The sequence below is a fragment of the Eptesicus fuscus genome, chromosome 15 (genome assembly GCF_027574615.1).
Source record: "Eptesicus fuscus isolate TK198812 chromosome 15, DD_ASM_mEF_20220401, whole genome shotgun sequence".
NCBI classification, from domain to species: Eukaryota; Metazoa; Chordata; class Mammalia; order Chiroptera; family Vespertilionidae; genus Eptesicus; species Eptesicus fuscus.
The window spans coordinates 7,878,054-7,950,142 of NC_072487.1; the positions used below are offsets into that span (position 1 = coordinate 7,878,054).

Below are 72,089 nucleotides of genomic sequence, written 5' to 3' on the forward strand. Positions count from 1 at the left end.
CAAGTACAGTGTCATCTCCGTGTGGGTGCCCTGCACATGTAATTGGTGATGACCAGGGTAATGATGGTGACGAATGGCCGCATGAAACTGGTGAATCATTTAGTGGAAGAGGCGGTACAGCAGTTATGTAATGTTACTCCACCAAACAGGTAATGTTTCATACCTCAGAGCAATACAGAACACGTTGCCTGTCGGTGCCTAGTCATTATTTCCAGTCACAGCCCAAAAGGCTTCTTTGTAGAGAGTAGAACTTTGGGATGGCCTTGACCCTGTAGGCAGACTCTTACTGCAAGAGATACAACTCTTTCCTTTGATTCAGGCTGTTACCAAAACCTGGCTCCCACATGAGTTGGTAATCAAATAAACAAAAAGAATGTAGCAAGAAGTTTGAGTCAGATAACAAAAGCAAATAAACGAATTCATATGAGTATCAACACTACAATGGCATTGTTCTCACTGTCCTGTGGTAAGGCCTGGACCTTTTAAAGTAAAATAGCTGTGGCATAGGTAGATTTATAGAAGATATTTTGATTTATTTAATGAGCTTGCTGGTATTCAACTATTTTGACCTTCAAAATGGCAATTTCAAGTGTTTCGACTTAAAAGAATTAAGAATTCTTGATTTATTTAAACCTCCAAGCATTTACAAATGTTCTTCTCTATATGACATCTCGTTCTTTCCCTTTTCTCTAGTTAGTACACGTATATTCATTTTTTAATATCCAGCTGAAATGCCAGGCACCAAAGTACAGGACAGTTCTTTGTTTTTTGGCTTTTTCATAGTGCAGAATGCAAAATTACATTGCAAACAGTTATCAAAACATGTTATAGATATTTTCTTTGTGTCTATTACCCTTAATTGCATTATGAGGTAATCAAGTAAATGGACTAATTTTTCTAATTGTTTGAATAACATATGAGATGTAGGTAAAAACAATTCACAAAATTATAAAGAATAATGAAATTGTAAAAAAAATTTTTTTAATCAGAATGTGTCTATATAAACACAGATAAATATTAAAGCAAAGAAACAAATTCTTAATACTTGCTTCCTGGGGAATTCATAATTACTCTCCCTTGACCTTTCATTTAGATCTAAGTGAGGCAAAAAAGTACTTTACATGTTTTCTAAACATTAAGTTTCACGTTGACTTTTTTTTTTCATTATGGCCAAGAGACTTGGCTTAACCATCTTTGTATTTTTTTTAAATAAATCTTTATTGTTGAAAGTATTACATATGTCCCCCTTTCCCCCCATTGATCCCCTTCAGCCTGCTCCTGCCCCCGCCCCAGGTCTTCAGCACCCTATTGTCTGTGTCCATGGGTTATGCATATTTGCATACAAGGTCTTTGGTTGATTCCCACCCACCCACCCACCCACCTCCGCCTTCCCTCTGAGATTCCGCACTCTGTTCCATGCTTCCGTGTCTCTAGATCCACTCTATTCATCAGTTTATTTTGTTACTGAGATTCCACATATGAGTGAGAACATGTGATACTTGTCTTTCTCTGACTGACTTATTTCACTTAGCATGATACTGTCCAGGTCCCTCTATGCTGTCTCAAAGGTAAGAGATCCTTCTTTTTCCTGCTGCATAGTATTCCATGGTGTAAATGTGCCACAGCTTTTTATCCACTGTCTACTGATGGTCACTTAGGCTGTTTCCAGATCTTAGCTATTGTAAATTATGCTGCTATGAACATAGGGGTGCATAACTTCTTTCTGAATGCAGTGTTTCGGGTTTCTTAGGATATATTCCTAGAAGTGGGATCACTGGGTCAAGTGACAGTTCCATATTTAATTTTTTGAGGAAACTCCATACTGTTTTCATAATGGCTACACCAGTCTGCATTCCCATCAGCAGTGTACTAGGGTTCCCTTTTCTCCACATCCTTGTCAGCACCTGTAATTTGTTGATTGGATGGTAGCCATTCTGACAGGTGTGAGGCGACAATTCATTGTCGTTTTAAGTTGCATCTCTCTGATGATCAGTGACTTTGAGCATTTTTTCATATGTCTCTTGGCCATCTGTATGTCCACTTTGGAGAAGTGTCTATTTGGGTTCTTTGCCCAATTTTTAATTGGATTGTTTGTCTTCCTTTTGTTAAGTTGTTTGAGTTCCTTATGTATTTTGGATATTAACCCTTTATCAAATGTGTCATTGTCAAGTATGTTCTCCCACACAGTGGGCTCCCTTTTCATTTTGTTGATAGTTTTTTTTTGTTGTGCAGAAGCTTGTTATTTTGATGTAGTGTCATGTGTTTATTTTCTCCTTAGTTTTCTTTGCCCTAGGACAGTGGTTGGCAAATTTATTAGTCAACAGAGCCAAATATCAACAGTACAACGATTGAAATTTCTTTTGAGAGCCCAATTTTTTAAACTTAAACTTCTTCTAATGCCACTTCTTCAAAATAGACTCGCCCAGGCTGTGGTATTTTGTGGAAGAGCCACACTCAAGGGGCCAAAGAGCCGCATGTGGCTCGCAAGCTGCAGTTTGCCAACCACTGTCCTAGGACAAGCATATCAAACATGATTGCCCTAGGAGATGTATCTGTAAACATATTGCTACAAGAGATGTCTGAGATTTTGCTGCCTATGGTTTCTACTATGAGTTTTATGGTTTCACAATGTACATTTAAGTCTTTTATCCATTTTGAGTTTATTCTTGTATATGGTATAAGTTGGTGATCTAGTTTCATTTTTTGCATGAATCTGTCCAATTTTCTGAACACCATTTATTGAAGAGACTGTCTTGACTCCACTGCATCTTCTTTCCTCCTTTGTCAAATATTAATTGAGCATAATGGCTTGGGTTGATTTCTGGGATCTCTGTTCTGTTCCATGGATCTATAACTCACCTCTTGTACCAGTAACAGACTGTTTTGATTTCGGTGGGTTTGTAGTATAACTTGGTATCTGGTATTGTGATCCCTCCAACTTCATTCTTACTTCTCAAGATTGCTGTGGCAATTTGTTTGTTTGTTTGTTTTGGTTCAGTATAAATTTTGGGAGCATTTGTTCTAGCTCTGTGAAATATGCTGCTAGTATTTTAATAAAGATTGCATTGAATTTGTATATTGCTTTGGGTAGTATGGACATTTTAATGATGTTAATTCTACTAATCCATGAACAGGCTAAATTCTTCCATTTGTTTACCTCTTCTTCTATCTCTTTTTTTCAACGTCCTATAGTTTTCTGAATACAATTCTTTTACCTCCTTGGTTAAATTTATTCCTAAGTATCTGAATTTTTTTGTTGCAATGGTAAATGGGATTGTTTTAGTTTCTCTTTCTGAGAATTCATTATTGGTGTATAAAAAAGCCATAGATTTTTGGGTGTTGATTTTGTATCCTGCTACATTGCCAAATTCATTAATTAAATCCAGTAATTTTTTGGTGGAGTCTTTAGGGTTTTCTATGTACAATATCATGTCATCTGTGAATAATAACAGTTTTACTTCCTCCTTTCCAATTTGGATGCCTTTTATGTTTTCTTCTTGTCTGATCACTGTGGCTATGACTTCCAGTACTATGTTGAATAAGAGTGGTGAAAGCAGACATCCCTGACTTGTTCCTGTTTTTAGGGGAAATGGTTTTAGTTTTTGCCCATTGACTATGATGTTCGCTGTAGGTTTGTCATCAATGGCCTTTATTATGTTGAGATATGATCCTTCTATTCCCACTTTGCTGAGAGTGTTTATCAAAATGGGTGTTGGATTTTGTCAAATGCTTTTTCTGTATCTATTGATATGGTCATGTGATTTTTGTCTTTTAGTTTGTTTATGTGATGTATCACGTTTATTGATTTGCGAATATTGTACCAGCCTTGCATCCTTGGAATAAGTCCCACTTGGTCATGGTGTATGATCTTTTTAATATATTGCTGGATTCGATTTCCTAATAGTTTGTTGAGGATTTTAGCATATATGGTTATCAGGGATATTGGCCTGTAATTCTCTTTCTTTATAGTGTCTTTATCTGGTTTTGGAATTATGTAATACTGGCCTCATAAAAAGAGCTTATAAGTGTTCCTTCCTCTTGGAATTTTTGGAATAGTTTGAGGAGGATGGGTATTAGTTCTTTGAATATTTGGTGAAACTCCCTGTGAAGCCATCTGGACCAGGGTTTTTGGTTGGTGGGAAGGTTTTGAATACTGCTTCAATTTCATCCATTGTTATTGGCCTATTCAGGTTTTCTGATTCTTTCTAATTCAGTTTTAGGAGATTGTATTTTTCTAGGAATTTGTCCATTTCATCCACATTGTCCAGCTTGTTGGCATATAGTTGTCGATAGTATTTTCTTATAATCCGTTGTATTTCTATGGTGTTAGTTGTTACTTCACTGCTTTCATTTATGATTTTGTTTATTTGGGTCCTCTCTCTTTGCTTCTTGATGAGTGTGGCTAGGGGTTCATCAATCTTGTTTACCTTTTCAAAGAACCAGCTCTTGGTTTTATTGATTTTTTTTAGTCTCTATGTCATTTATTTCTGCTCTAATCTTTATTACTTCATTCCTTCTACTTACTCTTGGTGTTCCCTTTCTAATTCTTTAAGTTGTTGGGTTAAAAATTTTATTATTATTATTTTTTTGTTTTTTTGAGGTAGGCTGGTAGTGCTATGAACTTCCCTCTCAGGGCTGCTTCTGCTGTGTCCAGGGATTTTGCATTGTTGTGTGTTCATTTTCATTTGTTTCCAGGAAGTTTTTTTATTTCTTTCTTGATCTCATTGGTAACTCATTCATTGTTTAATAACAGGCTATTTAGCCTCCATGTGTTTGAATGTTTTTACTGTAGTTGATTTCTAATTTCATTCTATTGTGGTTCGATATGATACTTGATATGATTTCAATCTTTTTGAACTTGTTGAGACTTAGTTTGTGTCCTGACATGTGGTCTATCTTTGAGATTGTCCCACGTGTGAGAAGAATGGATATTCTACAGCTTTGGGGTGAAATGATTTATAAGTATCAATTAAATCCATCTGATCCAGTGTGTCATTTACAGTCACTGTTTCCTTGTTAATTTTTTTCTCTGGAAGATCTATCCAGTGAAGCTAGCAGGGTGTTAAAGTCCCCTACTGTGACTGTATTGTTGCTGATCTCTTCCTTAAAGTCCTCTAAAATATTTTTGTATATTTAGGTGCTTCTATATTGGGTGCATATATGTTTACCAGCATTATATCCTCTGGATGGATCAATCCCTTTAGTATTATGTAGTAACCTTTTTTGTCTCTAGTGATGACCTTCATTTTGAAGTCTATTTTGTCAGATATGAGTATTACCATCCCAGCTTTTTTTTTTTCTTTCATTTTCATTTGCATGGAAAATTTTTTTTTTATTCCTCCACTCTCATCCTGTGTGAATCTTTTCTTCTGAGGTGGATCTTTTGTAGACAGCCTATAGTTGGGTCATGTATTTGTATCCATTCAGCTAACCTGTCTTTTGATTGGAGAATTTAGTTCTTTTACATTTAACATTATTATTGATAGGTACTTATTTATTACTATTTAATTTTGTATGATTATGTTTCTCTCTCTCTCTATTTCTTCTTCTCATTACAGCAGTCCCTTTAGCATTTCTTCTAGTGCTGGTTTGGTGGTGATAAATTCCTCTAGCCTTTTTATTTTGGTCTAAGAAGCTCTTTATCTAACCATCTAATTTGAATGATAGCCTTGCTGAATATAGTAATCTTGGTTTCAGATCCTTGCTTTTCATTACCTTGATTACTTCATGCTATTCCTTTCTGGCCTGTAGAGTTTCTGATTAGAAATCATCTGACAGCCTTATTGGAGCTCCTTTGTAGCTAACAAATTGCCTTTCTCTTACTGCCTTTAATATTCTGTCTTTGTCTTTAATTTTTGGCATTTCAATTATGATGTGTCTGGGCATGGGCCTGTTTGGGTTCTTCTTGCTTGGGACTCTGTGCCTCCTGGACTTGTGTGACTTTTTCCTTCACCAGGTTAGGGAAGTTTTCTGTCATTATTTCTTCAAACATGTTCTCTATCCCTTCCTAACTTTCTTTTCCTTTTGGCATACCTTATTATGCAGATATTGTTATGTTTCATGATGTCCCACAGCTCTCTTAAGCTGTCCTCCTGTTTTTTAATTGTATTTTCTTTTTGGTTCTCTGATTGCATGATTTTTTTCTACCCTACCTTCTAATTCACTGATCTGATCCTCAGCTTCCCCTAATCTCTTGTGTATTCCTTCCACTCTGTTCTTTATTAGTTCTATGTCATTCTTCATAATTACTATATCTTTTCTCATGCTGTTGAGCATCTTGCCATCATTATTCTGAACTCTGTGTCTGATAAATTTCTTATCTCTACTTCATTTAGCTCTTCTTCTGGACAATTCTCTTGTTCTTCATTTTGGGTTTGTTTTTTTGTCTCCCCATTTTGGCTGCCTGTTTGGGTTTGTGACTATGTATTAGGTAGATCTGCTATGCCTCCTAATGTCTAGTGCAGGACAATGTCAAACACTGTTTCTGACTAATTATAGCAGGCAATGACTCAAAGCCTCCAGAGGCCACCTCTGCCTGCAGACTGATTGGATGCAGTCTTGAGTAGCCTCAGGCAATCATCCACAGGTGGGATGAGCAGTTTTCCAACAGGTTGGAGCAATTGCTTCTGCCTGTAGGCTAATTGTTATTCTCAGTCTCTTAATGGGCCTCAGAAACTCCAAGGGGTTTTCCAATAGTGTGGGTCAACTGTCTTCTCCAAGGCAAAAACTGCCTGTATAGCAAAGGTCTGCCTGAGAAAGATGTCCTCCGCAGCATGAGGGAATGACTCAACATAGGAAACCTGGGTGTCTGCCTTCTGAGCTCTAACCCCAGAGCCCCCAAACCTTGTTTCTGCTCACACAGCACCAGTCTACTTTACCCTCCCTCTGCTGGAGCCCAAGGTGAGTAGCTGCATGTGAAATTTTGTGCATTGGCCCTTTAAGAGGGTGCCTGCCTTTCTAGCCACCTCTCCCATCAGACATCAACCCTGCTACTTTTCACAGCCAAATGTTATATGGGCACTTTTCTCAGTTCTGGTGCTCTCTGATGGAGGGGGGCCCATCTTGGGGTTTTAACCCCAGAAGTCTCAGTGGCAACCCCCACAGCTGAGATATCTCTCTGGAACTTCAGCTGCTGTGTCTGGGAGTCCAGCCAGCCCATTTGCACCTCTGTCCTTCCTACCAGTCTCTATGCTGTCTCCACGTTCTGTTCTTAGTTATCAGGGTTCTCTCCAGCAAGTCTTCAGTTGATTATTCAGGTTTTTAATTTTTTTTTTGTATTTTAGTTGTAATTCCAGTTTGGTCCTGGGAGAATATCTGTGTAGCATCCATTTACTCTGCTGCCATTTTTAATCCCTCATGTTGACTTTTAAACAAAAGTCAAGACAAAACCTTCAACTTAAAATATAATAAAATTTTGTAAAATTTCAGAATTTTTAACGTAAGTGATTTCTTTCAACAGAAGCCATAATCTAGTACTCAGGTGTATTTCTTCCATTCTTTTTTTTATAAAATATTTTTATTTATTTCAGAGAGGAAGGGAGAGGGAGAGAGAGATAGAAACATCAGTGATGAGAGAGAATGATTGATTGGCTGCCTCCTCTATGACCACTACTGGGGATCGAGCCTGCAACCCTGGAATGTGCCCAGACTGTGTCTCAAATCCTGACCTCCTGGTTCATAGATCGACACTCAACCACTGAGACACACTGGCTGGGCTCAGATGTATTTTTTTAGTGATCAGCTCTTTATCATTTTAGGTCAAAGTTGGAATAGCTAAGACTAGTGACATTCAGTCTGCACAATCATTAACACCTTTACAAAGGATAGTCTCTGTAGCGAGGTCAGCACTCTCCAGTTACCAAAGTCCTCACCACTCTCTACTGCCTTCCCTTCAGCTTTCGCTGGCAATTTCCTGCTTGTTCCTCCAAAGCATTTCCATTGCAACTTCTGTCTTAGATGACATTGATGTCTCATCTCTTTTGCTCCTCTGATGTGATGAAAGCATTGAATCAAGAAACCAACAGGGAAGTCCTGCCATAGATTTCACCTGCCTTGTTTTCAGAGTCTTGTTTTGAGCAAAAGGAGACAAAATACTGGAAGAGGCTCACCTCTCATTACCCCAGGGATGCAAATTAAAATAAGATATCTTTATGCTTCAAACCTCTCAAGTTTGAGTAAGTATAAAAATTGATGATATTTGGGGTTGGTGAAAGTGTGAAGAAATAGGTTCTCTTGTTTGCTTTCATAAATTGATATTATTTTTTTGGTCCAGCTATTGGGGCATGCTCACCATTTTGATTATATAGGTTGTCCCAAAAATGTATACACACACTTTGAATGATTATAAAGGCAGTGTTTATTAAAATACATTTCATTTTCAAAATTGGGCTATCAGCTGTTAAAGTGTGTATACATTTTTGGGGACACTCTGTATATATGTCACATATTCAAATATTTTTATTGTTACTGTTTGTGATAGGAAATTTAAAAATAACCTAAATGTTGATCAATTGGGGAATGTTTAATCACAGTGATATGTATACAAACAAGTAAAGTTGCCTAGCATTTATGGCTGAGTCAAAAAGCAAAATCTAGAATAATGTGCCTAGTATGATCTCATTAAAAGTCAGAATACTGGTAAAATAAAAGTACTGCATCTATATATTTTGATGAGTGGAAATCAGTGTGTATATATATAGAAAATCTAGAAGCATATGTCATAAACTATAACAGTTATCTGTAACTATGAGAAAGAATGGGTTATGTTGGAGACACTAACTTTATACTTTGTTCTTTTCCATTAATCAGCATTTTTTATTTAAATAAAAACTTTAATAAGCATTTTATATAAATCCACATACCAGTAGTTCCTAGCCCCAAAATATATGAAGGTATACAATAAAAAATTTTCTTTCATCTATGTCTACACCCAACCCATGTAACAGCTATTGTAAGTTTCTTAGGCATTCTTCTATCTTTTTTTTTTTTTTTTTTTTGCTAAGCAACTGAAATTTATTTTGTTACAGTTCTGGAAGCTGGAAGTCCAAGATTAGATGTTGGTAGGGTTGGTGTCCTTTGAGGCCTCTCTTTTTGGCTTGCAGATGGCCACCTTCTTGCTGCCTCTTTCACAGGTTCATCCTCCTATGCACAAATCTTCTATACTTTCTTTATGTTTCTATGAACAAATATAAATATAGATTCTTATTCTCTCATTTTCTTTCCACAAAAGATAGTTATATCCTGCTTAACACAGTTTTTTTTCCTACTCAACAATATTCACTTTTGTACTGATTGATAAAAACATTTTACAATAAATACTATTCCTTTGAAATTAAAATATATGACAGATGTTGGCCCTTGGGGAATGGGTGAGGATTGCAGTTGTGGCGAGGGATTGCTCATCTCTCACAAAGAAGGAAAGGTCACTTTAGCAGTTGGAAATCTAGACAATATTTCTAAAATTGAGGCAAAAATAGTTATTTCAAGTAAAGAAGCATTTATCAGTCAATCATGAGTTCGCCTGCTGAGCACTGAGTTTACTCTGCTTAGAAATGTAGTTCCACATCTCTAGACAGTCACTGTCTCCTTGTCTTGAAATACTTCTGTGAAAGCACCAGTGTTCTTTCTTCACATGTCTGTGCTAAGCACTTCTCTGCTGTGAGAAAGCACTTTACATTGCTCAGAGTCAGAGCTGGGGCAGAGTGGCCATGATGCAGCTTTCCAGCTGTGAGAACTTCGGCAGGTAATGTAATTCCCTAAGATTGTTTCATGATTGAGGAAATGGGGTAATACTAATAATGTCTTCATAGGATTGTTGTGAAGATTAAATGAGATGATATATGGAAAGCATTAGCACACAGTAGGGATGCTTTATTGTGAAATCAAAGGCAAAATCCTTTCAGAGGTCTTGCTTAATTCAGAAAGTATTTATTTGAGGATTTGAGGCTCAGGTTATCCCCACTTCTGTCTTCCTATGAGACAGGTTACCAAATGGGTGATGTGAGCCATAAAACATATATGTTTAAAGCCAATAAATAAGTAATTAACATTACCAACTTATGCTCCCAAACTGGTAAAATTAGGCAGACATGTCCTAACACTACACCCACAGGCCCTAAAATACAACCCATTGTCTCATCTGTTTGACCTCTCATGATACAGATAAGACCATATTTTAAATCACAGATTACTTGCCTTATTAGACTTTAGGACAGGCGTCCTCAAACTATGGCCCGCGGGCCACATGCGGCCTGCCGAGGACATTTATCCGGCCCGCCGGGTGTTTTTGCCGTTTTGTTTTTTTTACTTCAAAATAAGATATGTGCAGTGTGCATAGGAATTTTTCCATAGTTTTTTTTAAACTATAGTCTGGCCCTCCAACGGTCTGAGGGACAGGGAACTGGCCCCCTGTTTAAAAAGTTTGAGGGCCCCTGCTTTAGGAGATTATTTGAGGTGTGCTAAGATGGCTCAAGTTTTCTTTTTTCAAATACAAGCAAAAGTTTATTTGTAAAGTCACAGAGGTAAAAGAAGGGAGCCATGAAGAAGTGAGCCAGCTAGGCTATGTGGACTCAGGAGGCAAGTTACAGAGGCAAAAGAAGGGCTCTTGGAGCTTAGGAGAAAGATAGCAAAGGTATGTACCTTGAGGGAAGAAAAGGGGAAGGAAGGGCACAGGCATGCTCTAGAGAGAGAGATACCACACCCAAGTATTCTTAAAAACTGTATGACCTGGCCGGCTGGGCTCAGTGGTTGAGCGTTGACCTATGCACCAAGAGGTTACAGTTTGATTCCTGGTCAGGGCACATGCCTGGGTTTCGGATTCGATCCCCAGTGTGGGGCATGCAGAATGCAGCCAATCAATGATTCTCTCTCATTATTGATGTTTCTATCTTTCTCTCCCTCTCCCTTCCTCTCTGAAATCAATAAAAAAATATTTTTTAAAAAACTGTATGAGATTACAATGAGATGACATTTCACAACCATGAGAATGGATAAAATTAAAAAGGGGCCCAATACTAAGTGTTGGTGAAGATGTGGAACAACTGGAACTCTCACATTACGAGTGGAGTGTAAAATGGTAAAAGCGCTCTGGAGAGGTGCTCAACAGTTTCTTGAAACATTCATCACACACCTACCCACTGATGCAGCAACCCCAGTTTAGGTGTATACCCAAGTGGGATTGTTCATAGGTAGCAGTTTTATTCATAATGGCTCCCAACTGGAGACCGATGGGCCTATCCATCCACAGGAGAATGGATAGACATACTGTAATATTTTTATACACGAAATTTGTGTAAGGGGCTCAGCCCTTGCAACCATGACGGCTTGCCTTTGGCCCCCGCAGCCTCGGCGGCTGCCTCGGCCCTCACAGTCCCAGCTTTGTCTGGAAGGTCATCAGGAAGGACATCTGGAAGGCCATTCGGCTGTCCAGTCTGATTAGCATATTACGCTTTTATTATTATAGATTCAATAATCAAAAAACGAACTAACTAACTCTGTGTGCAACAACATGGAAGAATCTCAAAAACACTATGTGGCAAAAGAAGTCACTTATGGAAAAGAACATATTCTATATATAATTTTTATATGAAGTTTAAGAAGAGGCAAGACTCTTCTCTGGTGAGAGATCTCAGAACAGTGGTTGCCTCAGGGGAAGTATTAGCAGGAACAGGCATGAGGGATCTTCCTAGGATGAAGAGAATTTCTATATGTTGATTTGGGGGATAGATAGGCCCATGGGTGTATACATATGTCAAAATATACACAAGATATGCTAATTTCATTCCATGTAAATCATAGCTACCTCAATAGGAACTTTGTTAGCATAAACATGTCAGATATCAAGGCAAAAAAAAAATACTATTGAGAAGATTTATTCCTTTTCTCTGGGGTAAAGAAATCATCTGTAGACAGTTGACAAGAATCTATTGACCCTTGTCCAAAGTAAGACTCATAAATAACTGTGCTTATTGACGCTGGTAGAGATAAGGGGGTGAGAGTCATCCTCCCTCTGAAAAGCTGCTGGAAAAGGAAAGGTTGACCTTTGACCTGTCCTTGCAGCCTGGGCTCATGCACAGGCAGATGGGCAGCTGCTCCAGCGGAACGAAGCCTTCTGAACCCAGGATGAGCTTCCAAGAAGCCTCTTCACCAGTCTGGGCCTCACTTTCTTCTTCTCTAAACTATTCTGAACTACTCAGCTGACATAGGATTTCAACCGCATTCTTTCATCTTTCTGGCTGCAGGAGAACTATTTGCTGTTGAGTGCACACTTCCTTTGTAAGGCGATACAATTTTCCCCAGGGCATCTCCCAGGAAGGCTGAGATGCACACAGCTGCCGGAACAAGAACCGGACTTTCCCTCAGGGACTGAAAAGCCTTTTTTTCCTTCTGTAACCTATGCCTTTCGCGTTCAGAAAGTTTTTCAGCCTGCCCTGCTGTGAGGACCTTGTCTCTACTAAACTATAAGCCCAAGTCATTCCATACAAATTAAAAACTCCAGAACAATGGAGCATTTACAACATGTTTATGTCTCTGGGGAAATATTTCTTTAAAAAATTATTACTTCAGTCACACTTATTTAGGGGAGTTATCTGGTCCAGTACATCAAATTTTTAAGATTATGAGTCCTTTAAATATATATATTTCCCCCTCAGATTAGATTTTAAAAAATGCTTAGTGGCCAGAAATCTGATATTGGAAGTTCTTTCTGTCATTTAAACCACTAATGTACAATTGAATGAAACATTATTTGTTAGTGTTGGTAATAGATATATTAGGAAGTGAAAACTTTAGAGATGCCTAGTTTAGTTCCTTTCTCATCTTTGCCTAGTAAATCATTAATCCTATCTCTATTTATTTATTTATTATTGATTTTAGAGAGAGAGAGAGAGAGAGAGAGAGAGAGAGAGAAAGAGATTGATTTGTTGTACTTATTTATGCATTTATTGGTTGATTCTTGTATGTGTGCTACTGGGAATAGAACCTGAAACCTTGGCATATGGGGAGGATGCTCTAACCAACTGAGATACCTGGCCAGGGCCAATACTACTTTATTTATTTATTTATTTATTTATTATTTATTTTCTGTAGAGGAACTCGTTTATTTCATGCCAAGGTCCTTGTGGGTGACAGGTTCGCGATGCGTACCAATGACGCTGCGTGGCAGATGGCACGCAGCAGTAACTGTGTTGGAGAGGCCGCGGGTTGCTGGTGAAATGGTCCAGTCAGGGCGACCCTAAGAAGGTCAGCAGGTGGCCATGCCAGAGCCTGGGGCGTGACGCTGGGGTACGGCCCTGGGTCCCACACGCAAGACACTCCACCATGGGCGCTGCAGAAGCCAGTGGGGTCACCGCGTCCCGTGCATGCTGTCCAGAGCACCTGCTGTTACTCCGCAGGTGGGGCTGGTGCAGCCCCAGGGACAGGCAGGGCAGGGTGAGGCCCGCCCGGTGAGCAGCGCTGTGCAGCGTGGCCCGCAGTGTGGGGGCCAGCTCCTCCACGATGGCGCTTCAGGAGGAGCCTGTTAAAGATGGGCTGTGAAACCGGGAGAAGGGGCATTTGCTGTCCTGCCCATAAGGTTAATTTTCCAGCTCACACACTCCCTTGGCAGTTGAAGACAGCTTTCCCATTTCCACCTGTGTTTTGGTCAAACCATCTAAGGTAGCCCGCAGCTCCTGGCACAGCACCTCCAGTTCCCTACTGCATTCCGGAGGCCTCGCTCTGCATTTTCATCGCTAGCTGGGCTGCCCGTCTCTGACTCTATCTTGTCTTTACTCAGTGAATGGATTTTCGTGCTGGCAATGTGATTTGCAGGAGCAAAGCCTGCATCATGGATGTGGAGAATGGCATTGGTGGTTGCCACAGGCAGGGAGTGGGGAGTGGGATAAATGGATCATGGGGGTCACAAGGTAAACAATTAATTTTTAAAAAAAACTCTAAGGAGAAAACTGCTGATTCCTCTTTTTATTTTATCCCGTGTTCCACTTATAGCTTAAATTCCAACTTTAGGCTGGGGTAGAGAATTTAGTGTCCAACCCTGCAAGTAAAAAGATAAACAGAATCTAAAATATCTCCAATTGTACACAGAAAGGGTCTTTCTTAATAAGATTAAAAAAATTTTTTTCTGTCTCCAGACAGACTAGAACACATAAACATTTCTTTGTAAAAGAATCTAGGAAGGCTGAGAGGATGGGTAGAAAATGACATCTGGATAATCAGTTATCCCAAGATTCTGCACATGACCTGCTAAAATTTGGACTTTAAAATTCTTTATGAAAACCTTTCTCATTGTATTTTGATGGTAATACCTATAGTTACTATTGTAGTAGTTAGTTAAAACAGCTGTCCATTTATGAATGAGATAGAAGACAAAATAGGAATAGATGATATAACTGACTTACATTCTTATACCTTTCTCCCTGCTGTGTCTATATGGAAACTGTATATGCTTTACTAGGCCCTGTCAACACAAGGACATTCAAATCTGTAGAAATGTTATGAATTTGTTAAAGTTTATTTGAGCTAAACAGAGGACATGCCTGGAAGCCAGATCAAGGGACTGAGAAAATGCTCTCTTGAGGGTGATCTAGAAAAGAGGATTATAAGAACAGTGAACAGAGCTTGCTTAAGGCAAAGATCAATCTTTTACTAAGAAGTTATAGGCCTGAGCTCCGACTGCCCACTATGACTTGTCCAGTTAGGAATTTATGTCAGATCTCTCTGTGAGGTTCTTTAGGTCACCAGACTTGTCATATTTCATACATAGCCCCTTTGCATTCACAATTCTCCCTTTTGGTCCTAAATCAGTTCAATGAATGCAGTGATGACCAACCTTTTGGTCAGATAGTGTGGTCCCACAGCACTAGGAAGTCCCAGTGTTGACGTTGTTTTGTAGAAATGGTGGACCACTGGGGATGAGGAAATACTCTAACCTTAGCATATGATTTGAGTCCAAATTTTGTTTCCAAAAGGAAGAGGCAGTCAGGTCCTATGATCCTTTATTATGAAAAACATTGGATTATTTCTATCCTGTGAACTATGATGATTCAAGTTATTGCCATTTGTCTCACTTTTCTGTATTTTACATCTATTATAACATTTATATAAGTGACAAAAAGAGTACTAAAAATTATACATCATCAGCAATCATTAACAGTTGGGCTATATAGAAAAAGCTCAAAGAACTAGTATAACTATTATTATGACAGATAAAGACAAACAATTGGTTTCTGTGTTTAACATCCTTCTGCTGGTATACAGGCCTTGTCAATGCCTTGGGATAACTGTCTAACTTTGATGTCAACAGCTTCCCATACACCAGGAGTCTTTGGTGTTTGTTGTAGGTGGAGGCAAGTATCAGAGACAGGGGTAGATGTCCATTTATGGTTAGGTGCTTAATAACATCCCTTCCAATGAGATTGCATAATGTCTTTTATTTTATTTATTTTCCAATTTAGAAAAAAATCTCCTTGTTGTAAGTCATGGTCTTTGAAGCCTTCATTTCCCAAGAGTGTACTGTGAAATAAATCAGTTACTACCAGTAGTTTATCAATTTCTTTAAGCTGGTTAATAATTTTTTTGGTAATAAGGCAGAATTTGGTAACTAAGTCTTCTGTTAGTAAGGTTGGTTCATATGCCCCTTTATCTAGATGCAGAGATGTGCTCAGAGTCACGCACAGTGCCAGGGTGAAAAAGTCGCAAATTCACATGCTTTCTCTGGCTCTTTTTTCTCTTTAAATCCTTGCTTTTCATTACTAAGCCAAGTACATAGGATCATCCAATTAAAAACACTCTTAGAGCCCTAACCGGTTTGGCTCAGTGGATAGAACTTCGGACTGAAGGGTCCCAGGTTCGATTCTGGTCAAGGACATATACCTTGGTTGCGGGCACATCCCCAGTAGGGGGTGTGCAGGAGGCAGCTGATCGATGTTTCTCTCTCATTGATGTTTCTAACTCTCTATCCCTCTCCCTTCCTCTCTGTAAAAATCAATAAAATATATTAAATATAAAATAAAAACACTCTCAGAGACTGCAGGGGAAAATTGTTTTTGTGGAACCTGGGGATCAGAGTGGGGAGAAACGATCAGAAAACCAGCTCTGGGGCAGTCCATTCACCCAAACCAGTATTAAGTGCGACAGGGAAAACAAAATCTAAATACTGGGTAGAGAGGACTTATAGCTCCGGATGTCAATACAGAAACACTGCCACCCAGGGATTGAATCACAAATTGACTCTTGTGTAAATACAACTAAAGGCAGGCTGAGAAACAAAGAAATACTGCCTGCTTGAAAATAGGATTGTGGTTTATGACACAGAGGAGTGGTGGAATGCAGGGAACTTCAATACTGTCCTGATTACCTGACAGGAAGCAGGTGTGCCAAACAGAACAGTAGAGGAAGTGAATGACCTTCATTATTGCACATTTTTATTTTTTAACTTTTACATAAGAAACTAAATTTTTTTCTTTTTTTCTCACTTGATTTTACCTTTTTAATTATTATATTTTTATTTTTAATCAGTATTATTACTACTATTATTTTACCTTTTTTTAAAGTTTCATTTTATTTGCTCTTTATTTTATTTTATTTTGGGATTAATGTTCTACATTTTATTTTAATTTTTCCTTTAGCATCATTTTACTCTATCTCAACTTTACCTTTATGCCAACACTCTCTTCCTCACTTTTCCCCTTTTGTTCTGTTTCTCTTACCCTATTCCTGCTTTAGATTTTCCCTATTCCTTTTTACCCTGTTAAAAATGCATCCTACTTATATATCTAATTTCTGATCCCCTGCTCCAAGTCCATACACACTTCTCTCTTCTTTTTCTTCACTATCCATTTGTTTTCTCTCTTCCGCTTTTTTTTTCTTTTTAATTTTTTTTTGTTTTATTTTGTTTGGTTTCGCCCTTCTTTCTCTCTGTCCTATTGTTGTTGTTTGTTTGATTATTGATTAGATTTTTTTGTTTGTTTGTGTGATTGATTCTCTCTTTTTTAAAAATATATTTCTTTATTGATTTCAGAGAGGAAGAGAGAAGGAGAGAGAGATAGAAACATCAATGATGAGAGAGAATTATTGATCGGCTTTCTCCTGCACACCCCCCCCCACTGGGGACTGAGCCACAATCCAGGCATGTGCCCTTGGCCAGAATCGAACCTGGGACCCTTCAGACCACAGGCTGACGCTCTATCCACTGAGCCAAGCCAGCTAGGGCATCTCTTTTTTTTTTTTTTTTTTTGCTTCTTTTTTTCCTCTCCTCGCTTGTTATTAGTTGTTGTTTGTAGTTTGCATTCATCTCTGGGTGTTAATTGTTTGCATTTTTTTGGATTAGTTGTTGTTCTATTGAGTTTTCTCCCCATATAGTTTTTCCCCCTTCTTTTTTATTCTCTTTCTTTTCTCTCTTACTTTTTTCCCTTTCCTCAATATCATTTTTGCACTCTCTCTCTCTCTCTTTTTTTTTTATCCCCTAATTCTCTTTTCTCTGGTGGTCACCTTTATTTGGGGTTATTAGTATCGTGAATACATTTGTGTTCAGTGCCTTGTGCGTTGTGCCTTGTTGTGTTGTATTTTGTGCCTTTAAGTCAACGCAGGAGAGAGAGAGCTACATAACCAGACACCCAGGGAGGAGAGGTCATGGGGTGACAAAGAGCCTGCATACAAAAGAAAAGGAGGCATCGCCAGAAAAAGGAAATAAACAAAATGGAAGCAAGCAATATGTCAGAGAAAGAATTCAGAGAAATGGTCATAAGGTCGCTGAAAAGATTGGAAGACAAATTCAATAATATGTGTAAGAACCAAGAGGAAATGAAGAAGAACCAAGAAGAAATGAAAAATAGAAAGCATCAACAATAGACTAGAAAAAGCGGAGGACCACATCAGTGAGCTAGAAGACAAGATAGGAAAAAATACCCAAGCAGAGCAGCAGCTAGAAAAAAAACTTAAAAAAATTAAGGAGAGCCTAAGGCAGTGATGGTGAACCTATGACACGTGTGTCAGCACTGACACGCATAGCCATTTCTTATGACACGTGGCCGCTCAGGCGGCCGCATGCCGAGGATGAAACATTTGCTGCTCCTGAGGATGAAACATTTGTGAAATAATGTTTTTTTCCCTCAAAGTGACACACTACCCGAGTTATGCTCAGTTTTTTGGCGAAGTTTGACACACCAAGCTCAAAAGGTTGCCCATCACTGGCCTAAGGGAACTTTGGGACAACATGAAACAAAACAACATCTGCATAATAGGGGTCCCAGAAGGAGAGGAAACTGAGCAAGGAATAGAAAACCTATTTGAAGAAATAATGACAGAAAACTTACCTGATATAGGGAAGAAAAAACTCACACAAGTCCAAGAAGCTCACAGAGACCCAAACAAAATGAACCCCAAAAGACCGATGCCAAGGCACAGTATTATTAAATTGGCAAACACCAACAAAGTAAGAATCTTAAAAGCAGCCAGAGAGAGACAGAAAGTTACTTACAAAGGATCCCCCATCAGACTAGCGACTGATTTCTCAACAGAAACACATAAGATCAGAAGGGAATGGAATAAAATACACGAAGTCATGCAAAGCAAGGGTCTGAATCCAAGAATACTGTACCCAGCAAGGCTATCAATCAAAATTGAGGGTGAAATCAGGAGCTTCACAGACAAAAAAGGACTAAGGAAGTTTATCACCACCAAACCAGCAATGCAAGAAATGCTAAAGGGTCTGCTGTAAAAACAAAGAAATAGGAAGCGAAGAAGGAACACTGAGGTAAAGAATAAAAATGGCAACAAACAAGTAACTATCAATAATAACTTTAAATGTAAATGGATTAAATACCCCAATCAAAAGACATAGGGTAGCTGAGTGGATAAGAAAGCATGACCCATATATCTGCTGTCTATAGGAAACCCACCTCAGAAAAAAGGACTCACACAGACTGATGGTAAAGGGATGGAAAAAGGTTTTTCAGGCGAATGGAAATGAAAAAAAAAAAAAGGCTGGAGTAGCAATATTTATATCTGACAAATTAGATCTCAAAGTGAAGGATATAACAAGAGATAAGGAAGGCCTCTTCATAATACTAAAGGGAGCAATCCAACAAGAAGATATAACTCTGGTAAACATATACGCACCCAAAACAGGAGCACCCAAATACATAAAAAAAACTTCTGGAGGATATCAAGGAAGAGATTGACAGTAATACAGTCATAGTAGGGGACTTTAATACCCCACTAACACTACTGGACAAATCCTTTACACAAAAAATCAGCAAAGAAACATCAATCCTAAATGACACACTAGATTTGATGGAATTAATTGACATCTTCAGAACATTTCACCCCAAAGCCACAGAATATACATTCTTCTCAAGTGCACATGGGTCATTTTCAAAGATAGACAATATATTGGGACACAGGCAAAGTCTCTTCAAATTCAAGAAGATAGAAATCATATCAAGCATCTTCTCAGATCACAATGGCATAAAACTAGAAATCAACTACAATAAAAACAATAAGAAAATAAAACACCTGGAGGCTAAATAGCATGCTTTTAAACAATGACTGGGTTACTAAAGAGATCAAAGAAGAAATAAAAAGCATCATGGCAACAAATGACAATGAAAACCCAACAATCCAAAATCTATGAGACACAGTGAAAGCAGTCTTGAGAGGGAAGTTCATAGCTCTACAGGCCTACCTCAAAAAACAAGAAGACAAAGGTATTAAATCATCTAACCCTACAACTCAAAGAGTTAGAAAGAGAGCAACAAGAACAGACCAGTGTAAGCAGAAGGAAGGAAATAATAAAGATCAGAGCAGAGATAAAGACATAGAAAAAAAATACAAAAGATCAACAAAACCAAGAGGTGGTTCTTGGAAAGGATAAACAAGATTGATGAACCTCTAGCCAGGCTCACCAAGAAGCAAAGAGAGAGGACCCAAATAAAATCAGAGATGAAAGAGGTGAAGTAACAACCAATCCCACAGAAATACAAACGATTATGAAAAAATACGATGAACAACTCTATTCCAACAAAATGGAAAACCTAGATGAAATGGACATATTCTTAGAAAAATACAAGCTCCCAAAATCAATCAAGAAGAATAAAAAAAACTTGAATAGGCCAATAACTACGTAAGAAATTGAAGCAGCGATCAAAAATCTTCCAGTAAACAAAAGCCCTGGTCTGGACGGCTTTACAGGGGAATTCTATCAAGCATTCAAAGAACTAAAACCTATCCTCTGCAGACTATTTCAAAAAATTCATGAGGAAGGCACACTTCCAAGCTCTTTCTTATGAAGCCAGCATTACCCTAATCCCAAAACCAGATAAAGACACCACCAAAAAAGAGAACTACAGGCCAATATCCTTGATGAACATAGATGCTAAAATCCTCAACAAAATTCTAGCAAATCAAATTCATTAGAAAGATCAGACACCAAGACCAAGTGGGATTTATTCTGGGGATGCAAGGATGGTAAAATATCTGCAAATCAATAAATGTGATACATCACATAAACAACCTGAGAGACAAAAATCACATAATCATATCAATCAATGCAGAAAAAGCATTTGACAAATCCAACACCCTTTCTTCATAAAAACTCTCAGCAAAGTGGGAATAGAGGGATCATACCTCAACATAATAAAAGACCTATATGACAAACCTACAGCCAACATCATACTCAATGGGCAAAAACTAAACTCATTTTCCCTAAGAACGGGAACAAAACAGGGATGCCCACTTTCACCACTCCTGCTCGATATAGTACTGGAAGTGCTAGCCATAGTGATCAGACATGAAGAAGAAATAAAAGGCATCCAAATTGGAAAAGAAGAACTAAAACTGTCCTTATTCGCAGATGACATGATACTATATATAGAAAACCCCAAAGACTCCACCAAAACACTACTGGATCTAATAAGTGAACTTGGCAAAGTAGCAAGATACAAAATTAACACCCAGAAATCTATGGCCTTTTTATACACTAATAATGAACTCACAGAAAGAGAAGCGACAAAAACAATCCCATTTACCATTGCACCGAAAAAATTAAGATACCTAGGAATAAACTTAACTAAGGACGTACAAGACCTGTACTCAGAAAACTACAGGACATTGAAAAAAGAGAGAGGAAGACATGAACAAATGGAAGAATATACCATGTTCATGGATTGGTAGAATCAACATCATTAAAATGTCCATACTACCCAAAGCAATCTATAAATTCAATGCAATTCCCATTAAAATACCAATGGCATACTTCAAAGACCTAGAACAAACTCTCCAAAAATTTATCTGGAATAAAAAAAGACCCCAAATAGCTGCAGCAATCTTGAGAAAGAAGAACAATGTAGGAGGGATCACAATACCAGATATCAAGCTATACTACAAAGCCACTGTTCTCAAAACTGCCTGGTACTGGCACCAGAACAGACATATAGACCAGTGGAACAGAACAGAGAACCCAGAAATCGACACAAGCCAGTATACTCAATTAATATTTGACAAAGGAGGCAAGAGCATCCAATGGAGACAAGACAGTCTCTCCAATAAATGGTGTTGGGAAAACTGGACAGATATTTGCAAAAAAATGAAACTAGACCACCAACTTATACCATACACAAAAATAAACTCAAAATGGATAAAGGACTTAAATGTAAGATGGGAAACCATAAGAATCTTAGAGGAAGACATACGCAACAAAATAGCAGATATTTGTTGTAGCAATATCTTTACTGATACAGCTCCCAGGGCAATGGAAACTAAAGAGAAAATAAACAAAAGGGACTACATCAAAATAAAAAGCTTCTGCACAGCAAAAGAAACCATCAACAAAACAACAAGAAAGCCCACTGCATGGGAAAACATATTTGCCAATGTTATCTCCGATAAGGGTTTAATCTCCAAAATTTACAGGGAACTCATACAACTTAACAAAAGGAAGATAAACAATCCAATCAAAAAATGGGCAAAGGACCAAAATAGACACTTTTTGAAAGAGGACATTCAGAAAGCCAAGAGACATATGAAAACATGCTCAAAGTCACTAATCATCTGAGAGATACAAATCAAAACAACAATGAGGTACCATCTCACACCTGTCAGAATGGCTATCACCAACAAATCAACAAACGACAAGTGCTGGAGAGGATTCGGAGAAAAAGGAACCCTCGTGCAAGGCTGGTGGGAATGCAGACTGGTGCAGCCACTGTAGAGAACAGTATGGAGTTTCCTCAAAAAGTTAAAAATGGAACTCCCATTTGACCCAGTAATTCCACTTCTAGGACTATATCCCAAAAAACCAGAAACACCAATCAGAAAGGATATATGCACTCCTATGTTCATAGCAGCACAACTTACCAAAGCTAAGATTTGGAAACAGCCTAAATGTCCATCAGCAGATGAATGGAGTAGAAAACTGTGGTACATCTACACAATGGAATACTACACTGCTGTAAAAAAGAAGGAATTCTTACCATTTGCAACAGCATGGATGGAACTGGAGAGCATTATGCTAAGTGAAATAAGCCAGTCAATGGAAGAAAAATACCACATGATCTCCCTCATTTATGGATAATAAAGAACATTATAAACTGATGAACAAAAATAGATACAGAGGCAGAGCAGCATCAACCAGACTGTCAAACTATAGCTACAGCGGGAAGGCTGGGGAGGGTTTGGGAGGTGGAGGTAAGAGATCAACCGAAGGACTTGTATGCATGCATATAAGTATAACCAATGGACGCAAGACACTGGTGGGGGGTGGGTGTGAGGGCATGTGCCGGGAGGTAGAGGAAGCTGGGGGAAGGTCAATGGGGAAAAAAAGGAGACATATGTACTACTTTAAACAATAAAAAAAAAAAAAATCCAATCGCCATACCTCAAATGGACATAAGGGAGTGGGAGATGTCCCTGGAATCTATGGAGTGGTTTTCCAGGGTTATATTTTAGACAGATAGAACATTATTTTCTTAATTGGTTCAGTATTTTTTAAAAAAATATTTTTATTGATTTCAGAGAGTAAAGGAGAGGGAGGGAGAGATAGAAACATGAATGATGAGAGAGAACCATTGATTGGCTGTCTCCTGCATGCCCTGACTGGGGGATTGGGCCCACAACCCCAGCATGTGCTCTTGACCGGAATTGAATGCAGGACCCTTCAGTCTGCAGGCCAATGCTCTATTCACTGAGCCAAACCGACTAGGGCTTGTTTCAGTATTTGATTCATTTACTTTTAAATGTATTTCCTGAGAAAAATAAATGTAGACCTCATGGGTTTCAACAAAGTCTCACTCTATTAGGTGAATTAGGGTAGATTTGAATAGTAAACTTGTATGTTGCCCTATAACATTCCTTAGCTGGAAGAAAATAGGTTTTAATTGGCTTATTAGATATCCTTACCATTTTTACAGAAGCTTTACTCTGAGGGAGAGGGCAATTTAATTGGGTGGGGGTAAAACAGATAAAAGTAGCCCCAGTATCTATAAGAGTCTTAGTAGTTTCCCCTTTTATGATAATTTCAATTTCTTCTCATTGGTCATAAGAAAAGGAAATGCCTTCTCCTAATCCTCGGAGTAGCTTTATGCTTACTCCTGTCTCCTTACTTTTTCTAAATTCCATTTCAATTTTCTACAACCCTTCTTAAGATGATTTGGCTTTTTACAGTAAAAGCAGATTCCTTTCCCCCTTATTGAAAAAGCCTTCAGGGAGGTCTGGCCTGATTGCTTTATTGCTGGAATTATAAATTCATGGTTTTAGTACCTTTATCTTTGTCCTTCCTAAACCAATAAGTATATTAATTGAAATAGGTCAGAATAGCCAGAATCATATGTTTTAATTCTTAAATCTAACTCCTTGGTGAACCCATCAGGATCTTGGAGAGAATGAGGAAAACCTTTAGCTAGATTTCTTAATGCTGTTCTAGTCCAAGGAAGTTAAACAATTGCTGGTTCACCCTTGCTGAAACTGGCTTTTATTTAAAAGGAGATGCCAGAATTTCTTTTCTATTCTTTCTTTCTTTTCCTGGTCTATCTTGATCTGGCTCTCTTTTCTGATTCTCTCCTAGCTCAGTAGGGAGTGATGGTGTGGGAGGTGAAGAGGAGTGAAACAGGAGAAGGAAGAGAGGGTAAGTCTTGACAAGGAAGCTCTGAAAAGTAAAGGATATAGAGGGGCAGTTGGAGAAGAAGGAAAGTGTGGTGTTGGCATAGAGCAGCTTTGGAAGCCTTTTTAAGTTCTGAGACAGTCTCTAGAATTTTCTTGTTAACTTCCCATGGAGAAGATAATTTGTTTGTGCACTCATTTAGAGGCTTCTATTTGCCAATTGAGATTTTTTCATTCATATAGTTTGATTTTAGAGCTTGCTTTTTCCAATTGGGCACACAGAAATTAATTCAGAGGTGTCAAAGAGACCTATTTTGATGATCTTAAGCTGATACCACTTTTAATTAAATCTTCCCATTTCTGTAGTTACTTGCAAGTTAAGACTTCATACAAATTGTACATATAGTTTGTAGGAATATTAGTAGGGGGTTCAGGGTATCTTGGAGCTTGTTGGCCTTGGAGGCATGATTTCTCACATTAATTTTAGTTTTCTTTGAGATCTACAGAGTCTGAACAACTAGTATTTTGTGGTGGGTTGAAGTGTGCTGCTTGTGGGTTGAGCTCTGAAGGACTGTCTCTTCTTAAGTTGCTGGAACCCTCTTACATGTCTCGATTTCTCTCCCTGACTGTCTAATACAACATTAGGACTGGAAGAACTAAGCAGCCAGCCATTATGTGCACATCCCCTGATGAATCAATTATGTAATTACAAAGTCTTGGAGTTCCCTATGGGGCCACTTTGCACCTTGAGCATTCCTCAGGCACTCCCACGGAGATTCTTAGTCACCTAAAATCCCAGATATTGGGGCGGGGGTGGGGGTGGGGGACGGTATGTGCCCCTTATCTTTGGAGTTGAACGAGTTCAGACTCATTTGCCCAGCAAAAAATTTTGTTCAGATCCACAGTATTTCAATTGAAAGGCTGAAATTAGAAACAGTTGTCCATTTTTTTCTCCTGTTCCTGGGTTATCTCAGCTCTTATCCATTAGTGCCACCTTAAGCATTTTCTAAGAATAGCTCAAAAAAGTTAAGACCAACCTCAAGTGAGGGAGGTCCAGGATTCCAAAAGAAAACTCACCCAAACTCACCAGATAGGAAGCAGAGTGCCTGTGGGCACAATGGGCCCCTGCTGGTACCCAACACTGGATATGGGTCTGCAGGTTGGTCCTGGGTGGACTTCTTTGGAATCCTGCCAACTATGCCAAGTAAATGTTGATGAAAGAGTATCCAACATATAGAAAAGTTTTATAAGAGTTTATTTAAGCCAAAGTTTTGAAAACATGTCCAGAAGCAAAATCTCAATAAATTGAGAAAATGTTCTGGAAAATGGCAGTCTTGTTTGTTTATTTATCTATCTCTCTTTGAGAATGGTAGTTTTAAAGCTGATTTTATACATTTAGAATAACAGGAAAACATGTAAGAAAGGTTAAATTAACTCTATTGGAGAAGAAAATGAAGTGGGGAAATGTCTAGGCCTGGCTATAAAGCAAAATGGATAAGCACATACTTCTTTTACATTGGTGGGCATGGGAGTTAATATTTAGCATTTACAGTACATAGAAATGGGCAATGAGGTAACAATGAGGAGTTTTGTGGCTTTGTGCTCTGGTGCCAGCGGTTGTGCTTTCGAAGAATCTGGAAAAGAAAATTACTCTGACCTTTTGAAGGTCTATTAACCTAGATGCATAAGAACAATGGACAGGACTCACTCCAGGTAAACACTGACTTTTGCTGAGAAAACTATAGGCCTGGCACGTGCCTACCTATGATGACCTGTCCAGTTAGGAATTTATGATGAGACCAAACTGTGTGCTTATTTTTGGTCATCGAGTTTCTAACAACTGCCATGCGGCTCCACTTCTAACTTTGAGTATTGCAGGACATGAGGTGCTGTTTGTGACAGCTCAGCTTTCTCTCTGAGGGCTTGGACCTCGCCTTGTCCTTGGGGATTTTCCTAATGGGGGGTATGAGAGAAAGTACTGAGATGAGTCCTTCTTTCCCAACAGAGAGATGAAAAATAAGGAGAGAGAGAGAATTGCTCTGCAGTATCTGCCTGGTAGAAGTCTCAGAAGCAGCACTCTAGCCTCTCAGCTGTCAGCACACATAGTCCTCGGCCAGCAGGGTTGGCACATTAACCCTATTACTCATGGAGGAATTAGAAAACAAACCTTGGGGACGTTAGCTCCAGAGCTGGAAGAGCTGGTTCCTCCACCCTGGAGGCCTGAATCAGCCACCAGGCTGGGCTGTGGTGGAGTGTGGGGCTGACCAAGCCTCTGGCACTGGAGCAAGGGGAGATGCTATTGAATCTGGAGATAAACACATGTTGTTAGTTGTTCTGCCACCTGCCAAAACATACCCTTTGGGCTTGTCAGTTTCTCGAGGGAAATACTCCAAGACCAGAAGAGCTCAATGAGTCAATGAGCGTTATGACACAAAGGCTAAACGGGGAAGGAAGAATCAAGGGCATTATCTAAACACAGAGCCTGAAGAAATGGAGCCTGTTCACCTGCCCAGAGTGACTCATGGATATGTGATGGGGCTCTAGCCCAAGGATGGCTTCTATTTCCAAGCTCCTCCCACAGCACTGGTGTTGGTTTTCTTCATTCCTTTTTAAAAATTGTTATTTATTGATTTTAGAGTGGGAGGAAGGTGGTGGGGGGGGGGGGGGACATCAATTTGTAATTCCACTTATTTATGCACTAGAGGCCTGGTGCACGAAATTCATGCATGGAGGGGGGTTGTCCCTCAGCCCAGCCTGTACCCTCTCCAATATGGGACACCTTGAGGGATGTCCGACTGCCCGTTTAGGGTGGGATCGGGCCTAAACAGGCAGTCGGACATCCCTCTCACAATCCAGGACTGCTGGCTCCCAACTGCTTGCCTGCCTGCCTTCCTGATTGCCCCTAACCGCTTCTGCCTGCCAGCCTGATCACCCCCTAACCACTCTGCTGCCAGCCTGTTTGCCCCCAACTTCCCTCCTCTGCCGGCCTGGTCACCCCTAACTGCCCTCTCCTGCAGGGTTGATCACCTCCAACTGCCCTCCCTTGCAGGCTTGGTCCCTCTCAACTGCCCTCCCTTGCAGGCAGGGTCCCTCCCAACTGCCCTCTCCTGCTGGCCATCTTGTGGTGGCCATCTTGTGTCCACATGGGGGCAGGATCTTTGACCACATGGGGGCAGCTATATTGTGTGTTGCAGTGATGATCAATCTGCATATTACTCTTTTATTAGAAAGGATAGAGGCCTGGTACAGGGGTGGGGGACAGCTGGTTTGCCCTGAAGGGCGTCCCAGATCAGGTGGGAGTTCCCTTGGGGTGTGGGGTGGCCTGAGCGAGGGGCCTGTGGTGGTTTGCAGGCGGGCCACACCCCCTGGCAACGCAAGCAGAGGCCCTGGTATCTGGAATTTATTTTCCTTCTACAATTGAAACTTTGTAGCCTGGAGCGGAGCCAAGCCTGGGTCTCCCTCTGAGGCCGGCAGCCATTTGTGTTGGGGTTATAATTGAAACTTTGTTGCCTTAAGCAGGTGGGCCCAGCCAGGGTGTGTGGAAAGCTTTGCTTCCCCTGTTGCCGGCGGCAACCCTGGCCTGCTCTCTCAAGCTCCATCCTGCCGCCATTTGTTTGAATTTGTTTACCTTCTATAATTGAAACTTTGTAGCTTGAGTGGAGGCTTAGGCCTGGCAAGGGCAGGCAGAAAGCTTGGCTTCCTCTGTTACCTAGGAAACCTTGCTCTCTGTGGCTGTAGCCATCTTGTTTTGGGTTAATTTGCATACCTGCTCTGATTGGATGGTGGGTGTGGCTTGTGGGTGTGTCGGAGGTATGGTCAATTTGCATATTTGTCTATTATTAGATAGGATTCATTGGTTGCTTCTTGTATGTGCCCTCATCAGGGATCGAACCCGCAACCTTGGCGAATCAATGCTCTAACAACTGAGCTACCGGCCAGGACCTCTTCATTCTTTTAACCTTGGTTTTTGCCTGTTTTGGATAAAATCTCCCACACTTGAAGGAGCTGTGGTAACAAGAACTACTGGCAATAACAGCACTGTAGCAGTGAGCTTGTGTTAACTGTAATGCCGACAAAGTCTCTTACCAGAACCGTTCTAGTGACTGGACAGCTCAGCAGAGGTTGAGGATTAGTACCCAGGCTGATCAGTAGTCAGTGATGAAGGTTTTTCTGCTTAGACCTCAAAACTGAAATTCACAAGGCCAGCCCAAATTTGCCCAAAGCAGTCACTGGGACTCTCACCACACCATCATGCCTCATCTTAAATCTTGAGTTACCTTCCCATATATAGGAACTATGCTCCCTTATGTAAAAAGCGGTACTGGTGCCCTTGAGCAAAGTGTAGTAACTCTTCATTCGCTGGGAAACATGCTAGCATTTCAGCAAACATTGAAATGGGGGGAAAATATTAGATTGAAGTTGCTCCTAGTTTTAGGACAAGCTATTCCACTCAGGGCTTCTACTTGTGAGTAATCATGTTACTGGAGAGGGGACCTGGCCCTGAGCGGGTCTGCCTAGGGCCAGCGAGTAGTGTGTGGGTTCTTGACTTCATGCAGGAAAAATGTTACGAGTCCAGGTGAATGTTAGAGGACGTTTATTAAAGTTGCGGACAGTGAAACAAGAAAGGGCTGGGGAAATGGGCCCAGGCCGGTCTGCTCTGGCTCACTAAGAAGTCAGAGAAAAGGAGGCCTCGGGGACAGGTTCAGGGGGTTTGCCCAGGATGAACTGCCACTGCCCATTACTCCCCTGGTTGTAAGCCTCGTGGGTTCCTGAGAGTTTAGGAGATGCACGCCTGTGGGGAAAGAAGTGGCGGGGGAAGGACATTCGTGCTCCTGGGAAGCAGAGAGCATACACTGGGACCTTCATTTTTCTGGCTTCAAAGGCTGGTGTTTAGGGGAGATCTTAGGGGAGGATCTCAGTAGAAGATTCATCAGCTCTATGCTGATGTACAAAAATGAGATTTATTCTTTTAACTTCATCTGTCCTTGGGTGTGGCTGGCAAATGGCACTAATGGATTCCTGCTATCTGTCTCCCTGAATAGGGTGATTTAAGCTATTTACCTTCTGGTTGGGGAGAAGTGCAAACCATTTCCTCTTAAGTGTCCCTGCTTTAGGGAAGATAGGGTTTACTGATGGCTGCCAACTGCTTGGCATCTAGATTTTCTAGATGGCTGTCTACTGCTATTTAACTATCTGCCTCAGTTTCCCTTTTTCACTTGTCCTGGCTTACTGGCTTGTCAAATCAGGTGGAGTGAGGGGCAGGAATGCATCTTGGACTTCCAACTTGATTAATAACAGCTGTGCCCTGAGAAAGGAAGGTCAAGTCCTTCCTCCTGTGACATGTTTTCTGATGGGCAGGCCCTGCTGTTTGCTGCTGCCTCCTGCATTCAGGTGGGGCCTTCTCATCACGCTGACCCAGCACGTGCAGGGCCACTGCTGGGCCTTCCCACTCCCACTCCCACCAGCAACCTCCATCTGACCCTCTCCTTTATGCTCCCTACTGAGTTCACGGTTCTGCACTGAGTGCCTAAAGTAAACGTTCAAAATCCTCTCTATGAACTCATTAATAATCCATTGAATGCTTCCCTTTTAAAACCGTCTTCAGAAAGCCAGGCTTGGTAACAGGCTTCCTGATTGTCTTTAAAAGACCCCAGGTGGCCTTGACGTTCCATAGACAATGCCTTTAGTAGCAAAGTGCCTCTAGAGATGCAGCTGAGGATTTAGCATTCAAAAGTTCCTAGTTTCTAGAGACATAGGGAAGGCATTCAGGAGAAGGAGATGAGCAGAGGTGCACACACCTGCTTAGTGTGGCAAGACTGTCCCTGGGGAGAATGAGCTGGAATAAGTAGAACAGGTGATGTAAATCTGGTTGTTGAGAAGAGTCAGGAAGAAGTCATTTTGTGTCAGAGAAATGAGATGTGTGGACGCAAGGGGCCACATGCTAACCTGACAAGCTCAGGGGAGGCCTGCAGGGCGGTCTTGCAAACTCAGAGACCTAAAGTAACCACCAAGGATGGTCTGAAATTAAACTTGAACTAAAAGCAGTTATGGTGGGCAGTTACATGCTAGGCTGGTATCGTCACTGACAAGGTCAACCTTTACCTTAACTGAGCCTATCTTTCTTTTCGCATCTATGATAACATGCCCTTGAAATGTCTGGGTAACTTGTAACTTCCCTTTTTCTGGACTCCCTGGGGCACAACCTAATGTGCTGGGAGCCAGGACAGATACCACAAATTCCTTCATTATCATGTTAATTGTTCCTATACCCACCTAAGTATGTGTTCATCATTTTACTTTTTATCCAATCCCAGGGGTTCCCACCCCCGATTTGCTTTCTCCCGCCTCTCTAGTCTATCACCAATGGATTTCTATGTCCCTTCCTTTGATTGCAATGTATAAATATAGATGTAACCTGCCATTCTCCGGAGCATTATCTCTAGTCATTGAGGTTCTGCTTCCCGGCAATTGTTGACAGTTTGGCTCAAATAAACTCACAAAAATTCTTTACAGGTTTGAATGTTTTTATGTTAACAGATGCCTGTAGAAGTGACTTTAATTTTCTGTAGGAGAACAATGCCAGCCATATATTTTTGGGGATTAGATATCTGGGTACAGAAATTCCCCCTTTAAGGCTAGATTTAGTTTTTTCCTCTGGTAAAATATTCTGTTCATGTTTTCTACTTAATTCAACATTTCCAGTTCTATAACAACTTGAGCTGATTGATCTAGCATATATAATGTTTTCAAAATAAAAAAGAAATCCTGCAAAAGTTCCAATATAAAGTGTTTCTGCAATGTAACTAGTTCCTGCTTCTGTACCAGGGAGCCACCGAGTTGGCAGGACTTGTTAGGGGCACAAGGATACTGGCCCTGCTATTTCAGTGAACTGTGAGACAAACCGTGACCTACCATACCCCACTATGCCTCTGTTCCCTAGGTGTTGAGGGGAGATAGCCTTCATTCATACCACAAATAATTATTAGGACCTATTTAATTAGGTAAACACAATGGTGGTCAGGCAGAGACAGGTAATAATTAAATAACAAATATGTAGTTATTAAGGCCACTGATTTGTAGTTAAACAGTTCTGGGTCCAAATCTTGGTTCTGTCTCTTAACAGTCATGTAACCATGGGCAAGATATTTGCCCTCATACAGTGTCCATTTTCTCATCTGTGAAAGGGGGATTAAAAATGCTTGTCTCACCCTAGCTGATTTGGCTCAGTGGATAGAATGTTGGAATGAGGATTGAAAGATCCTGGGTTCGATTCCAGTCAAGGTCAGGTACCTCATTTTCAGGCTCATGGGGCGAGCGTACTGGAGGCAACCAATTGATGTGTCTCTCTCACACCAATGTTTCTCTCTGTGTGTCTCTCCCTCTCCCTTCCATTCTTTCTAAAAATCAATGGGAAAATATCCTTGGGTGAAGATTACCAAAAAATAAAAATTAAAAACAAATGTCTGTCCCTAGGGGTATTGTAAAATTATGGAGAATAAGTAATATAGTGCTAACACATAGTCCCTACCATATAGTTACCATTATTATTCTTTTAAAAAATATATTTTATTGTTTTTTTACAGAGAGGAAAGGAGAGGGAGAGAGAGTTAGAAACATTGATGAGGGAGAAACATCAATTCAGCTGCCTCCTGTACACCCCCTACTGGGGATGTGCCCTTGACCGGAATCGAACCTGGGACCCTTGAGTTCACAGGCCGACTCTCTATCCACTGAGCCAAACCGGTCAGGGCCCATTATTATTCTTAATGGTGTTTTGAAATTTTAGAGTGCCCTTATATCATCAAAACATTCTTGCTTGGGTTGTACCTTATGATATATCGCTGAAGATTTAGAATTGTCACACAACACAGAAAAATTATAAAACACATGAGAAGTCCTTGAAGTCTAGGAAGGGATGACCACCTGAGGACAGATGGACAGAAGATTAGGGACATGAGGCCAAAAGCACTCACCTAGAGTCATTTCAGCACAATGCTTGGAGATGGAGTGCACTGTTCTTGTGGTTGGATATGGAGGTAAAGAACTACTGTGCCCTTGGACTTTCTCAGCCAAGCCAGCTTCCACCATCATTGTTCCCCCTGCTTTGCTTTGGTTGCTGAGCCCTCAAATATGTGGGTTGCACTGAAATATGTGAGCTGTTGGCAGAATCTGGCATAGGAGTCCAGGCCTTGCCTGGCTAACACTTGCTGACCAGTGATCCATCTGAGAAGCTGGCGTCCTTCCTCCTCTTCCCTTGTGTAGCCTCAGAAAAATAAGAAGGGAATAAAAAATGACATTCTTGCCTTCTGTTGGACTGACTTTCCAATTTGTCCTAGCAAACTGGATTTGTCAGTAGACATGAGTGAACTGTGCCTTAATTTCAGTCTGTAACTCCTGACCTATTCATAACCTAATCAGAAAGGCACTGGTTTGTTGTAAAAGTAGAGTATCCTATTTAATAAAAGCCTAATATACTAAGTGTCCGGTTGTCTGGTCGTCCTTTCAACCAATCAAAGCGTAATATGCTAATGATATGCTAAGGCCACTTAACTGCTTGCTATGACGTGCAATGACCACTAGGGGGCAGACAGTTGACTGATTGACCAGTCGCTATGATGTGCACTGACCACCAGGGGGCAGATACTCTGATTGGTAGGTTAGCTTGCTGCTGGGGTTCAGCTGATCGGGACTGAGTGAGATGGGCCGGACACACCCTGGAGCCCTCCTGGTCCCTCCCCAGCTGGCCAACCTCCTGTGTCCCTCCCCGGTCCCGATCATGCACTGGTGGGGTCCCTCGACCTGGCCTGCGCCCTCTTGCAATCTGGGACCCCTCGGTGGATGTTGGAGAGCCAGTTTTGGCCCGATCCTGCAGGCCAGGCCGAGGGACCCCACTGGTGCACGAATTCGTGCACTGGGACTCTAGTGTGAATATAAATCACCAAATAAAACAAATAACTAAACCAGTTACCTGGCTCATGAGAAGTAATGTCATCCGTTCCTTACGTCCTGTTCCTGTGGATGGGACAGTAAGCACATCATTAATTTGGCTTTTTTTCCTCCCATTAGCTTTCAGTGAATAAATTGGTAGTGGCTGTTTTTAAGGATTCTTAGTGAGATGTTGGCCATTATTCTTCCAGCAGTTTCTCCTGTAACTATTTTTTGTTAGTTAAAAACAAACAAACAAGTAATCATTATAAAAAACTTAGGAAGTACAGCTAGAAAAGCAAAATGGGGGAGAAAAATGCATCCAAAAATCACTGTGGCGTTTACCTGTAGACAGTGCAGATGTATGGTTCACTCACTCTGCTTTGGATTATAGCATTGATCATCATCATAATCCTAATCCCCATTTCACAGGTGAATAGATGGAAGCTTGGTGAGTTTGGGGAACATCCTCAGCTGGTAAGCCAGGAAGCCAGGGCTTGATCCGAGATGGGGTAACTTCAGACAAGCCAGCACTTTCGGGTTGGACCAGACCCCGGATTGAAGATTGATGGTCATTAAAAATCATTGAAAACAATTGCAAGAGGACAACAGTTAATAATAATTTATGCTAGCAGAAAAAAAGGTGGCTGAATAGGCCGACCTGTCATGCACCTCATCCTGGGGCCAGACTGGGCAGGCTGAGGGTGAGGAGGGAGCACCTGGCTATGGGAGGGTCTGTTTCCTCAGGAGATAGAGACGGGAACCCAGGCTGGGCTCCACCGCCCTGAGCACCAGAGCCAAGACCTGCAGCCCATGTAACATCCAGCCGTGAAAGGCGGCAGGGCTGCTGGCCGAGGTGGAGTCTGGAGCCGGTAGACTGGAGCCGGTGGTAGAGAAAGCTGCAGTTTCATTTCATTTGTTTTGTTTGCTTTTTAACCTAGAGCACAAGAGTTTTCTTTTGCAGCTACTCACCCAAGGCTTTGGTGCGGGGAGGGAGACAGGGACTCGAGGTGCCGAAGGAGATGCCGCGGTGGGAAGCTCTGCAGGGAGACGTGGGAAAACAGCAGCCAGGAACATTTGCTCATAGGCCCCAAACGGAAACGGCCATTTTCCTGGGAGGAAGGAGCCTCTCCCAGCAGCCACAGGACAGGAAAAGAAAAACATGCACCCTGGGTGACAGCCTGCCCCACCCGCAGGAGGCCTGCCTGCCACACCCTGTGTTTTGTTCTTTGCAGAGGAAACAGCAGATGCCAAGCCTCTGGGTTTGAACAGTCGCAGGAGCCCAGTGACAGGATTGGGGGAGGACTATCCTGGGAACCAGACTGGCACTGTCCCCACCCCAGAGAGCTGATAAAAACGGCAGGCTTCCAGCCCACCCAGCTGGTCTCCATATGAGGATCTCTGTCCAGCCGAGGGCAGAGTAATACTGTGGGCCGCTCCCGGAGGAGTAGCTCTGGGACAGGGAAACACACCCACCACATTTCCTGAAAGCTGAACAGCACCACCCCCGTCTAAAGCCCTTTCGGAAACAGACTTTTGAGTGATTAAGATTGACAGCTGGCTGACAGGCAAAGGCAGGCAGAGGCGGAGCCTGGGGAAGGGCGAGCTTGCAGAGCCAGCCCTGGGCCCAGGCTGCTAACAAACCCACTTTAGAGGACAGACTGGCCCCTCCTGACTGCAGCCAATAACTGTGGGTCAGACACAAGCGGTGGATCAGTGGATCCCTTGGAGCTTCAAGCAGGTGCTGACAGCCCAAGGGGCAGTGCCTGACTGTGGTCAGCACCTAAGTTCCTCGCAGGAAGCCCGGAGTGGGCAGACAGGTGGGATCCAAAGCGAGCCCCAGAGGGCACCGAACGCTGCTGGAAAGAAGACCACTTCATTTTTTTTTCACTTTCTTTCTCTTCCTTTCTTTTTTTTTCTTTTAAAATTTATCTTCTTTACCTGCATTATTGATGTTATTATTCTAGTCTCTGTGGTTTCATGCATATATCTAATTGTCCTCTTCCCTTTTCCTACTCATTTGTTCTTTCTTTCACTACTTGTTTTTCCCCCTCTTTTCTTTCTCTCCTGATTTCTCATCTTTTTTCCTTTTTCTTATTTTAGGTCTATCTGCTTACTCCTCTATTTTCCTTTTCAAACATTTTTTTCTTTTCTTTTCTCCCTTCTTCATTTTAAACCATTTTCCTTCCCCTATTGCCTCTGTCTGGACAGTTGGGGCCTATTCCCCTAATACTTTATTCTTATTTTCTTTATCTCAGCTCTGCATTTACATATTCCTTCCCCCCTTTTTTGTCTGTGCTTTTTATTGTTTGATGTAGTACATTCACATTGTTGTGCAGCCATTACCAGCACCCATCTCCAGAATTTTTCATCTTGCAAAACTGAAGCTCTGTACCCATTAAACTAATTCTTCATTCCCTTCTCCTCCCAGCCCCTTAATTTCAGATGTGATAAGGACAGTATTTTTGGAATGATAGTGTTCATTTCTTATTTTTTATTTTTTAATTGAGTTTATTGGGGTGACATTGGCTAATAAAATTATATTAACCAATGGTTTAAGGTGTACAATTCTATAATACATCATCTGTATATTGTATTGTTTTCACCACCCCAAGTCAAGTCTCCTTCCATCACCATTTATCCTCCTATAATCTTTTACCTCTCCCACCCTCCTTTTCCCTCTGGTAATCACTACACTATTGTTCCTGTCTATGAGTTATTGTTGCTGTTTTCCTTAATCCCTTCACCATTTTCACCTAGTCCTGCAAACACCCTTCCTCCCTGACAGTTGTCAGTCTGTTCTCTATATACTATTATGCTCATTTCTTCTCTTCTTCTTCTTCTTCTTGCAGCTTAAAAGGTCTCACACATTTATTACTGAATGTAATAACCTGCTACTGCAGAGAGAAAAAAATCAACAGAGCAAAATCATGAGTCCATTCATTTTCCAATTAAAATGCCCCAACTGTCCAGACAGTAGCAATCTTTTCAATCATTTAAAGGTGTAGGCAACCTGGATACAGCATAAATAAATATGTGAGTCATCTCTCATGTGTGATTCCTCATAGGCCCAGCTTGGTTCTCCTCCAATGTCTCCTCTTTGAGTTGTACCTGATTTTATTACCAGTTTTCATCCGAATCCATTGGGAATGGGCCAATTCTGCTTTTGTTTCTTGGCCAGGAACCTCTTGATCCTGAAAGTCTTGTGGGGAGACATGGTGAAGGAGAATCGAACACACACACCTCGATGACAGAGAAAGAGCTATGTTCATTTCTTGTTGACTTTTTTTTATCCTGGTCTTAGGATATGTTTATTGATTTTGGCGGGGGGGGGGGGGGAGAGAAGTGAGAGAGAAACATTGATTAGTACACACCCCAACTGGGGATGGAACCCAAGACCTAGGTATGTGCCGGGACTAGAGATCGAACTGCAACCTTTTTGGTGGATGGGATAATGTTCTAGTCAACTGAGCCATCCAGCCAGGGCTCTTGTTGACTTTCTTATATGCAACCCTCCCTTGATTCAGGCAAGGATAGTCATTGCTTTGGGAAATGTTAGGATTATTAAAGTAGAAATGAAAGGAACAGAGTCAAATGTTAGGCTATAAGTTCAAAAATAGGGATCGCCTGGCTTTCCATAAAGAACCAGGTTTCACGGAGAGACAAATGTCTTTCCAAATTCCAAAAGCCCCCGAGAAGCTGGGGTGGCCCCCAGGATGTCCTGACTCCGATCCTCTCGTCTCCACTGGACTTGTCTTCAGGAGATGAACAAAATCAGCAAGCAGCATTATAACTGTTTTTTAAAAACGACTAAGTGCTGTTGTGGACAAGGAATCTGGATGTCTGTGTAACTTGGAAGACAAAACAAGGATGGGCACTCAGGCGGCAAGTGTCAGCGCACTTATGAATTAAACCTGCTGTTCCAAGTCTCCATCCTCGGACTGTTGGAGCAGAGATGCGTTACCCTTGCATTTCACAAGGGGCGGGGGGCGTGCTCTGGCCCACCTGCCTGACTTCCAGGTTTCCTCCTAATGCTGAGATCCTGTGACCTGTTTCAGGTGCAGCCAGAGCCCAGGTGTTGTCCCTGGAGCCTCCCCCTGGAGCAGTGGGTGAGTTTATAGTTTTCAGAGGATGGAATCAACGTGGCCACGAACTACTCATGGGAAGGGCCTGTGCGGCTTTCTCTGAGCTTCCATACACAGCAAATTCCAAAGGCTCTGGACAAAAACACAGTACGCTTTAAGCCCACACAGCCCATGACGACTGGTCACTAGTCCGTTGAAATGGACTAGTTAGTCTGTCTTGTGTCAATTTGACTAGTATACCAGCCAAAGAACTTAGAAGGGGAAGGAAAAAATTTTCTCCTCCAACAACACATATTACATTACAATAGAAATACTTTGCAGAGGAGGATAAAAGACCCCAGTTGTAGTCAGATGGCCTGACAGTCTGAATCATTAGTAATTGAATGCTAACATTTTATCTAAATCTCTTAAACTCATTTTCCCCCCTCCTCCCCGCAGTTCCCAAAGAGTGTGGTTAACCCAAACCAGCTGGAAACCTCTTCATTGTAAAATCCTGTGATTTCACTGGGACAATGTGTGTACACGCAGACCCAGGGAAAAGCCCCAGGTCTGAGAATCTACCCCTGTGGGAGGAGGGCAGGGAGGGACTGAAGAAAGGGCAGGCCGCTCGGTCACGTGATTAACAGGGTTTATTAAGGAAAACTGCGTACGAGGTGTGTCTTGGTGGTGGCAAGAGGAAGAGGCTATCCCGCGTGCTTCTTGGCAGGAGCTAAAGAATGACGTAGAGCAGGGCAGCGTGGAGGGGGGTACTGGTATGACTCATCCCAGATGAGGGAAAACGCCTTACACACTTGCCGGGACAGATGACAGCCTGTTCCAGGAACCAGCGTGCCTGGAGCATGGGGCTGGGGGGGGGGGGTGCGGGGGGTGGGGGGGGGGGGGGGGCAGAAAGTCTCTGAGGGCATTTACAGGAAGCAATCTCTGTTCAGGCCCAGATCAAGCTCACGAGTCCAGCAGTGGTCCCATCATCATAGAACAGTCTCTCCTCCACAGACAAGACACTCCACCTACCAAGAGCTTGTCTCCGTCCCTCCTCTGTACCCCTGAGGGGAGCAGCACTGGCTGGAGTCACAGCATTCAGCACCTGCCAGGCTGCCCTCCCTCATCAGCCCTGAGAGACAATGCATCACCTTGGATCCCAGGGGACCCTGCTGTAGTTGTTTGTGAAACTCTTTTCTTGTTGCTCATCTTCACGCCCTGACACCTCTTCACTCCCTTTGAGAGAAGACTTGTCCTTGTGATCAACAGTCAGGAGCCAGCAGCCCTCTGACCTGGGTGGTTTGGGAAGATGAGCAGCTGTGTCCTGGGGCCACTTCCTGCTCTGCCACCAGTACTTCCAGGGCTGCACATGGAAGGGGGCGACTACTCCTTAAACCCCCTTTTGGGGCACCGCCCTGTCCACCCTCAGGCCAGGGGGTTCGGCTGGGACAGACCCTCCTGCCCCTGTCCTGCCTGTGTCTGCAAGCTGCTTCCTCCTGGACTGAGGGGCTGAGGCTCGGGCCTTGCATCAGTTGTGATCTTTGCTTATGACCATCAAGTCGGACTTCACCCTCAGGTTGTGACCCACAGCATAGCTTCAGTCCCTCAGGCTGCTAATGAGCTGAGCCCCAGGACCAGCCTCAGTGAGCAGGTGCCCAGCCTCAGTGAGCAGGTGACCAGACTCAGTGAGCAGGTGCCCAGCCTCAGTGAGCAGGTGCCCAGCCTCAGTAAGAGGTGCCCAGCCTCAGTGAGCAGGTGCCCAGCCTCAGTGAGCAGGTGCCCAGCCTCAGTGAGCAGGTGCCCAGGCTCAGTGAGCAGGTGCCCAGCCTCAGTAAGAGGTGCCTAGACTCAGTGAGCAGGTGCCCAGCCTCAGTGAGAGGTGCCCAGCCTCAGTGAGAGGTGACCAGCCTCAGTGAGCAGGTGACCAGCCTCAGTGAGCAGGTGCCCAGCCTCAGTGAGCAGGTGCCCAGCCTAAGTGAGCAGGTGCCCAGCCTCAGTGAGCAGGTGCCCAGCCTCAGTGAGCAGGTGCCCAGCCTCAGTGAGCAGGTGCCCAGCCTCAGTAAGAGGTGACCCTCCTCAGTGAGCAGGTGACCAGCCTCAGTGAGCAGGTGCCCAGCCTCAGTGAGCAGGTGCCCAGCCTCAAGGAGCAGGCACAGATGTGCTTGGCTCAGTTCCCTGTTGTGAGCCTGGGGCTGGAGCCCAAAATAGGGGCTCAGAAACTTCTGGAAAATGATGCAGCAGATCACGTACCTCCTCATGAACAGTTTGTCCTGATTAAGCCTGAAGGAATCCATCTCACATGATCACATGGGACTTGTAAAAAAGTCCCAATTTTACAATGAGGAGACGTATAGGTGGTTTGGTTTAACCTCACTCTTTGGGGACTTGGAAAAAAGTGAGTTTAAGAGATTTGGATAAAATGTTACCATTCAGTTGAATTCAAACTGAAACAAACAAATAAAAATTAAATAGCAAATAATAAAAAAGCTAAACTAAATTCTTAATCCCCCTATCATAACCACTTTAAGATATTTTTGAAATAACAAATATAAAATTCTTCTGAAAAAGCCATCTGTCATTCTTTCTAGCTCCCCTTTGGGGAGTCCTGCTTTGCTGGGTGAGGTGAACACAGTGGCAGTCGTGTTCATTACTCTGAAGCTCCACTGTGACCTGGGCAGTTTTAGGCTCCAGTTTTATCTTTCTTCTTAAAAAAAAAGTGGCGAAGGGATATAATAGAGAATTTGTCACTTTAACCATTTGAACTGCACAGTGCAGTGGCATTAAGGACATGTCACATTACTGAGCAACCATCACCACGATCCGTCTCCATAACTTCTTTGTTGTTGTTAATCCTCACCTGAGGATATTTTTTCCATTGATTTTTAAGAGAGAGTGGAATGGAGGGAAGAGGAGAGGAGAGGAGAGGAGAGGAGAGGAGAGGAGAGGAGAGAAGACAAGAGAAGAGAGAGAGAGAGAGAGAGAGAGAGAGAGAGAGAGAGAGAGAGAGAGAGAGAGAGAGAGAGAAACATCGCTGTGAGAGATTGACTCCCGCACGTGCTTGGACCGGGGCTGGGGATTGAACCTGCAGTCCAAGTACGTGACCTTGACCTGAAATTGAACCCAAGACCCTCCGGTGCTCTGGCTGATGCTCTAACCACTGAGCACACTGGCCAGGACTCAAGAACTTATTTTTGTCTTGCAAAACTGAAACTATCTCTTTACTCTTTGTGGACATCTTCCATTTCTAAGCTCAGATTTCCACCACGCTGTCGGGGTCACAGCCTCCCTGGATGTAGCTGCTGTTTATGCAGGAATAACCAGGTCCTGTTTGCTTCCCTGGGGTCACATCATCAGGGTTTAGTGAGATCGTATGGACTCTAGACACTGATGGGCCAGCTGTCGCTTTACGATGTCAGGGAATCCTGTAATTGTAATTGTAAACCTCTTTCTGCAAAAATCCCACCAAGTCCCAGCCTGAGTTCTGATTCTGTTTTGAAGGTCTGGGGTCCAGATTTGGAACCAATCAGAATGCTCAGAAATACCCTCCAGCCCATGCCTTAGAACCTCTGGGTCCCTGGGGTGCTTTTGTCCACATGGGGACCTCAGGCCGGCATGGCAGCTCAAGTTCAGACTTTGTCCTCTGGCCCGCATGGCAGCTCAAGGGCAGCCACAGCCCGGAGGGGATGAGGAGCGCGCTGTCCAAGCTCATTTCACGGCAACTCTGAGAACAAGGGCCCATGAAAGGCTCTTCTGGCCCCTAAGAACCTGCACCTTTGGATTCGCAGTGTGGCCGCAGGAGGTGAGCTGTGGTCTGGTTTCCTCCCTCCAGCTGCCCATGGTGGGGTTTGCCAGACAGTTTCAGCCTGACCAGGGATCATGGCATTGGAGACACTTAATGCCCCTGGAATGTCCCCCAGGACTTTCCTCAGGATGTGGCAGTGAGCTCAGTGGTCCTTAAGCTCTTCAAAGTTGGCCTGTCATGATTCCTAACTGTGGCTTCAACCATTAGGAGCCTGGCTGGTCCCACAACCTTATGAACAAGTGTTGTCTTCACAGGTACATGGAACAAAAGTATAAAGACTCTTACAGTCCTTTGTTTGACTTGCCCAGCAGCCTCCCTCTGCACCTTTCTCCTAAACAGAACTCCTTTCTTGGGGAGAACTTCTCCTTCCTCAGCACAGACCCAGGGTTACCAGGGCCAGGCCAGTCACGTAGCTCTGTCTCCTCCATCCTCCATGTTTGCACAGGGACAGCTCCATGACCCAGGCTGGAGCAGTCACAGCCTGCTCCGGGTTTTCACACACAGATGCTGTCAAGGTCAAACCTCTGACCTCTGGGCTCCAGCTGTCTGGTACTTTTATCCCTGTGATGGGAAGTTCTCTTTTGAAGTGACAGACAGTGAGGCCGACATTCAGGAGGAAGCTGACACCAGAGAAGGAGGTTCCACTCTTTAAAGCAACCACAATTTCAATGTCAGTGTCACCCTTTCTAGGCACGTGTATGTGCAGTTTTTAATTTTAATTTATTAACAGTTCTTTTCTCATTATAAAAGCAAATCATGTTTATTGTCACCAATTTGGGCAAAACAGAGAAAATGATTGTTATCTTTTTATTATTTTCCTTCCTTTTTTCGTTGACCATTTTTTAAAGGCAGCCTTGAGATTTTACTAGCATGTGTTGGTCTCTTAGCGCCTTGTCACTCACAGCTCCATGCAGGTGAAACCCAGACTTCCTACTTGGTGGCCTGTGCACAGTGGTCTGTACTGAGAGAAGGGCAGGGAGGTGGGAGTATTTGGCAGGAGGTTTTCTCTCGCTCCTGCAGGACACCATTCCCTCACCTTTGTGCACAATCACAGAGCGTCCTATGTCCCCCACTGCTGACACTAAATGACTCCACTTGGGTTTTGGTTCACCCAAGGGAAATGGAAGGACCCTCTTTTCTTTAAAGTGAGAACAAGCCCTGGCTGATTTGGCTCAGTGGATAGAGCGTAGGCCTGTGGACTGAAGTGTCCCAGGTTCAATTCTGGTCAAGGGCACATGACTGGGTTGCGGGCTCAATTCCCAGTAGGGGTCCTGCAGGAGGCAACCAATCAATGATTCTCTCCCTCATCATTGATGTTTCTATCTCTCTCTTTCTCCCTTTCCTCTCTGAAATCAATAAAAATATATTTTAAAAAATAAAAATAAAGTGAGAACAAATCACCTAGGCTCTTTTTACTTCTCCACACCATTCCCAATATTAGTAATAATTTTACACCTACACAAACTGGCTGGTTTCCATCACTGGGAGATTAGGTTTAATGACTCTCTTGATTTCAGATTGGTTTTCCCACTATGAGGAGTACTGAGTGAAAACAAAACAAGAAAACATTTTTTTCCTTTGAATTAAAGACCAACATACTTATGTAACAGGCAACAATTTTTTATATAAAAAAGATAAAGGACACCAAAATTACAAATAAACTACAGAGCAACTACCATAGATAGCCTCTTGAAATCTATGTGAATAGAAATCCTGTAACTAAGGATATACAGAAGAAGAAATCTTGAGACTGGTAGAAGTGGCAGAGATGCAGAACGGGTTGGTCCCACACCCATGTATGTTGGTTAAAAATTGGGAAGGATATCCCAGCTGTGAAGGTGCCCCATGAGGAAAGGTGTGTGTGTGTCCAGACCCCATATCAGGTCCCCAGCCCAGGATTCCAGTGTCATGAAGAGAAGTCTTTGTAATTTCTAGCTGTGAAAACCAGTGGGGATTGTGGCTGAGTAAGTTCAAGGGCTTCTGGAGTTCTGCACATTTCTTTTAAATGGCCTGTGCATGGACTTACCTGGACTTACTTCCTCTGAGCTGTAGCACTGGGGCAGCTGCTTGAAAGGTGCCAGGAACATATGGGGAGGGACTGAATTGATTGGCATCAGGGTGAGAGATGGAGAGGCAGGTTTCTCCCAGAAAGAAGCATTGGCAGAGGCCATTGTTTCTTTTCTGAGCCCTCCCTCCACAAAACTGGCAGGTGGTGCATGTTCAAGTCTCCATCAACCCAGCTAACACTGTGGGCCCTGCCCTGGTGGTTCCCTGAAATCTCGCCCCAACCAACTTTTGGGCCAACTCAAGCCATTTCTACAAACTTTTCCATACAAATGGCCTGTCTTGGTTCATGCTTAAAATTTTGCTAACATCTCTCAAACAAGCCATATCTTGCTAAGCTGTATCTAGCAGCAGTTGGCCTTGGTTTGCAGCTTGGCCTCTCCTGGGTACTTCCAAGCCTAGCACAAGTAGCAACCATCTGAAGATTGCTTTGTAGCTAATCCTGGATGGCCCTAGGCAGGGAACAGATGGTGGCTGACCTTGGCCAGCACCTCCCCAGAGACAGCACCTGATAGACAGCTTCAGAAACACTGAAGCACCACCCTACAACCTTCATGAGCAACAAACTCCAGGGTGGACTCAGTGGGCATCAGAGCCCAGCTGAAGCAGTCCTGCTTTGTGGAGTCAGCCCCTGCACAGTGGTCATAGTCAGTTCTCAAAATCAATGATCTGGGTGTATATCATTCCCATTGACATGCCAAGAGCAAGCAAAGCTCAACTACATCAGGAAGGTGAACAGAGCCCACATGGAAGAAGGGGCATACCCTGAGCACACAGCTCAGGTAAGTGGGGAAGCTGCAACATGGGGCCCCACAGGACACCTACTACATAATGCCACTCTACCAAGACGGAGATGTTGCAGCTCTACCTAATGCATAGAAACACACATGGGAGGCAGCCAACATGCAGAGACAAAGAAACAAGTCTCAAATGAAATAATAGAACAAAAATCCAGAAAAAGAACTAAACACAATGGAGACAAGCAATCTACTAGATGCAGAGTTCAAAACACTGGTTATAAGAATGCTCAATGAACTTAGGGGTAGAGTAGAGGAACTTAGTGAGAATTTCAACAAATATCACACAATACAGTATGCAGATAATGTGTTGTAGAATTGTGCACCTGAAACCTATATAATTTTGTTAACCAGTATCACCCAGTAAATTCAATAAAATAAACAAAGGCTATAACACAAAACTGGAGATAGAAAACATAAAAAAAGAACCAGTCAGTAATGAAAAATACAGTAACTGAAGAATACATTACAGGGAATCAACAGTAGAATAGATGAAGCAGAGGATCAAATCAGTAATTTAGAAGATAAAGAAATGGAAAACAATCCGAATAGGAAAAAAAAGGGGGGATAGTTTAAGGAACCCCTGGGACACCTTCCAGCATACCAACATTCGCATCACAGGGGTGCCAGAAGAGAAGCAAAAACATTTAAAACCTATTTGAAAAAATGATGATGGAAAACTTCTCTATCCTGGTGAAGGAAATAGACATACATGTTCAAGAACCACAGAGATTTCTAAACAAGATGACCCCAATAAGGCTCATACAAAGACACATAATAATTAAATTGTCAAAGGTTAAAGACAAAGATAATTGTAAAAGCAGCAAAAGAAAAGCAGTTACTTGCAAGGGAGCTCCCATAAGATTGTCAGCTGATTTCTCAACAGAAACTTTGCAGGCCAGAAAGGATTGGAGAGAAATATTCAAAATGATGAAAAGCAAGGATCTTCAACCAAAATTACTCTATGTAGCAAGGTTATCATCTAAAATAGAAGGTGAAATAAAGTGCTAAAGGCGTTCATCAGCACCAAACCAGTATTACAAAAAATGTTAAAGGGTCTTCTTCAAGAAGAAGAAGAAATAAAAAGATAAAAAATATGGATAAAAATGATAATAAATACATATCTATCAACTACTATAAGTGCAAACAGATTAAATGCTTCAGTAAAAAAAAACCCATACAGTCATTGAATGGATAACAAAACAAGACCCTTACATAGTCTGTCTACAAGAGACTCACTTCTGATTGAAAGACACACACAGACTGAAAGAAAAGGAGAGAAAAAGATATTTCATGAAAATGGAAATGAAAGGTAAAAAAGCTGGATTAGCAAGAGTTATACCAGACAAAACAGACTTTAAAACAAGGACTATATTTGGGGTGGTGAACACATACTACAGTATATAGATGAAGTGTTGTAGAATTGTGCACCTGAAATCTGTATAATTTTGTTAACCAGTATCACCCCAATAATTTCAATAAAAAATAAATAAAACAAAGCCTATAATAAGAGACAAACGAAGGACAATTCTACTTCTGGTATTTATCTGAAGAAACCCAAAATACTAAATTGAAAAGACACATATACATCCATATGTTCCTTGCAACATTATTTACAATAGCCAAGATATAATAGTAGCCTAAATGTCTATCAGTAGATGAATGTATAAAGAAAAAGTGGTGCATATATACAATGGAATATGACTCAACCATACAAAGAATGAAATCTTGCCATCTGCAACAACATGAATAGATATAGAGGGTATTGTTCTGAGTGGAGTCAGACAGAGAAGGACAAATGCCAGATTTCACTTGTATGTGGAATCTTAAAAAAAACCACAACAACACAAAAGAAAAGAAAAGAAAAAGCAGAACAGAAATAGACTCATAGATACAGAGAATATTTTTATGGTTGTCAGATGGGTGGGTTGCTGGGGGGATGGGTGAAAAAGGTGATTAAGAAATACAAATTTGCAGTAGCAGAATAGTCATGAGGATGAGCAGTACAACATAGGAAATATAGTCAACAATATTGCAATACCTACTAGTACATATGGTGTCAGATGGGTACTAGATTTATCAGGGTGGTCGACACTTCATAAATTATATAAATGTTTAATCACGGAGTTGCACACCTGAAACTAATATAATATTGTACGTAAACTGTAATTGAAAAATAAAAAAAAAAATATTTTAAAAAATGAAAAAGGAAAGCTTGTGGCTCAGTTGGTAGGAGTGTCATCCCATACACCAAAAAGGTTGCAGGTTTGATTCTCAGTCAGGGTGCATACCACGGTTGTGGGTGCGATCCCTGGAAGCAACCAGTCGATGTCTCTCTCTCTCTCTCCCCCCGCCCCTTCCAATTATATCTTCAGGTGAGGATTAAAAATAAAATAAATAAATAAAAAAGAAGTAAAACAAATAACTTTTTGCTACACCCTATAGTTAAAGTAAAAATACTTGTATTACTATTTATGTATATGCACACTCATACATATAGTCATATGATATAACATTAAATTACATGCTTCTCATGACTGAAGAATTCAAACTTGTGTGGACAAGAGACTACTCCAAGGTATGACCACTGACTGACCCTCAAGCTAATGCCAGGCCAGAGGGAGGTTGTTTGTCATGGACCCCCTCAGAGACTGATTGTAAAGTGTTAATTCTGAGAGAATCTAGTAGTCCTCCCCTGCCTCCTGCCTTGTGCTGGTTCCTGAACAGGTTGTTATCAAGACCTGGCCAAGCATGTAAGCTAATTCCCTGTACCTGTTAGCATTCATGGACTAGAACCTGTGACCATCCCCTTCTTTGCCTTCTATAATTCTTTGGCACCTGCTAAACAGCCTGGGGGTCCATTTTGTCTCGCAGTCATCCAAGATGCCAGTTGTATGTAAGTTTCTCTTAATAAACTCTGTTAGTTACCAGACTGGAGTGGCCAGTCTCTTAAGTTTTATTTTAAATTTAATTTTTTATTAAATTATTGGGGTGACACTGGTTAATAAAATTACATAGGTTTCAGGTGTACAATGATATAATACAACGATTTTCAATCTTTTCACCTCATGGCACATATAAACTAATAACTAAAATTGTGTGGCACACCAAAAAAATATTATAATTTTTGCCGACCTGGCAAAGAAAAATAGGTATAATTTTGATTCACTCACACTGGACCGCTATTGTGTTGGCTGCTGTCATTTTTTAATTTGACAATCTAAGGGAAAGGAGGTCAATGCCCCTGACTAAATACTCAGGTAATGCATAGTTTAAAAATTCTCATGGCAAACCAGTTGAAAATTGCTGCTATAATACATCACTTGTATATTGTATTGTGTGTTCATCACTCCAAGTCAAGTCTCCTTCCATCACCCTTTATCCTGCGTATACCCTCTTCTACCTCCCCACCCCTTCCCTCTGGTAATCACCACACTATGTCCTCAGTTTTTCTTTGCCCTCCACTTATGGTGGTAGATTATTCTGTCCAGGGACCTTTCCTTGGGTCGGCGTGTACTAACATAATGTTCCTTTATATGAATTTAAAACTCTATCACAATTTGAAATCACTGCAAGAAAACTTGCTTTACGTTCTTTCTCAGACTTTAAGTATACAAAGTTATCAGACTAGGACGAGGAAAACCACCTGCGATGCACCAGTGACAAAGGACTGCCACGAATCACGCGCCAGGGGTCTTCTGGGCTTGCACACAGGCCTTTGGAATCCTACAGCTGTGTCTGTCCACCCTCCACCTGAGGTGACAGGAAGTGACAGAGCGTGACGGTTTGTAGTTCCCATGCGGACATGCGCATTGATTTCACACAAAAGCGGACGAAAGCATGTCTTACCGTAGCAACAACACAGGCCATGAAATCACTCTAGGGGCAATTCCTTTCTCCCCTGTCCTTGCAAAAAGAAACAAAAATCTCCCCCAAAACCTCGGGGTGAAGCACGTCTGGTGATGATCAGCCTACAGCAAGGTACAGAGAGGGAGTGTTCTCTTCGTGACAACTCCTGGCTGACTTGGGTCGTTTCAAATACACCCTCTTTTGTAAAAGGCACTCGCATATTGTCTGTTTATAAGTAATACACTGGGGTTCCATATATGGGAGTTTTTTCTACAGATATAAAAGACATAAGCTCAGACAAGGTATAACAAGGAAAAGAGTATAAAGAATACACATGTGGAATAAATGTGCTCTTTAAAGAACAACCAATATAGTAGTGAAAAATACATTTGAAGTGTTAGGAATTCCCGTGAAATGATCAATGAGGAGCAAGGTGCTCGAGGCTGTGAGATGGAGTACAGAGAAGAGAGACACCAACCTTTCAAGTGGCCGAAGGAGAGGATAAGGTCGGCTCTCCCATAGAAAGACCATTCACATACATTAGAATGTGTGTGTGTGTGTGTGTGTGTGGTGGGGGGGGGGGGGGACAGGGGGGCAGAAAAATGGGTGAAGTGGGAGGAAGGGTGGGCATAGGAGTGATGACCTAGAATCTCAGTGGGAAAGAGGCGCTGCACCCCCCTTGCTACTGTATCCAAAGAGACACTGCCCCAGACGAAGGCTGCCCTCACCGAGACACAACTGAACTCGTAGATTAGAAGATGTGCCCGGTGGCAACTCCAGACGTAGGCCCCCTGGCCATCGCCATCAAGGTTGACTTTGAACACAGAGGGCACTTAGAGTAGAAAGTTCGCCGCGTCCTAGGCGCCCCGGTTCCCACAGTTTGGACATGAGGTTGCTGGCCACGCTCTGGGGTTAGGTGGTCTGTTCTGGAGCAGGAGGAACTACTTGGTGGTATTGTACTTGCTACAAAGTGAGGAAGCCCAAATTCATCACCCAAATTTGGTCACCATGGGATGGGTCTAGTGGCTGACGGAGTTTCCTCCAGGTTCAGATGTGAAGTGTGGATGTCCATCCCCAGGCTGGCCTGAGAGCAGATGGGACACTTGAAGCTCATGCTGCTGCCAAAACTTTCCTTGCACCCCTGGTGTTAGTTAGGGAGGTCGCCTTATGAGTCAGCGCCCAGATCCGGAGCTCCCGGTGCTCCCTCAGCTGCTGGGTGCTCAGGAATTTGGAGCTGTCAGCCGCCGGGCATCATGGTGATGATGTTCTCCATGGTGCTGCACAGTGAATCCAGCAGGAGGCAACACCGATCTTCTGTCTCCGGAATGCACGCCTGGACCTCGATGCCCTGTCCATGGGTGACCAGGGGCGCCAGCAGCTCGGCTCCCCCTTGGCATTCTTGCAGCTGCTCACCCAGAGGTGGATGTCCCTGTCTAGCTCAGTGCCCTGCTGGTGGATCAGCCCCCAGAGGTTCACCTGCACCTTGTAACAGATGCCGCACGTGAAGGGGTGAGGTGCTGCAGGCACGGTGTGCACACCCCCAAAGACCTTCACCCCGTCCTCCTCATCCGTCCAGGGGCTGCAGGTGTGTCTTGATCAGGGCAGGGATGCCCACCAGGGCCTCGCTGCTCAGGTCTCGGGTGCAGATGCCCTCGGCATGTAGGGTCTGCAGCAGCTCCTCCATCACTGCTGGGCACCAGGAGCCAGACGTCCAGGGTGTAGCAGCCCCAGGACAATGCAGAGCCCATGGGGTCTGGAGGGAAAACAGCTTCTTTATGACTTTGGTGCAGAGCAGGCGGGGGTCCAGCAGCCGCATGTCCTGGACTGCTTCTTTCTGCACGAAGTGGATGTGCCAGAGGGGACAGCAGGAGGTCACACATAGGAACGTACATGGACAGAGGCACCAGCTGCTCAGAGCACTCAAGGATCTGAGCAGTGACAAGATCTGTGGGGATGTGACAAGGAATGGCCCAGGGCATTGGTATGGATGGATCTCAAATATCAGTCCTAAGCCAAAGATCCAGCTTGTGAATGTCATAAGAGAGATTCTGAAAAACTGCCTCTGACTCTTAAGAAAGGTCAATATGAGAGAGAGAGAAAGAGAGGCCAAAATAAGTGATTTTTGACTGGATTCTGAATCTCAAAATAAATACATGAATGAATAAAATAGCCATAGAATAAATTATTGGGAAAGTGGAACTCACTTGAATGAGTACCATATATCCTACCTAATAAAAGAGTAATATGCAAATTGACCATCACTCCAACACACAAGATGGCTGCCCCCATGTGGTCAAAGATGGCTGCCCCCATGTGGACACAAGACGACCGCCACAAGATGGCCAGCAGGGGAGGGCAGTTGGGAGGGACCAAGATGGCCTGCAAGAGAGGGCAGTTGGGGGCGATCAAGCCTGCAGGCGAGAACAGTTAGGGGTGACCAGGCTGGCAGAGGAGGGAAGTTGGGGATGACCGGGCCTGCAGGGAAGGGCAGTTGGAAGGGACCAGGCCTGCAGGGGAGGGCAGTTAGGGGAAAACAGGCTGGCAGGGGAGCAGTTAGGCATCAATCAGGCTGGCATGGGAGTGGTTAGGGGGTGATCAGGTTGGCAGGCAGAAGCAGTTTGGGGCAATCAGGAAGGTAGGCAGGTGATCAGTTGGGAGCCAGCAGTCCTGGATTGTGAGAGGAATGTCCGACTGCCCGTTTAGGCTAGATCCTACTGGGATCGGACCTAAATGGGCAGTCGGACATCCCTCGAGGGGTCCCAGATTAGAGAGGGTGCAGGCTGGGCTGAGAGACAACCCCCGCCCCCCCATGCACAAATTTCGTGCACCGGTCCTCTGGTTTAATAATAATATGTCAATGTTTCTGCATCTAGATACTTAATTCTATTGTAGTTATGTGGGATAATGTCCTCCTAAGGAGATCCAGGATAACTTATTTAGGGCTGAAGTGTCTTGATGTTTGCAAAGTAAATAAACAAATAGAAGAGAGAGAGAGAGAGAGAGAGAGAGAGAGAGAGAGAGAGAGAGAGATACAGCAATGTAGGAACATGTAAACACTTGGTTAATTTAGGCAGAGAGCATGTGGATTCATTGTACTATTCTTGTAACTTCTCTGAAGGCTTAAAAATTACAGAAAAAAGATTTATATTGTTATAATATTACACTGTTATATGAAATTTTAACACATATACATTACAAAGGCCTGGAAGTAAACACCATGTAACGGTGAATTAGCCTTGGAGATGGGGGAGAGGAATGAGGCTACAGGTGATGGTCAGAGGGGACTGTAGCTTTATATGTCAGGTTTATTTCTTTTTCATTTTTAATTTTTTTTTTATTGATTTCAGAGAGGAAAGGAGAGGGAGAGAGAGAGAGAGAACATCAGTGATGAGAGAGAATCACTGATCAGCTGCCTCCTGCATGCCCCCAACTGGGGATCAAACCCACAGCCCGGTATGTGCCCTTGACTGGAATTGAACCCGGGACCCTTCAGGCTGACACTCTATCCATGGAGCCAAACCAGTTAGGGCAGGTTTGTTTCTTTAAAAAGCAAAAGTCAGAAAGAAAAAATAATGTGACAAAAATAGAAGCACGTTCCCCTTTGAAACACTTACCTCTAACCCCTTCCCTCCCTGTCTGGGCTAGTTCTACAGATAATGCTGATCCAGGGTGGACTCCATTCTCACCTGGCGGCTGAGACGCTGGGTCTGTCGGCACCCAGAGTTCCTTTCTGCTCGTCGTCTGGTTTAATCTTTGAGATGCCCTCTGAACATGATTCTTCTCCAAACTGAGCCTCAGAGAGAAAATTCCTGGAGGGCAGACAGAGTATGTATATCTAGATACGGCATTTGTGGAGCACCATCTGCTTTCAGTCCTAGACGCTGCCAACTCCTCAGGGCCATGGAAGACACACTGGTAACCTGTCCATACCCAGGAGACTATGGAGACAGGTGACTAAGCAGAAAAAAGGCATCAGAAGGTGATATTTGCATAAGATCCAAAGGTTAGTTCCTAGCGGGCAGTGACAGTACTGGAGAAGGGATTGGTGGCCAGTCATAGTGGAGCCACCTTACTTAGATTTCTATTCTTTTCCCCTTCCTATGTTTAAGTTCTCATTTATTTACTTACTAAAATCTCAGGGACATGGAGGAATGTGATGCCAAGTTAAGTGAATTATAGCCCTGGCCAGGTAACTCCGTTGGTTAGACTAGAGCATTGTCCTGATACGCTAAGGTTGCAGGTTCAATCCCTGGTCAGGGCACATATAAGAATCAACCAATGAATGCATAAATAAGTGGAATAACAAATAGATGTTTCCTTCTCTCTTTCTCTTCCTTTCTATCTAAAATAAATTTTTAGCCCCAGCTGGTTTGGCTCAATGGATAGAGCATCGGCCTGCGGACTGAAGGGTCCCGGGTTCAATTCCAGTCAAGGGCACATGCCTGGGTTTCTGGCTTGATCCCCAGAAGGGGGCGTGCAGGAGGCAGCCGATCAATGATTCTCTCTCGTCATTGATGTTTCTACCACTTTCTCCCTCTCCCTTCCTCTCTGAAATCAATAAAAAATATATTTTTAAAAATAAAATAAAAATTTAAAAAGTGAATTATGCGCTAGGATCTAGAGAGTTGCTGGTTAAATACCAGAAGGCAAGATAATGCTGTGCCAAAGGAGTGAGTTCGTTATTATGGTTAAAACATTTTTAATACCCAGCAGCATCTCATCATGTGAGCTTCGATTCTCCCCCTTCCCCCATCCTTGGATTCAGTCTCCTTCCAGTATGGCTGCAGGGGCCAGCAGATTAGCCAGTAGTTTCACTGAAATTTAAAAAATTCCGGGTCCCTGGCTTCTAGACTCAATTTTAATGTCAAGCCTCTAATATCCGTACAAACTGGCCACAGGGTCAGACCAGCACCTGGGCCTGGAGAGGCAGCTTCATCCGCTGACCTGGGGAAAGCGGGCCTAGTCCCCGCTGGGCAGGGGGCGGGAGAGATGCGGCTGCAGCTGCGGTGTGAGAGCAGAGGAGGAGCATGGAAGGCTCGCTCCGATCTAAGAAGATGAACGGAAGCCTGAGCTTTCGTGTCAGGAAGAGAACACGCAAGTGTCTTCGGCGGGCAAAGTGAGAATTCAACTTATTAGCATGTGATACAGAGCTGCAGGTTTCAAACTTGTTTGACAGATACTACGTCACACTTAATTTATTTATTTTTTGCATGATGACCCTGTGCACATCCATGTTTACAAATGAAACAAAAATCTTCCAAAATACTTGACTTGAAATGCACACCGATATTTTCCTCATCACTCTACTCTTTTCCTCTCCACCCCACTGGAGAAAGGGTTGGGGAGCCCCCTAAATGGAACTCATGACCTCGAGTGGGTTACAGCTTCTGTTTCAGAAACATTGGTCAGGGGTAGGATGATGAGCATCAAAAGAACAGAAGCTAAAACAACCAAAAACCCGAGGATCTACTGTACGACATGGTGACTGTCATTGACAACACTTTATTACAGAATTCACATTTGTGAAGAGAGTAGAACTTTAATTTTTTTCATCAAAAAAAAAAAAAAGACAAATACGTGAGGTGATGAATGTTTTGTTTTCATTAACTAGTTGGTGCAAATCCTTTTTACAATGTAAATATATATGCAATCAGCACAATGTACACTTTAAATGTCTTAAAATTTTATTTGTCAATGATCCCTCAATAAAGCTGAAAACAACAACAACAACAACCATACACAACAGAACCCACTGAAAGAAGTTATGTGTGGCCGGGGTGCGGGGGGTGGTGGTGGTGAAGAAAGAAGTCAGAAGACTGCTCCTTTTTATCCCGTGTTCTTCACTTCTACGTGATTTGTTAATATGTGCATTCATTGCTCTGATAAAAATAAAAATTACAGCAAAAAAGTCAACCAACGGAACTGCTTGAATTCCGTTCTCTGGTTCACGTAACGCTGGTTGGGTTTCTCCTGAAGACGGCGGCCGCCCGCACCCGTTCCTGAGCTCTTCCACAACATCTTGTCTTTGTCATGTCCCGACCCGTCTCCAGCTGGAGGAGGAACAGTCATGACGTCAGCATGGGTGGCAGTTGAAGCGGCTTCTTTATCTCGCCATCGAGGCTGGAGGCAGAGCCAACGGTGCCAGAGGCAGCCCTCCTTCCTGGCCGCCTCTCCCTCCCAGGCTCTCAGGGGATATTGCTCAGAGTTGGGTCTTTGGGGCAGGACTGTGCGATCCTGAGCAAGTCCCTGCAGAACCAAATGAAGAGCTGAGCCTCAGGAAACCTTGGGAGAGGAGACCTTCTAGTAGGAAGGAGGAACAGGGAGCCACAGCTGTCAGTCAGCAGCTGTAGGATCTGAACATGGCCTACAGGAGGGGCTGCAGGCCAGCAGGAGGGCAGCCACGCCCTTGGGGACATCTTAGGTTACCTATGGCTCTTCTGACACAGGAGACGTCAGGAAGCTGAGCCAGAAAATCACTTGGTTCAGCTGGATCTTGTCGGGGTCTTCCTGACAAAAACCAATGGCATGGGCCAACGGGGGCTCATTTGCAGCAAAAGAGTCAGAGAATTCCTACACACTGACCCCACAAACTCCTACTGAGAAACACCATCCCCCAACTTCAATCACAACTTTTCCTAGTATTTAGGCTTCCCAGTAGGAATAATGACATCCATAGCATCACCTGTGTGGTGGTTCTACGGATGTGTGGATCTGCCTACGTTAACACTGACATTATCTCCATATCTGCTGGTATGACTGTGTCTGCTCAGATCCATGACCTTTATCTATACATCTAAACGTCTACTTATATCTGCTTATCTATTTTCCTAAACACCTTTGTTATCATATCTGTGTCTTGATCTCTATCCTATCTACTTACAGTACCCTGGAGTGGTACACACACACACACACACACACACACACACACAAACATTCCCCCATACCTGTATATATGTGCATCTTATAAACATACATGGAAATGTCGCTCTGACGTGTAATTTTGGTGGAATAGGGATGAAATTCACCTTCCACATGTGAGTGAGTGACCGGGGTTCAGGTTGGTCAGAAGCCCGCAGGCTGCTGTGCACAGGTGTAAGATGCATTAGTTGATTAGCAATTTTGTACATGAAGGATGTGGGTCATATGTGAGGAGGTGACATCTAAAAGGCCACCCATTCTGGGGGAGGCAGCAAATGAGGCAATCAGGAGAGAAAGACTGTGTGTCAGTGTGGAGGGGGCAGTTGCTCCCCCACCTGGGAACTGGGGCTGCTGCAGGTGTTCCTGGAGGTGCCTGTGGGTGAGAACTGAACCCGGAGATCCTGAGGCACCTGGGACCCTCTCGTGACCATCCGGACACACAGACACTCGGCCTCTACGCTGCCACACCCACCAGGATGGTGACCACCCATTCACTGGCCTCGGGCAGCCAGGTAGGACCAGTTAAGTTACAGTCTTTCAGCCTCCCTTTTCCTATTTGAACCTTTGTTTTTATTTTATTTTTTGCTAGAAATTCTGAGTCAAGAGTCATTTGGATGATCCACAGCGCTTGTCTAGAGCCTCCTCCTGGTGCACAGACAGCCTGGGGATACAGCCCTCTGAGTCTGTCAGCTAAGCCCTTCCTGTGAAGAGTTCTAGAACACAGACACAGGCCCTGGGGGCCCTGGGGGCCCTGGGGGCCTGACCTGGGACAGGGAGAGGGCCGTGGAGGAGCAGGAGTGAGGCAGGCATGGTGGCTGCTGAGGCACGCTGCTCCTCTCTCCATGCTGCAGGGCCAGCTTTGCTCTGGGAGCTTGGGGGAACACTTGACTTTTGGAGAGCAAAATGCACATGGACTTTAATTCCAGTTCCTTAGGGCCAGTGGTTCTCAGAGTGGGGTTCCCAGGCCACCAGCTGCAGCACACTTGGGAACCCCCAGACCTGCTGAGTCAGAAGTTGAAGGCGAAGCCGCCATCTGTGTTGGCACAAGTCCTCCAGGGCACTGGTGAGTGAGGTGGGCTTAAGAACACTGCTGGAGGTCACACACACTGACCAGCTACTTCTCACGGGTTCAGGGTAACAAAAGGAACTTCATGAGAGGCTCCCAGGTGCCTTTTTCTGAGTGCCTCCCTGTGCCAGACACCATCCCAGGCCCTCAGATAACCACCAGCTCATAAAATGGTCAGAGGTGGGAAACTGAGCCTCAGAGAAATTGCGCTATCCCGGCTCCAATCTGGGTCTCAAAGGCAGGGGCCGGTGTTCAAGTGGCCTGGACCCAGCTGGGGACCGCAGCTCAGGGTGCTGCGTGGAGAACTTGGAGGTGTGGAGGGAATAAACCCTCCTGGTAGCATTTCAAACTGCACCCCCTGTGAATGTTTGAGAGCAAAGAACAGACTTGACATATAGCCAATGAAAAATTAAGCTGTGTGTCAGTATCAGAGTATTAGCTATGAGTGCAGATGCATTTAAAAATAATTCTTCTCATACTTGGGCACAACAAACTGCTTGTGAGATGGTGTTTTATGAGATTCCCATCCACGTGGACGTTTAGCTCTACTTTAAAACATGTGTTACCTTACTCAGCAGTCACTTACTAAGCACCTGCCGTGTGCTCATGGCTGTGCTAGCTGCCAGGGTCTTTATTTTACTTTATTGTTCTTATTAACCTGTCATGCTCCAGCCCTGGATCACTCGCAACATCACTCCGCACTGGAGTTTCCTGTCTTATGTTTAGCTGTGACAGCCAAGGCACCGGGCCAAGGCAAACACTGAGATCACCTCCCGGTCTTCCTCCTACCTCTGCAGGCTGTTGAAGGGGAGGTGGTGTGCCTCTCAGAACAGGGGGGCGGGAGGGAACGGGATAAACAGAGATTTGCAAGGTGAGGGCAGAATCTCAAAGCGAGGTCAGCCAGTGAGGTCAGTGAGTTCCAAGCACGGGGAGTGTGCAAAGAGAGCCATTCCCAGTAAGTGAGTGCGCGGTCTCCAGGGCGATGCTCAGCGGGAGCGTCTTGACTTAACGTAGGTTTTAAGTCATTGCCGCAGAGAGGCAAGGAGGAGAGGCCCCCCTGCTCCGGACTCTCACGGACACGGGGCCCCTCTCATTTCAGCCCCGCCTGTGTCCTAAGCACATGAGGCGGATTGCTGCCCGTGGTGGCATGTCCCCAGGGACTGCAATGTGTCTCAGACACGCGGTTTGAGCCGTCATCCCAGGGCTTGTGCTCATCCCTGGATCAGTCACAAGCTCACATGCTGTTTGCCCAGAACTAATCGTCCAGGAGAATACTGCTCTGCTGGTTTCAGAGCTCGGCTTTTGTGAGGGCCTCCATTCAGGCTGAGCGTACAAACACACTCACCCATGCTCACCTGTCATTCAGGCACGAGGGAGGGCAGGTGGGTAAAGGCTTTCAAACCAAAGCAGGTAAAGGGGCTTCAGGGGTCCCACCGTCCCTCCTGCTCCTCCACCTGGGCCTTTGCACATCTCCTCCCGCCACCCCACTCCCCTCCCCTTCCCCAGGAGCTGCGGGCCTGGGCGGGACTGCCTCAACCCCTCCCTCCTTGTCTTGGGAGGGTAAACCGAACCTCTTCTCTGTACCCAGAATCCGCCACAGTCTTGGAAAGGTGAGGAAGAACAAAATACACTTGAGTCCTCTCCTTTCTGAGAAACTCTAACCTGTCCTGCAGGCAGGTCCCTCTGAACCCCACAGTGAGCAGTACACATGTTCAGGCATTAGATCCGGTGCCCAGGCATACAGGTACAGGCTTTAACTACAGGTTTCCATTGGTTTGGCTGTCATGTAGCTTATGGTCAAAGATTAAGAAAGTAGGTTAGTCATGCCATAAGGCCTGCCTGCAAAGCAAGTTTCCAGGAAAAACGTTTAAGCGGACACCCTGCTTGAGACAATAGAAAAGTGGAATGAGTTAAGCTTGAAGCAATGACAGCTTAAACAATGACAATGGTTACAAGATGCCTCATTTCTGCCTTTTGCTTTAAAGATAACATCACTGACACACAATCACAAGATCTTTTACAGAATCCTGGTTCTTCAACCCGGTTAGATCACCTGACCACAGTTGTGCGGGCTCCAGGCAAGACAACCTCAGGAGCTAAATTAATCAGACTAAGGAAAACTGCCGGGCTAGACAAGAACTAGCCAACCAGCTCCACCCATGACGCCTAGCCCCTAATTCACAATCTTTGCCTTTAAGAATCCTTGATCAAAAGCTTTGGGAAATTCGTCTCTAGCTGGTTTGGCTCAGTGGGTAGAGCGTCAGCCTGCGGACTGAAGTGTCCCGGGTTCCATTCTGGTCAAGGGCACATGCCCAGGTTGCGGGCTCGATCCTCATTAGGGGGCGTGCAAGAGGAAGCCCATCAATGATTCTCTCTCATCATTGATGTTCTCCTCTCTCTCCCTTCCTCTGAAATCAATAAAAATATATTTTTAAAAAAGGGATTGGGAAATGCAGTTTTAATCAGGTTTTCTGTTCTGGCTTGGGGCACTGCCAGTAAACTGCTTCAATTTCTCCACTGCAAACCCAGCGTTCAGGGCTGGCTCCACTGGGCACTGGTGGCACACCCTCTTTGGGCTTGGTAACACCCCCTCCTCCTGCTCACAAAGAACGTGAGGAATCTGAACAGAAGCCAATTGCTATAGGTGACCGGCAGAAGTTTCTAAAATCTCTCCTGGCGGTGGACCTGTGTCTTCACTTTTCCCCACCAGATGGCGCAGCAGGGCCAGGTGGCGGGCTCGGATCTGCAGCAATGCACTTTACTAGTAGACTATAGATGAGGGATGAATGTTTAATACTGAACAAATGACTTCAATATTTGTAGAACTATGAACGTCATAGATGCATTATAAGTATTTAGACATCACTTCAAGGAGAAGATCAGAGATCTGCAAGCCCCACCCCAGAGGTGACCATCATGTGTGGCCTGGTGGGTATGTCTCAGGCTCCGCCTCTTGTCTGTCTCTCTCTGTCACCGGCAGACTCATGTTCACAAATGCACATCTGCCTGTTGAAATCTCATGCATGTGGTCTGACAGGTGGGATCCTGGATGTGGAAGGCTGGTCCACGTGTCTCACGTGAGAGGACCCCTGAGGTCTTTGTCGGGCAGCAGAGACCTCTGCACCCACTTGAGCGGCGGCTCAGCTTCCCTCGCCCATGTGGGCCAGGAGTGGTGGATCCCATCCCCTCTCCATGCACATTAGTGTGTGGGTTTTATTCCAGCTGTTTCATCAGTGCTCTGCTGGGTGGCCTCAAAAAGACATCTTTGAAGTATTTGTGCAAGAACTTGTGTGGGGTAACCTCCTAGGGTGAGCCCTGCCTGGTGAAGGGGTGCACCTGTGGAACCTAGATGGGTCCTGCCCACTGTTCTCCCAGAGGGGGCGCCTTTCCCCTCTCCCCAGGGCATCTGCGGGACCTTGTCCCCAGGCTGGTCGGCTCAGACCAGAAGCCTGCCGGCCTGATGGGGACAGTGCCCTCCCCCAGTGTTGACAGTGCAGGTGTCCCCATGGGGAGGTGGGGCATCTCTGACGTGTACTGGCGTGTGCACAGCCTCCCCTTGGAGGTGCCTGTGTTGGCCCTCTGTCCCCTTAGAAAACCCTGACTTTGGAGAGTTTTCTGCACACAGGGATGTGACACCTCTCTCTGGCCTTGGGCTGTGGGGAATGCTTTCCAGCTTGGGGTTTGTCTTTCCAGTTTTCTGCATTTTTCTCCTTTTTCCTTTAGGGCACAGGAAGAGCCAGCCATTCCTCACTGGATTCTGGCCCTGGGGTCACACTTAGAGCAGTGGTCTCTATCCCTAGATGATGCTCACTCTTCCTAAAAGGGCTTCCCCTCTCTCCCCCTCCCTTCTTTTTTTACATCTGATCTCTAATCCATCTGGGATTTCCCTTCCAAATAACAAAAACGATTTGGAAGATGAAATACTATTTCAGATGAAAACAAACCAAAGTATGTGAGCAGACAAAAAGGCACCTACTGTAAGATTCCATTTATAGGAAATGTACCAGAAGGAAAGCAGACCTGGGGCTGCCGGGGGCCGGAGGAGAGGGGAGTGAGCAGCTCTGGTGAGGGTGAGGGTTTCCATTTGAGGGGAGGGAACATTCTGTAACCAGATAGTGGTGCTGGTTGCACAGCATCATGAATGTACTTAATGCTCAGCAATGCCACGTTGATAGAAACAATCACTTTTATTTAATATAAATACGTTTTATTAATACAAACAATAAAAATATAAACAATGACTTTTATTATTATTTGAAATGAATCATGCCATAGAAAAACAAAGGATAAGAAAATAAAAAAGAACCCCCTCCAAAACCCTAATAATGATAACTAATAAATAAAACACTGAATCACGCAATGGAGTAAAGAAAGATATGACAATTTAAAAAGAGAAAAGAGAAAGGCCAAATTATTCAGGTGGGAGAGGGTGAGCAGATAAAAGCGGCTCTCATGCTGGCCCTGGTGCATTTTATTTTAAAAAATATTTATTGTTGAATGTATTACATATGACCCCTTTTCCTCCATTGACCCCTTCCCGCCCTGAGATTTCAGACTGCAGACATGGACAATGGGACACCCAACATAACGAGGGGCTGAGGGGCTGAGGAGAAAATATGTGGAGCTCCGGGCAGGTTCAGGCAAACACAGAAATGTAAAGAACTCAGTGCCAAAGGGGTATTTTAGTGTATTTCTTCGCACATCATTAGTGCAAGTCTGACAAAAGCTATGGGGTTTCCCAAGCATGGGTTCGGCCATTTATTTCCCCGAGCCATGAAACCTGTGCGTGGGATGCCCATGGTCAGGCGCAAACCCTGTCCCCGTGACCAGGTGGGCTGTGGACTGCTACCTGTGGATGGAGAACTGGTCGGATTTGGTAAATGACAGGCATTCCTGCACCTCCCAACTGTTTCTCTTGCTTGGGAGGATAAAAGGCTGGGACTGGTTTGTATTTGGTATTAATAAAACAATTTCACAGGGAAATTTGATTATAGGAGGAAAAGATTTTTTGCTAACTCCTGCCCCCTGGTGGTAAAAGCTGGCAGGCACAGATGGAGAAGCCCCTTGCTCCCAGTTGCTCCTTTCTGGTGAGAGCAGAGCGGTCTCCTGCACCCTCCTTCCTCCACTGACATTGGTGTTTCCTTCCACCGTGAACCCCGGTTCAGCCACTGTTCAGAGAGAGAGAGAGAGAGAGAGTGGCAGTCAGACAAGCGGGGTGGGGTAGACCACCAAGTGTCCTGGGCAAATGCAGGCTGGGGTGGCCTCGCTTCACCCACACCCCGGGGTCTCTTCCCCTGGCGGTGACCCAGCCTTTAGTCTCGGGCTGCCAGGAGAGAGCAACACAGAGGCCAGTCTCTGAAGGCCGAGCGCCTCCCTGCTGTGTGAGGGGCGGACCTGTGCCTGCGGACACTGCTCATAGGAAGGGAGAGGCCTGTCGATGAGGAGTGTCCCAGAGGGTGGCCGGGGAGGCAGAAATGCATGACCCGCAGGCAGTCGCTGTGCCACTGTGGAGTGACCATGCCGCTGTTTCCCAAACCAAACTTTCTTCCCCCAGGCCATGCTCCAGGGTGCCCTGTCCTCAGGGGTCTTTAAAGAAGCCCACGCCATCCAGTCTGCAAGGTCCGTTCCCCTCCCGCATAGGAGGCCCCTCATGCATTCCTTTCTCCCCACAGCAGTTTCCCCCGGGGGCCCTCATGGTGTCTCCTATTTGTGCCATGCTCTGCTTTTCCCTCTTCTCCCTTAGTGCTGTTTTGTGAGGAGCAGGAAGTGACAGGTGAGCTGCCTGGTCTAGGACTGAGGCTCCAGGCCACACATGCTTCTGCCTCCTGCCTGCGCTCCCTCAGTCCAGGCCTGCTTGCCTCCTCCCCGGCCACTCCCCCCCCCCCCCTCGCCCTGGGCTGGAGGAGGGCCTGCTCCAGCACCTGCAGGCAGAGCTCCTGGCTCCTCCCCGGCCTCAGGTAGGTCTAGGTTCCACTGCAGATCAGCCATGCCTCTTCCAGGAACTGTTTGGATGGAAACTCTGCCACCCCTTGGAGCAGACCAGCCTCCTGGGCAGCAAGCAACATGGCGTCTATGGGTTACACATCTCTTCCATCCTGCCTAGGCCCTCGGGGAGCCCACCTGGCTTTGGATGGACAGGTCTGGGACTGAATTCCACCCCTGGCACTGACCTTATCCCAGAGGTCACACTCTCCAATGCAATGTAATTTCTGTCACAGGCAAAATTTCATACATGGGGGTGGGGAGTCTGCTTCGGAGCTCTCTCTCCTGGTCCATTGGCCTGTTGGCGTTAGGGGGCCACCCTCCTCCCCGCTGACTGGCATCAGGCAAGATTGTGAAGCCAATGTGGCCAGAACGTCCAATTTTTCAGAAGAAGCCAAACAGCCAAACTATGCTGAAATCTCTTAACTTTTCTTTTTTTTAGTCCTCACCCAAGAATATGTTTCTATTGATTTTAGAGAGAATAGAAGAGAGAGGGAAAGACAGAGAGAGATATTGATGTGAGAGAAGCACATCGATTGGTTGCCTCCCACACTTGCCCTGACCAGAGCCTGGGCCGGGGAGGATTCTGCAACTGAGGTACATGCCCTTGACCAGAATCGAACCCGGGACCCTTCGGTCCGCAGGCCAGTGCTCTATCCACCAAGCCAAACTGGCTAGCTAGAGTGAAATATCTTAATTTTTCTTCTCTTTGTTAAAAAATATATTTTTATTGATTTCAGAGAGGAAGGGAGAGGGAGAAAGAGATAGAAACATCAATGATGAGAGAGAATCATTGGTTGGCTGCATCCTGCATGCCTCCTACTGGGGATGGAGCCTGCAACCTGGGCATGTGCCCTCGGTCTGAATTGAACTCAGGATCCTTCAATCCGCAGGCCAACGCTCTATCCACTGGGCCAAACCAGCTAGGGCTCTTAATTTTTCAGTGTTGGCAGCTAATTCCATTGTTTTGCTTCCCGCCCTCCCCGACACAGACACTGCAGCTGACCAGGCTGCCGGCTCGGGTCTCTGCCTTAGGCAGACACACTTTAGTTCTCCGAGTCTCAGATACTTTCTCTGAAATGGGTTTAGGACACAACCTCCCTCAGTGGTGAGACTCCAATGAGACACGCCTGCCTTTTGCCCCTTTCTTGCTTCCACCTGGGTTTTGGTTTTGTCCCCCAGGAAATCAGCAACTTTGCCAGTTGGACAGCATTTTGGTGTCCCCTGGCCTTCTCTTACATCTGTCTGGCATCTGTGACTGTTCAGTCTTGCGAGTGCCCGCGGGGACTTTCTTTCAGGCAAGTGCCCACAGACAGCGGAGGTGAGCTTCCCGAGAGAATGCTGACAGTAGCTCCCAGGAGCAGGGGCGTACTTAGAGGGTTTTCCCCCTCAGTTCCTTCTGGTAGCAGAGCTACTCCCCTGAGATGACAGGAAGCCAGCGATTCTGAAAAGCAAAGAAAGAGCAGTGTTGACCTCTTCACACACAGTCCTTTCAGAGAAGCTGGTCCCACATGAGTTACCTTGACATTGAAGGTGCAGGTTGGACCTGGAAGGCAGCTCTGAACGAAAGGAGCCGAGACAAGAGGACAAGAGCCTCCCAGGACACCGGCTGTGTCCCTGTGCTGACCGCAGCGGGGCTCACAGGGCCGAGGGGGACTCTCTGTCACGTGCCCCTGACCCACGTGCCCCCAGCACTGGCTGAGGGCTTTGTTGCACACGATGCGACTTGCTGGTAACCTGGCCACCCCGAGTCCCATTTTATCCAGGATCTTCTTCCAGATCCTCCGGATGTGGAAAATGAGTGGAGATATGAAGGAAGACGAATGGAGACATTGCTCCTGAAGAGTGAGCAGAGAAAAGCTCTTCCTCCATGAGAAACCGTCTGCCACTTGAACTGTGGCTCCTTTCGGTTAGCTCCAGGGCTCCTGCGGCATAATCTCCATATGCAAGGAGATTTATAAAATTTCAGGTCACAGATCTGAATAGATCTCTTTACTGCTCTCTGTCTCCGTCTGCCTCTCCCTTTCTCTCTCTCTCTCTCTCTCTCTCTCTCTCTCTCTCTCTCTCTCTCTCTCTTTCTCTCTCTCTCATATACACACAGGCACACATACATGGTCTCCTACCCCACTCGCAACACTGGTTCAGACCCTAGTAACTAACCTTAACTCATAGCAGAAGAGAACTGCCTCCCTCTAGGGGTGACACCAGGAACTGCTGGAGAAGCTGACCTTGAACTAGAAACACTGGCCTGGACCACACCCTAATCATTAAATCTGAAAAACTGTTGCCTTCAGAGAAGGTCCAACCCATCTTACATCCCCAAACTGAGCCAAAAGGACAGTGGAAAGTGGAAAATGTGCACCAAAATGCCCTTCTCAGGAGCGATGAGCATCATCAACGAGCAGTGGCTCAGGAAGCACGCTTCCTCCTCTGCCCCCTGAGTGACCCCGGGCAGCCCCTGTGTCCCCCAGGCTTCAGTAAGACGTGGGACAAAACGAGGTGTCACTTCCTGGCACACAGGCGGTGCTCAATCAGGATTAGCACTGTGTGGTAGCAACCCTATAATCACACTCATTATAAACCCGTTTTGTTATTATTTCTTCCCCAAATTCCTATTTTATTGCTGTCGCTGCCCCACAGGCTTCCCAGACATCCTTCTTTGGAGACACAAATACATAGGAACACAAACTTCAAAGCAGTTCCTTCCCACTGGGGACAGACACGGCGCTTGGTGATAGCAGGTTCAGAAAGTGCATCCAAGGTCCAAAGCTCCCAGCTGCCGTCTCCAGAAACTCCTCGAGGGTCTCTGTTTATCTCCACGGAACTTCCTCCCTGACCTGGGGTTCAGACTGCATGGTCTCCTGGTGCTCATTGCGCTGTGTCCCTGGGGCAGGACAGGCGACCCTGCGATTCTGGGGGTGAATCCCCCATATCGTGTCTGCGGAAGGTGGGGGAGGACAGCACAGCCAGCTTCCCAAGGAGGGCTCTTGAGCGGAGCGCCCGCCTGGGCCCACGAGGCCTTTCCATTCGCCAATTGGCTTCTCGGTGAGCGTGCCCGTGGGCCGTGGCTGTGGCCGGAGGAGTCCTCGCGTCTGGGAGCGTGGACGGGGGAGAGCCAGGGTCACAGGCCAGGGGAAGGCGCTGGGCAAACTGCCCGCTGGCTCTCAGGGCTCAGCACCCTGGGCTGCAGCCTTCCCGGCTGTGCTTCTCACCAATGCTGCGGGTACATTTTACAGTGTCCTTTCACATGTTTACAAATTCATGTGAAATGCACATAACATGTTTAACCATTTAAAATGACAAAATTTTAACATCTGAAGTGCACAATTCAGAGGCTTTTAGTACATTAAGTGTCGTACAACCTCCACTGCTATGGAGTTCCAGAGCATTTGCACTTCCGGGAAGGACACCCTGCTCCCACGGGCAGCCCCGCCCCCGGCAACCTCCACGCGGTGTCTCTGCAGATTCCTGACTTCCCTTGCATTTGATGCATCAAGAACCAGATGGAGCAGATCCTGTAAAGCAATTAGTTTAAAAGTGAACCTTGGTCAGCCTGTCAGGCTGGCCGGGGCGCCTCGCCTCTTTGTGGAGGCCTGGTCCTTAGGCGACAGAGCATGGGCGTCAGTAGATGCCAAGCTGAATGCTCGGGAGGGGATGTGGGGCACAATAACCTTCCCACTTTCTTCTTTCTCAGTCCTACAGGGCGATCAAAGAGTCTCCCCAACACCAGATAATTCACTCACTCACTCACTCACTCATTCATTCATTCATTCATCAACAACATTTGTGGAGGGTGTCTAGTGTGCTAAGCACAGTGCTAGGAACAGAAAGGTCTAGACCAGCCCCAGTCCATGGTCTTGGGAAGATGCAGACATATAGAACATGAGTGCTTTTCATACTAGTATATTTTTATTGATTTCAGAGAGGAAGGAGAGGGACAGAGAGATAGAAACATCAATGAGGAGAGAGAGAAACATCAGTGATTGGCTGCCTCCTGCACACCTCTCACTGGGGATCAAGCCCACAACCTGGGCATACGCCCTGACCAGGAATCAAACCGTGACCTCCTGGTTCGTAGGTTGATGCTCAATCACTGAGCCCTTCCGAGATCCTAGCTCATTAACAAGGGCCTGTAAGGGCTGTGACAGGCAGCCTGAGGTGGGTCCCTTCTCCCCGGCTCAGGATGACCCCTGTGCTTTCGCCTGTTAGCTTCTGTGCATCCCACAAAAGTTATCTGGCTGTGGTCTCTGCTGGAAGTTTCCTCCTCAGAGGCTCAGACCACTCATGGTTCTCCATTGTGATCCCATCAGACTGCAGGGCGATTGTGTGATGCGCTTCCCTCTAGACTAGGAGTCAACTTGAGGGAAGAAAGGATATCCCCAGCAACAATGAGTTGTAGTAGCTTGGCGGGCGTGGCACAGTGGTTGGTCATTGACCTATGAACCAGGAGGTCCCGGTTCAACTCCCAGTCAGGGCACATGTACGGGATTGCAGGCACAATCCCCAGTGTGGGGTGTGCAGGAGGCAGCTGATCAATGATTCTCTCTGATTATTGTTTCTCTCTCTCCCTCTCCCTTCCTCTCTGAAATCAATAACAAATATATTTTCAAATAAAAGAGTTGTATCAATGACTTGACTCAGAGGTGACCCAGGCAAGAGCAGTTCACAGATAAATACCTGTCTTTCCATCTCAGGGTGACCTTAGACCTGACAGGACCATTGCTTCCAGCTCTAAATCCTGGGAGACACTGATGTCCTGCTGATCTCTTCCAGCTGGGCCACTGCTACTTTCCCCACTGACTTCTGAGCAAGCTCATACAGCAAACTCACAACTCCCCTGAAGGCTGCAACTTTCTGCCCCCTTCCACAGGATGATCCCTCATCCTGCTCACCATGAGCCTTGGAGAATCTAAACACAACAGATTTTGATACAGAGGTTACATCAGAAAGTCTGTGGCATCTCTCCCCACTTTGCAGGTTGGCGTGTTCTCACTTGTGACCACCAGATGGCGGAGCAGAGCGGGTGTCAGCACTACTGAGTCTTTATATTTTATTTTTTGAAAAGTATAGAACTGTTTTATTAGATAGTAACTAAGAAAAGTTTAGGCAGTATTTTAAAAATATTTTTTTCTCTTTTTCTTTATTGATTAATGTATTACATATGTGTCCTTATCGCCCCATTGCCCCCCTACCCTCCCCACTCATGCCCTCACCCCCCTGGTGTCTGTGTCCATTGGTTAGGCTTATATGCATGCATACAAGTCCTTTGGCTGATCTCTGAGTCTTGGGAGGCAGCTTCCACCAAGCTAAGGGTGTGTGCTCTCCAATGAGGACTGTGGTTTTGATGCAGAGAGCGCAGGAGGAAGATAATGGGTTGGCTCCTGGTTTTCTCTGAAGGTGGGAGGATATCTATTTCTTTGGAAAAGAAGCACAAAAGTCCATCCATGGCCAGGCCCTCACTGCAGTAACACCACCAGGGAAGTGGAGAATTGGGACTATGGTTCTATCTAAATTCTGGCTCATGCCTTTAAGTAACTTCCTGTACCTGCCCAACCCTTGTGGCCTGTGGTGTGGCTGGTAGGCAGACATGAGGCCCAGTGTGTCTGTGGATGTGAGAATCTCGCATGCAGGCTGCCAGGGTTGGGCAGAGGAGGGGAAAGTGGCATCTAATGCCGAGGAATCCGAATTCTAACCTGGAACCCTGCCTTCAGGTGGTCAGAAGGGTGTCTGTGTGAAAGTAGGAGGCTAAAACATATGTTTCTCCATTTGTTAGCTTTAATTGTTTACTTATGTGGACAAAAAAGGGTTCTATGGAAAGTAACCTCAAAGGTGATCTGATGATAAATTCCTACTTGGAAAGGTCATGGTGTGTAGACACACACCAGGCCCATGACTTCTGTAGTAAAAGGCTTATCTTTGCCTTAATCAAGATGCCTTGGTTTTGTGCATCTAGGTTAACACACCTTTGACATCCCCCTTTCAGACTCCTCCTTCCAACGCTGACCACCCTCAAAGACAGCGCAAAATCGTAACTATTCTAGTATCGTATCCCCATCTTGCTTCTCCCACCTCCATGTAGTCTTCTTATGTTTCCTCCTTAATCTCAAATGCATACAAACCTGCAAGCCTGTTATTCCCTGGAGCACTTGAGATCTTGTTCTGCAGCAGATGCCTTCCGTTTGGCTCAAATAGACTTTTGTAAAAGTTCTCTGCGGGTTCGGACAGTTTTTTTACACCGACAAAGGTATATCAAATCAGATGTGTAGCCATTTCAATATACAGGTGACCCTTGAACAACACGGATTTGGACTGTGTGTTCTCCTTATAGTGAGATTTTTCTATACTAGTAATTCCTGTTGTTACTAAATCACCAACCAAAATATAGGTTCATGTGCCAATGTGCTAGTAAGCGCAACAAAGAGACACAGGTGCCTGGAGGTAGAGAAAGGTTTATTTGATTTGGGCAAAACGAGAGGACAGAGAGAAAGATCTCCCAATGTCATCTTTCCTCAACAAGCAAAGGCAGGGAGTGTTCCCTCAGCCAGGGAGTAAGGGAGGGGAGTTCAGGGAACCAGGGGAGAGTGTGCTTCTCAGTTACAGGTAACATTTGTGCAGCGAGGCTCCTGGGTGTCAGGAACTGGTCATAACTCCCTTACAGACACGCAGTCCTCTGCAAGGCAAACACCTAATTCCCTTCAAGACCCTGAGGTTATCTCTCCTGCTTCACAAAAAGGCAGCACATCAGCAACTCACAGTTATAGTTTGAGAACAAGAATTGCTGGGCTGCAGAACCACGATTCTGCAACATAGCTCATAGGTGTGCATCAGTGATGTCACCTTAAAGCGAAACCCAGGAAGTGGACATCTTGTGACCCGTGTTATTATTTCAGGTGTCGTTGTCTTGCACTTAGCTAGCTCAGCTTTTCCATGATCACAAGCGAAGTGTACTTGGAAGCGTTTCCCCTGGAACTTGCGTTATGGGCAGCCTTCAGAACATGACTAGCATGCTTTCTCAGTCCTTGTCTGTGAGCTGTGTGACAAACACAGCAAATAGAGCGTGTATTGAGAGCCCATGCCTGTGCCCCTGGACTCTATGATCTAACACCTGAACATGCTTACTGTTGACTCTCAGCTTCACTGTAAATGTATTTTCTCTTCCCTGTGTTTTCTTCATAAAATTTCCTTTCCCCTGGCTTACTTTATTGTAACAATACAGTATTGTAATACATGTGACTTACAGACTGTGTGTTAACTGACTGTTTATGTTCCTAGTAAGGCTTCCTTCTGGCCATGAGTAAGCTTTCAGTATAGATTTGTAAGAAGAAAAATTATACACACATTTTCTACTGCAAAGGTGGTTGGTATTCCTAACTCCATGTTGTTCAAGGGCCAATTCTATTTATGAAACACTTAAAATCATGGACATATGGTTCAAGTAATGTCAAATGGAAACATAAGGCACAAATATTACATCTACAAATATGCTAAATCCACACACTTAAAACATTCTGCATTGAATTCTACATACCGAAGAGTCCATCTAGCTTTATGTCATGGTGGTTTCCCAATTGTTCTGGTAAATATCTTACCTTCTTTATAGAACCGGCAGGTAATCTGGTTTGAATCTCTACCCACAGAGGGAGAACCCACATTGAATACTGAGGGCTGTATTTTCAAGGTTTATCCTTAAAAGGTAAAGGGCAAGACACTTGATTACCACCACCAACCTAATGTGAAATAGGAGTTCCAGTTTGCAGCTTAAAGTTTTCTAAGTCAAATTGGTTATAAAGTATCCCAGGAGGTGAAATGCTTTTCTGAAATTGAAAAATTAGCTCATTTCTATTCACTGAGACACTCTTGGTTCACCTGGTCATAAGTCATGATTCATCGGGAGAAATTTGAATGATAGATTGTATATAATGGATATCTCCACATAACATAGAAGACAGCTATATGGTAACCACTGAAACAGAAATCTGAACAAGGTAAGACATTTTAATGGCAGTTCTGACAGTGTGTATAGATTCCACAATCTAAAATTTTTGAACGTGTTTATAGTTCACAAGCAGAGCTGGAATGGGGGACATAAGCAACTCTGCTTACCATGCAGGGGACGGCGAGCGTAGCTCTGAGTCCAGGCCTCCACTGGCCTTCACACTCTGGAAGGCGTCATCCCTTAGGCAGCATGGCAGCCAGGCTCTGCTCACTCAGGAAAGGAAGTTTCCACTCTTCCGGAACATCTGTCCTTCAAGGGCACCCATTGTACTAACAACCGAATGAGAGCCACACTGACCAAGAAAACCAATGAAAAAGCTCTCAGTCTCCAAGGGCGAACTGCATATTGGTCAACAGTCTACCTTAGAAAGGACACAATTTCATTTTATTAAAATGTGTTCCTTTTTATTCCGGTTTTATTGAGAAATAACTGACACATGTGACTACATACATTTAAGCTATTGATTGTGTTGGTTTGGTGTCCATATACTGTGGAATAATTACCACATTAGACTCAGCTACCATCTATCTTCTCAAGTAGATAAGAAAGAAAAAAAAAAAAAGAAAAAAAGAATGAAGGGCAATGTTTTGCCCTGTGATGAGATCTCTTAGGATTTACCCCCTTAATGACTTTCCTTTACACCTGACAGCCGTGGAGGTCAGTCATCATGCTGAACATTCCATCCCACACACTGACTATCTGACACCTGGAATTCCTGCCTCTCACCACCTTCCTCCAATTCCCTGTCCCCACCTCCATCTTGGTAACCACAAGTCTAACTTCTGGTTCTCTGAGTTTCTTGGATTGTTTGTTGGATCTCAGACAGAAGAGAGATCATACAGTATTTTACGTGCTCTGCTGACTTATTTCATGGAGCATAATGCCTTTACAGTCTACCTGTGTTGACACAAATGGTAGGATTTTCGCATTTTTTATGGCAGGTTCTTTTTGCTTTCCCCTTGGAGAGAGAGCTGCTGCATGTGGTGACACCTGTTCTTCACAGGGGTGTGCTGGGCCCAGAGCTGATGTATTAAATTAGGGACATGCAGATTATGACCTGCTGGAGGAGGAGCCGTGTCACCCCCGGGTCAGCAGGCAGCTCCCGCAGCCCCCAGCTCCCACTTTGGAGAAATGAAAACTGTGGTGTGGTTTTCATTGAAGGCGCAGTTTGAATGAACTCACACAAAAGAAGTAAAATCAAAGATTTATTAGTTACAGGTCTCATAGTTGGGGGAGGGGAAAGGAGGAGCCTCAGAGTGCTGGGGGAAGGTGCTGCCCTCCAGCTCAGATCACAAACCAATAGGAGGGGACAGAGCGCATAGCAAGAACCTATTAAAACTTCAAAGGTGGTGGGGTGAGCTTTTCTAAGGCTCAACTTTAGTGGTTATTTTAAAGGGCTCCTGAGAAATCAAAGTCGGTACTTGAGTCGGGAATCCAAATGTTCAGTCCTTATCTCACATCCAGACCCTGGGTGTGAGCAGGGTGGCCACGCTGTAAATTCCCAGGCTGCAGGCCCAAACAGCTATTTCCTCATCGCAGGAGTTCCATAGCTGTCCTCTCCCAAACCCATGGACAAGAGGGTCTCCACAGCGGCTCTTTCCACTTTCTGTGCCTCTGGATCTGGGATCAGTACGTCTCCTGTCTGGATTTCTGCATCGATCTTCAAGGAAAAGGAAATAGCGTGTTGAGAAGCAAGAGATGATTTTGCTAATAAACTAGGAGAGGACACAAGAGTCCAGCCAACCATGTCACACTCACCTCATCAGCGGGGGCACTGGCTACTGTCTCCAAGCTCAGTGCTTTTCCCCCAACGATTGTCTTAACCACGCTGCCGATGGCCGTCTTGAGCACACCTGTGAGGACATCTTTAAGCTAAAAGCAAACGTAAATATATCATGTTTATTTCTATTTCAAACTAACTCACCTTCCTCAAGGGGATTTGCAGACAGAGAGGAAGAGAAACCAGGACCAGGGAAGGGTTTGTAGGTTAGGGAGCTGTTCTCCAGCACCCACACAACAGGGATGCAGGCCCTATAGTGTCAGTAATGGGTGTGTCTCTGTGTGTGTGTGGGGGGGGTGGTGGGGTGGGGGGGTGGGGGGTGGGCATGAAGTTATGGCCTTGGGAAGAGCTGGTCTGAAGAAGCTACTCTCTGCTGTAAACCCCAAACAGCATGGACCCTTCCCTTCAGGGCCCCTCTGGACAATTTCACATGGTACCTACCACGCCAAGTATAGTTCCGGGTATCGAGATCAACTTATTTGCTTCTGCATCTAAACTGTGATCAGCTGTTGGAGCAGCGGAGGCAATTCCCAAGCAAAGAAGTATTAGGAAGACTGAAGCATTCATGGTTCAGAAACCTAAGGAGAAAAAATAAATGAGTCTGATGAGAGCGATCCTTCTAAAAATCCATCATACCTTCTTCTGAAGAAAGTAGGCGGGACAAAAAGATTGAATTCCCTCTCCCAAGGACTTCTACAAGGCCTGTGGAGGAAGGATGAGGATTTGCGTGGAGAAAATCAGTCCAGATGGAGGTATGTG

General features: G+C 44.4%; 1 long non-coding RNA gene and 1 pseudogene across 9 annotated transcripts; both read right to left on the reverse strand.

Annotated features, from left to right (window-relative positions):
- Positions 1-8,801: 8,801 nt before the first annotated feature.
- Positions 8,802-34,411, reverse strand: LOC114229596 (uncharacterized). 9 transcript variants are annotated; one of them, XR_008558339.1, is made up of 7 exons: positions 33,985-34,411; positions 33,358-33,545; positions 33,056-33,239; positions 32,061-32,350; positions 26,255-26,392; positions 25,850-26,040; positions 25,332-25,721 (listed from the first exon to the last, which is right to left on the reverse strand). It is a non-coding gene; the product is annotated as an uncharacterized LOC114229596 (long non-coding RNA). The 9 variants fall into 9 exon arrangements; XR_008558337.1 differs by lacking the exons at positions 25,332-25,721; positions 25,850-26,040 and adding an exon at positions 8,802-9,175 and having other exon boundaries at positions 33,985-34,403; XR_008558343.1 differs by lacking the exons at positions 25,332-25,721; positions 25,850-26,040; positions 26,255-26,392 and adding exons at positions 13,938-14,029; positions 25,175-25,282 and having other exon boundaries at positions 33,985-34,406.
- Positions 34,412-36,074: 1,663 nt separating this feature from the next.
- On the reverse strand, positions 36,075-36,229 carry LOC129151684 (60S ribosomal protein L39-like; annotated as a pseudogene).
- Between the last annotated feature and the right edge of the window lie 35,860 nt (positions 36,230-72,089).